General features: G+C 45.2%; 1 long non-coding RNA gene across 1 annotated transcript; it reads left to right on the forward strand.

The window, feature by feature from the left end:
* The first annotated feature begins 9,656 nt into the window (after nt 1–9,656).
* Nucleotides 9,657–39,802, forward strand: LOC125329013. The gene is made up of 3 exons (XR_007205006.1): nt 9,657–9,812; nt 28,101–28,168; nt 39,597–39,802. It is a non-coding gene; the product is annotated as an uncharacterized LOC125329013 (long non-coding RNA).
* Nucleotides 39,803–72,089: the final 32,287 nt, after the last annotated feature.

The raw sequence follows: 72,089 nt of genomic DNA on the forward strand, positions 1-72,089 counted from the left end.
CCAACAAATCAAGAAGCTAGAAACACTTGATGTTGCCAGTGCTAGGGTGCAGCTGGAGTCATAGGAAGCAGTGCCACAGCTTTTTGACACATATTTTGACAAGTTCACTTCTATTGCTGTGTCAGTGTCCAAACCCCTGGTGTGCCCCTATGGGAGACCTGCAGTAGTGATGGTGCTTTGTGATTTACTTCTGGGGTGCTTGTGTGAGGAAAGGATGGCACTGTGAAGTCACTGACAACACAGACTGAGATGCTGATTTTTCAAAATAAGGATTTTCAGGCTTTTTTACCAGTTTGAGTGAAAAGCATCAAAAACATAGTCCTTAAAAAAAAAAAATAGGTAACTGGCCATTGTACAGGAGTCATTGATGTAGAGGATGCAGCATTGGTAACCACTGCAGTTCACAGAATCACACTCTCAGAACGGGTCAGGCTGGAAGGGACCACAGTGGGTCACATCTGGCTGCACAGCCCTGCTCAAGTAGCATCGTCCTGTTGCATAGGATTGCACTACCAGTCGTTCGATAATGTCTTTTACTGCTTTGAGGAATAATAACGGAATTGTCAGTATCAGCTGTGATGGCAGTGGTGCAGTGCTGTCGTGTAAACCACGTTTGCCGAAGTGTGCACTACGCTGCAGACAGTGCAGCCTTGAAACCCTCACTGGCTGTCCTGATGTTCCCAGCCCAAACGGAGGCAAACCTGGTGAGAACGTGTAGCTTGTCCATGAGGGCCGCGCTCCGGAGCGTCTCTGTGTGGCACGGGGAGTGCCAGCAGCCCAGCAGAGCGCTGCAGGGCCCGGGGTGGCTCCCGTGTTCCCGGGGGAATCCCGGGTTTCCCGGGCGGGCAGGGCCGCGCGCTCCGCCCCCTCAGAGCGCCGGGGCCGCGGTGCGAGCGGCGGCCGGCAGGGGGCAGCAGAGCGCCGCGGGAGGCGCCGGGGTCCCTCAGCCGCCCGGCCCGCGCAGCCCGCGCTCCCACAGCCCCCGGCCCGGCCCGGCCTGCGGAGCGAGCGCAGCGCGGCGCAGCGCCCGGCAGATGGAGGCCCTGCCAGGCGGCGGGAGCGGCTCCCGGCGGGAAGGGTCGAGCGGCCGCGGCTCCCCCTGTTCGGGACCGGCGACCCCCCGCCCCAGCGAACCCGTGGCCTCCGCGCGCCTCCCGGCGTGTGGCAGCACCGTGAGGGGCCGGCCGGCGGCCAAACGCTTCGCTTTGCCATTGTAAATACTTCAGAGCGTCTCTCTGGAACTGCCCTCCCCGCAGGCAGCCGTGCGCCGCTGCCCCGGCGTTGTTCAGCGCACAACCATCAGCTGATACCATGCCCCGCAATTCGACATTTTTGTTTCTTGACAATTTCGTACATCTTTTAATCAGGTTTTGTTTTGGACAGAGGTTTTCTGCGTATTTACTGTCTCTTCTAAACCAAGTGCAATGTGTAATACTTAGACATGCCGTGAATAAGCAGAATTTGTTAGCTTGTTAAAACTAAGTAATTCCTAGTAAGCACGGGGTATAATCCTATACTTAGGCTTCTGACTCTTATTTATTTAGCAGCACAACTTTTTTTCTTGGACATACACTTCAGTGCTACAAATTAATCTTTGAGGTGAGGCACCGCGTTGCCGCTGGCAAAGAAAGCTTGCTTTTGTAGTAGTAGTGACTAATTTACACGCCTGCCCCCGCTCTCTTTCTAGCCTTCTATTCATAAGCAATATATCAAGGGTGGACCAATGCCAGCAGAACAGTCTGTCTTCAGGAAAGATACTAGCTTGTTTTTCACCCTTGCTTGACTCTCTACTTGTGCTGGCACAGAAAGTCTGTCAGTACAACCTCCATCATTACCTTATTTTTCCTTGTTTCCTTTCTTCCTACTCCAGTTCCCTCCAACCCTTCAACTTCTTCCTGATAAATATCTTGATGCTGAGGAAGGTGCTAACAGGAGTTTGTGAGTGTTTTAATTTAGAAGTCATACTTTCTGCGATTGATTTCGAGGAAGCAAAAGTCCCTTTGTAACTGTCACTTGAATATTTCACGTCTGATACAAATGCCTTGTCTGTTTTGCTCAGGTTTATTACAAGCTGCTCTGTAGCCACAGAAGTCCTTGGGCTTCTTGCTGAAATTGCACCCAGCCATTCCTTTCCGCAAGGTGAGGGAGAAAGGACGTCCGCAAGAGTTCATGTTAACAATGACTCTAAGTGCCCATTTCCCACACATCTTTGCTAGCACCACCAGCAAAAGTAGTCCACTTGCACAGAATCTGATTCAGCTTTCTTGCATTCCGCAATAACAGATGGATTGCTAGACTGTTTACTGTTGCTTCCCACAAACTTCCTGTTAGTAAACTCCTGTATTATTTATGAAACAAAAAAATTACAAAGAGGTATCTTAGCTGATTACTGCCTGCTGGTGAACCACTGCCAGATAAACTTTTTATACAAATATGTGTATGGGAACAAAGATCCCTTCTGATGCAGTTGTTTGGGTTTTGTTATTATTTTTACATTTGTTTGTTTCACAGTTTCTTGTGACCCTATTGTGCTGTGCTCCCGAGCGGGTATTTCCTGCACTCGGACATTTGCAGTTGAGTCAAGGTATCTGTGACTGTATAAAGGAATGAGGGGGGAAAAAAAGGAGCACACATACATGTTACAGAAATCACCTATGAAGAAGAAATATTTAAACCCTTTTTGTTTTGCAATGACAATGATGAATGATATTTTACTAATGTGATATTAATCTCTGCTGACCTAGCTTAGGAAGCCGACTGTCTGAGAGCTTTTCGCAGAAAACAAGGAATAGTGCGGTATTGACCACCTTAATGCTACTTCTGACATAAGTAGACAGGAGATGTGAAGAAACTTTATTTTCCTCTCAGATTGGCTGTTAAACTCCACAAAACAGGGGAGCTGAGAGGAGCATTTTGTTTGCACTGCATATCATAGATAGACTGATTTGACTCTCAGTGATGTGAGAGAGGAGGCCAGCCTGAAATCTGTCTGTACAATTTTATCAACAGAGCTAGTGAATTTTAAAAATCATCTGTAACAAAAAAGAGCAGAATGTAATGCAAAAATACAAAATTTGTGTATTAATGAAAGTAATTTTATTGGTTTTAGAAATAACACGTCACCTAACAGTCATTCAATTTTTTTAAATTGTTGCTATTGTATTTCATTGAGATTCTGTTCTATTTATGTATTTTGCATGAATGAATTGGCTGCTCCACCTGATATTTATGATTGTAGTTATGCATTATATATACACACAGAAAGAGAATGAAATTTTTCCTGATCTGAGACACAGATAATTCTTCCTCAGGATTTTTTATTTGATTCCCTAAACCAAAGTCAAACCTCAAACCAGCACTGCAGATCGAACACTTTCTAATGTTAGCCCTGCTACTCGGATCATTCATTGCATGAGGTTTAACAAAAAAAAGCTGCTGTGCATTGTAGGCAACTGCAGGATGCTGATTAAATCATTGCATACCTTTATAAGATCTGTATTTGCAAAAAACCAGTATCAGATGGAACAGGGCATTTACTGATCCTGGGGCAGAGCTCATTCCTGGGTTTTTGTGTGAGACGGCATCACGTAACTGATCACTCATTTCAAGTAATAGTAAGAATATGTCTCCTCTGAGCAAACTCTCTTTTCTCTGCCTCCTTAAACACCCTCGCTCAGAGCTCCTACTGACAGAAACAGAATTCAATAGTATTAAGGCAGATGATCAGTGGCAGTATCTCCTGATGCTTCAATCCACCAAAAAGAATCTTGTGACAGATGTTTCTGCACTTTATGCAAATAGGAACTTCATGGATCAGTTTTCTTTTCCTCCATGGAATATATGCAGCTGGAAAATAGAAATCCAGCTCCACGGCACAAAGTGGAAAAAAAAAAAAATCATGCCACTGACCAAATAGGCAGCCGGGAGAAAACGATCTGTAGATGTGAAACCAAATAATTAAACTGCTGGTCCTTAGGATCACTTCTGGGCTTAATCAAGCCATGTACGTGATGGTACAGGTTTTGTGGGTTCTCTCTGCTACAGCACTGTCGCTCACAAGTCATTTCTGAAACAGCAAAAAGAGATCTTTCCTGTGTTGTGTGTAATGTTTCCTCATAAATCTTTTTCTTTTTTTTACCTTTTCTGATATGCTGTTTTCATTCTCACAGTAGTTGTGGATAGCTGTGTATTAGATGTGATATGTAAGTATATCAAAATAATGGAGTTTGCACATGAAGAAAGGATTTCAGCCTGTTATATGTAATAAATAGGGTACAGACATTTATATAAACTGAATGGGTTTAGGTATGTTCTTTAAAAGAGCACAGAAAGCTGGACATGTGAGAGTGATTGATGAAAAGAAGAAGAATAATTTCCTTTCTGTTTGTTGAAAGGAAAAAATAACCCTTAAACTTAGTGAATTAGAGGAGGTTCTCAGGAAATGTAGTTTTACAAATTACTGTGTAATACATAAAATCATGCAATATGGAGGAGTTGTAGAATCCCACCTATTATTACTCTAGAAAATCATGAAAGGTGATCATCCTAAATGCAATTATTTTTTAAAAGCTATTTTTATTAGTATTAATAAATAAAATCAATACCATTATTTTAGACTGATCTGTTCTTCTGATTTTATATTTCTTTTCTGTGAAAGTATTTTTTATCATCAGACATCAGAACAAGTCCCATGTGTTGTTAGACAACATGTCTGTATATTATTTTCTTGGTGAGGCTTTTGTTAATTTTGTATATTTTAGGTGTTTTAAAGTCTCTTGTGGGTCACAGAATTTTTTTTCAATATTTTCACTTAGAATTTAATTCAAAGCCTGTATCTGGTACCGTGTAAACATTCAGTCAGGATCTATGGTAAATTTTATTTATAAATATACAAAGCCTGATTTTGTATCATGGTATTGTCTAGAATCTTGTCTTCATTTCATGACTAGTCAAATTCTGGGAAAAGATCTTTATTCAATTCAGATGTACTACATAATTTTCTTCAAAAGCCCCCTTCTGTAATTCTTCTAGTTAAATTTACAATGAACATTAGTGATTTTACCTGGATTTATTCTAACTGGGTTTCTTAAAAAAATCAAGCACAAAACCAACACCCAAAGATGTAGTGCCATTTCTAGGAAAACAGGAAAGAAAGGCACTACGTGTGAAAATGACAATCATGCTACACTGAATCTAATTTGGATACCAGCAAATACGTGCCAATATGTTTGTATGTACTATATCATGTCTGCTTGTGCAAGTGGCTGTGCAGCTACTGATGTTCTGCAGTTAAGGTACAGTTTGAGCTGACCTGTGTCTGAAGAGTCAAATACAATTCTTGACTCAAGTATTAATAGAATAAACTTAATTTTTTTTTTTATAGGTGCAGCTGCATTTTCGATTTAATTATAGGCTCCCACAGTAGTAATTTTTCCGTGACCTACTCAATCTCAAAAGTCAGAAAATTGCTTCTTTTTTAAAGCTGACAATTGCACGGTATGTTTCCAAAGGAAAAAGACAAATTACAGCAAATCATTACTTTAAGCATATTTAAATAGCCAGGAAGAAATCCTAATTGAAAAGTTTGCTAAAATGTGAAAAAGTTAGCGGTGCTTTTTTTCCTTTTCAGAAAAAGATTATTCTCATGTTTGTAACATTGCAAGCTGCTTATGATACGATGCCTTTCCTTTCTCTGCTCACCCTCTACCTCTCCTTCTTTCCTTTCTGATGAGGTTAGACACAACATTTTTAGGAAGCAAAAATTTTAACTGGAGAGAAATTAATCTATAGATGTGTTTAATAATGTAAGTTGGCTATTCTTTGTGAAGCTGAGACAAAGATAATGGGAATCTTTGTTTTCTTTGCATGGGCTCCAGACCAGTCTGTGAGGCTTTATTATCCAGTAGTAGCATTACTGCCAATAAGGGTATTCTAACCACAATTGTTCCGAAAGGAAAAAAAAAATGGTATCATAAAATAGACCTGACAGTCATGAAATGCACCCTGGACCTTCCAGAAACCTCCTCCCCAACAAACCTATGCTCTTTCCCCATTCTCACTGATTCTTCTCACGTTGGTTCTTGCTTCCGAACTTTGCCCCAGCCGGGCCCTTTCCCTGACAGCCCTCTAGGACTGTGGCAGGGGTTTTGGCAGCTCCTGCCCAGGGTATCTGCAGCAGGCCAGCTCCCAGAGAGCAGAGGCAGGAGGACAGCCCCAGGTCCGCAGGAGATTTTGAAGGGGTTGGTGAATGCAGACACCACTGGAGGAGGTAGGCTGGCCAGCAGGAACCACTGTTGGCATCCCCTCATGGAAGAGAGGAGAAAAAGAAAGCTGGCACTGGGGTCCTTTTTTCTGCCATAAAATAACTGGAAAGAAAGAGTTGTCTGTTAAGATAGGTAGCCATGGCAATGTGCCTTCAGCAATTTCCCCAAGGGAGCTCACAGAAGAAGGTGCTGCTCTCCTGTAGATGCTGAAGTGCTTGATCTCTTCCCCCTCCCTGTGTTCTGCATTTCCTATACGTAAATGACTGAAGCTGTTAAAATTAGGGCCAGACCATGGTCCTGTGACAGAAAGCAGTGATTAGTGTGATTCTTATTACAAAAAAAGACAACCATTAGAGGGGAAATTTGCTGTATTTTTGACTTATTTTTGAGCAGGTCAGGTTTACCTATGTGGCTCTGCCTGTAAGACACACAAAATGATCTAGCCTTAGACCTAGAGCAGTGCAAAAGGACAGCGAAAGGGCTGGTTCCTGTGTAATGGGCAGCTTGAAGTGAGTGCAGGAGCAGGACTGCAGTGTCCATTTGCAGTTGTGCTGGGCTGGTTGTCCTGCAGCTGTTTGGAGCTGGGATCCATCAGTCGGTCGGTCTGTTCTCTATCCTGGTGCTACTCCTCTTCTGGTTTGTACGTCATAGGAGCTGTGTGCAAAACCAATCGGCATCCAAGGATTGTTCTGGCCAGCAGTGTTTTTCATTTAAAGCCAAATGAAAAATGAGGTAAAGTTTGTCATACTTGCCTGATTTCTTTTTCTTTCTGTCAGTTCTGTTTTCTTCGCTTGTGTGAAAAAATAGGAGGTTAAGTATGAGGGAGGTGGATTTTTCTTGCTTTATTTTTTTGTCTGATTTTTCAGTCATTTATGAAACTATGCTGTTGTGTTTTCTGACCCACCTGATCCCAGACCAGGCTGATCTACAATCTCATTTGCATGACAGCTGGCTGATCCCAGCACAGCTGAGTTAGGGGCCTCAATGAAAGGACCTTGACCCCCCCGCCAGCATCTCTTGAGGAATTCTCTTTGTTGGATGTTTTTAGCTGAGGCCTCCCCCAAAGTCGAAGGTGATTTCTATTTGCCAAAGTGGGAAGACAACAGGAGGAAGAATAAAGATGAAAAACTAAGCAGTCAGTTGAACTTGTTCAGACTGATACCAGCCTGCGGTATTCAGGCAGCAGCTAACCCAAGGTTTCCCTAACCTTGGCAGAAGTGCAGGAAATAGTTGCAGGAGCATGAAGTGTTCTTGAACTGTTTCTCCAATGTATCAAGCACAAGCAGGCTATTCTTCAATATTAAGCATGTGCTTCTCTTTTCTTCCCCTTTAAAGAAACTTTTTATTATAGACTATAAAAGGGGGAAAAATTCAATCAATCTCTGTTTGCAGACCCCTGTGCTGCATCTACGCTATCCAAGGACAAAGATGCAAATCAGGACCTCCCCAGCATAATAGCATTTATAAGGCAAATTTCTTGCTGAAGTCTTATAGCAAAAGAAATAGCTGTGCTCAAGTGTTATTTTAAACAAAAAGGAAAAAAAAAAAATTAACCATATTCTTTAAAACATCAGCTTCCCTGTATACACCAGAAACAGCATTCCAGATAAAAGCAGCATGATGTGAAAAGACCTGATCAGCAACAGATTGATGTCTGGGCTTGGGGACTAATGTAAGAACTTAAAGACTTGGCTAGAGAATATATCTTGAGAAGCATAAACATATAAGAGGATGCCAAACCATGAAAGGCTTCCTTTGCACTGAGAATTCAGAAATCGGCGTGTTGACAAGCAGAGAAGCCAATGCTGCTAGCAAAGCACATAGGGTGATGAATAAACTCAGCTTTTGGGAGCCTAGGATGAGATCTAGAAAGGGGCCAACTGATTTAGCCATGTTTTTAAGTCTCTACACCCAGTATTTAGGTGCTGTCAAGCCTCAGGCCTCCCTGCCCAGCTGCCAGTGATGACGTCTCATGGACTGGGGCAGCCGGGTTTGATTCAGAAAGTGTGTGTTAGTGTTCAGTTCTCAGAGGGGATGGAGAGACTTCCAAGAGACTGACTGCAGCAGGCTGGCTGAGCCATTTGTTGATGCTATGGGAAAGTCAGGTTTAATTTCCTGCACAAATGCGCTGCATTTTCTGGCTGTTGGCTCAGCAGTAGGCTCCTGGAGTGCCTCCCTGGAGGCCAGATACACCTCCTCCCGTGTACCGGAGAGAGCCTGGAGGCTGTGTGGGATTGGAGATGTTCTCCGACTGGCACAGCACGTTCGAGGCAGATGTATGCTTCTGTAACTGTGACATCCCACTAGCCTCTCTGGAGCTACTGCAGCAGGAATGCTGACTTGAAACACTTGAGCCATGAGCAAAGTAAGTGAACAGATATGCAGTTCTTAAACGTGAGACCTGGCCACCCTTTATTGATTGGGGGAGTCTCTTTGGGATGACAGCAGAGAAGCAGTATTCTTCTCTTGTGAGGAAAAAATGCAGTTTTCCTCCAGCTGCACTTAAAATTGGATAGTTCAATAATTATCTGAGAAATAAAAGATTTACATATGAAACAATATAGCTATGGAAAGGTAGTTGTTAGGTATTAGCTAATGTGCAGTCTGATTTTTGATGGGTAAGCTAAGTTTAAAAGCTATATTCTAAGGAAAGTGGGCATATCTGCAAAAATATGGGATGTACATAAGATGAGGGAAAAATAAGCTCTTTACCTGAAAGAGCAACTTGAGAGGGGAATCCAAGGGAAAAAACACTGATGGCTTCATCTTTTGCATTTAGCAAAAGCCTACCATGCAACCGCCCAAGCTAAACACTGCCTTTTTCTGGTTTGGAAAAGATCTTGAATGTCCTTTAAACTTGTTGACTTGCTCCACTTTTGTCAGGCCTTCTTGCATAAGCACATTGATCCCAACACAATCATCCCTTGACAAGTACTCATGTTATTGTCAGGTACTTCCTGGGGGCTGAGCACCTACCCTGGGAGGATGCTGGTAAGTACTGCAGGCACCTCTTCTTTCAGCAAAGCGATCAACGTCTGTGCAGCTGATGGCTCTCATTCTTGTTTGGTTGGCAGGGATGGTGTCACTAAACTTGAGCTCACTTGTCACAATGGAATTTAATTATCTGCTGGAGAGAAGCCCTGACAGCTGTGGCGTAGGTTTTTCAATGTGATGTTGCCTGGATCGCAAGAAAAATATCAAGGGCTGGTGAGAACAGCCATGTTCTAAAAGCATCTCTGCCTGGGTTAGACCACTGCCTACCAAAGAGGTACGTGTGATTATCTTGAAGTTATTTATTTACTGTCGTGTCAGATCGTGGTTAAAGTTTACTGCAAGTTGTCCTCAGGAATTCTTTTAGTTCATCAAAAGTAACTTTTCTTTTCCAGGGCTTAGGTTGGAAGCACAGTGTTTGTTTACCACACTGCCCCTGGGTTTGCCTCTGGCTTGTTCTTCCTGGGGGAGAGGCAGTGGATCTGCTGCTGGTTCCTAAAACACTGACATCTGTGATGGCCTTCTGTAGTGAAACCATTTTCCTAGCAGTAGCATCAGGTAAGACCTTGTCATTTTCTTATAGTAAAGGTTATCATTGATAAACAAAGGAAATATGAGCTGAAAAAAAAGAGCAAGTGGTTTTTTGTGTGTGTTTATTTTGTGGTTTTTTTTTTTTAATGGAACATTCTCTTAGCTCATATACCATAGTATTGGGAAGTTTTTATTTTTGCCTTTATTTCTTGTTGCCAAAGTACTCATACCAGTAGCTCTCTAAGGTCGCTGACATGCTCTGAGATGCTGAAGACACTTTTATAATAAATTCTGTTATACAGAATTGCACAAGTAAAGGACCCATACTGTGAATAGGAAGGTGGCCCATCTGGCACTTGGTTGCCCCACTGCCAGCCTTGGAGAAGCATCCAACCACCCAGATGCACATACAGCTTTGGGGGACCTAAAGACAGACCAGGATTTACCCCCTGATTTACATCCCTGAATCCACCTATTCATCCCCCCCCCAGCATCCAGGGACATTGTCCCTCAAACACTGAAAAAGGAGCCTCTTTTCTGTGGGGAATTTGTGGGAGCCAGGCTACACCACACCAGAGGCTACCATGAATGTCTTTTGGGAAGCCCTGGCTGTGTGCCCTGGGCTTCAGGTAAGCTCTCCCTAAATCACAGAACGTTCTGAGTTGGAAGGGACCCACAAGGATCATCAAGGCCAACTCTTAGGTGAATCGCTCTTTTGGCATCAAACCCACAACATTGGCTTTATTGGCACCATGCTCTGACCAGTGGAGCTGATGTTCTGGGGACCGTGGCTGCGGTCCCTTCCTTCCCCTCCTGGGGCTGAAGCAGAAAGCATACTTTCAGTGGTGGAGGAGAGGCACTCCATTACCTCCATTAAAAAAGGGTGAAGCCTTCTTGGCCCCAAGGATGTTTTTCTGTCTGGAGCCTTTCTCTGTATTAAAGAACAGATGCTTGTGCGCTCTCTAGGCCACTGTCAGATTAAACCATGCTTGGCACAAGCCGGTGTTTCTTGTGCCTGTCATCCTGGAGCTTCCTGGGCTAGGTTTGGAAGTTAGACCCCACAGCTGTACTTTCCAGGACCAGGCAGGGCAAGGACATCGTCCATCCATGCCCTGCCCAGGTGAGGGGTAAGGCCCTGTGCTGCTGCCTTGAACTGAAAGGGATGACCTGTCTCTGAGGAGATTTGGGAAGGAATTTCTCCTCTAAAAAGCGAGTATGTTGTAATCTGTTTACATTATTCACTGTCAGCTCTCTATGACTGCCATTAGGATTAGAAACAATTTGGAAATTCTGGAGTTAAAAGTATGTAACTTCCATGAAGATAATACTTAATAAACATGAATACATGGTAGGGAGGGTTTTTTCCATCCTTTTAATATGACTATGACTTCTAGACTTACAAGCTTTTATCTTATTTTACGAGACCATGTGAAATAAATTAAATGTAACACAAGATGCTGTTAAAAAAGATTTTATGACATTGAGAACTGGTTCTATATTAGGACCAGACATAGGCTTATTGATGTGAGCACTTTTGCTCCCATAGATAAGCTATGGAGTCAGCTATGGCTAACAATTTAAATGCTCAGAATCAGGCCCTCATTTTGGATGCACTTCTCATTGTTAAATCAATGTGAAAGTGAAATCTGTCTCCTCTCAAAAGGAAATTGCCAAGACTTTCTACGCTAAGATTTGGGATCTGTAGAAAATGAAGCCTTTTTATTTTTTCTTCTCTCCAATAATCTGTTCAGTGAACAAGCTGTGAAAAATAGTTCTATATTTTTTCCATGTGATGCAGCAGACGGTAAATTTCCATTTAAAAGAATGATCAGAGTAGCTGCTGGCACTGAACTCTGTTGTCTTAGTCAAATCTACTTACAAAGAGTTTACAGCAATACAATAGCTTATTATTTCACTCAACCAGAAATCAGATGAAAAAGGCAAAGGGGAAGCCGGAAGTAGGTTCATGGTCAGAATTCTTTTCTTTCTTAACATCTTGGGGTTTTTTAAATACAGGAGTTGAGATCAGTAGTTTTATGTATAAGGAGGAGACTACTTCTTTTCACCTCTACTTTTGTATGCTATGAAATAATCAGACTACATACTTCTATAGTGCCTTTCTTCTGGGGATATGAAAGCACTTTACAAACATTAATTAAAGTCTCACAACACCCATGTGGAGGTAAAGGAGCATTGTTTGTGTATCTAATGCAAAGGCTTAACCTGATTCTTTAAGTACTCTACCAGGAAAATAATGGAATAGCCACAGCAAATTAATCTAACTGAATTGCTGGGAGCATTTATATGTGTGTGCCTATATGCATATATGTGTGTGTATGTGAGCATGAGTGTGCCTTCAGATCTGTACTGCTGGATGCCTTACACTGCATCTCCTCTGCCCTGCACGTCCTGCCCCTTGTTGTCTCAGGGGATTTGATGTGTGCTGCTGCTTCTCTCTGCATGATGCCTCGGGTCCATCAACAAATGTGTGTCTTCTGGGAAACCTGGGGAAATCTCGCATTGGCATTGAATATGCCAAGATTAGTTTTAAAAATTTAAAAGGCAGAAAAAGTCATTTTCTTGATTACCAGATTTGTGAATGAATAGAATAGGTGGGCAGTGAGAACCCAGAAGGGGTCTTTGCCGCCTGAGCAGGACCCTTCTGGTGGAGGCTCCAGCACCTCTCCTCTTTGTCTGCCACTTGTTCTCAAGCCTGGTGGCCTCGTCCCTGCTGCTGTCACTTCCACAGTCTCCCCATCCCGGGGAGTTTTGGGTGCAGCACTGCAAACAGAGAGCTGTGGTGTGGGCTTGGTTCTGGCAGGGCTGCCAGCTTCCCTCTATGTCTGGAGGCAGGAGAGGGGCTACTGCAGCTTAATGTTAGGCTTGGCTTGGCGACCCATGGTAGGAAAATCTGCATTAAAATACATTAAATTATTTTACAGACTTTATAGAAGGCGCATTATTCTCCTCGAGTGGGGCTTTTAGCATCATTCCTGCAGAGGTGTATTCCCTGTACTTTGCCAGGGAGGTGCCCACCCCATGCCCTGAGCAGGTAGAGTTGTGCTGAGTATCTCCACTTGTCCACCTTTGCTGCTTTGATTTCCTGGTGCTGCTGTGTCTCTTCAGCCCCAGATAAAGTGAGGGAATTAATCAAAATGGAGGAAACTCAAGCTGAAGGACCAAGAAACTCTTACTTCTATTTTCAGCTTAGTGCTGTAGTGCACAGGCCCTTCTCCCACTTGTGCAGCCCAGAACTGCTGAACTCTTGCAGACTGACTTTCTTTTCCTTAGACAAATAAGATCATAAAAATATTTTTCTGGTGGTTACAGGATGCCATTATTTTCTTTCTTTGGGTCAAAGCTGTAGGGAAATAGCTCCACATCACCACCATGAGTTTGAAAGGTGGTTGGATGGCAGCTAAAAGCAAAAAGGGCCCCAGAGCCACGAGCTTTTGTCAGCCCTAGTCCCACACACTGTTACAATCTAAAAATGCTTTTGGGTCACCAGCATTAGATCCTTTTCTTAATCTTTGTCATGTCTTCTTTCTGCTAATTTTACTTTCTCTGTCTGATGTAGGCTCTAAGATCTTCAGTGCAAAGAGAGCATCTTTTATCTCTGTAAAGTGTCATGCAAACTTAGGGTGGTATGTAAATATTTAATAATAATATTAGTGATGAAGATTAGAGTCCTGGAGGAACATGTCTCCTTCCTTGCAGATGCAGAACATATAGTGGGAATTTGTGTACTGTTTCATTTCCCTGGGGAGAATTTCTCTGCTCACTCATTTTCCAGTTGCCTCTGTGATCACCTTGGATAAGGCTATTGGGGCACACTACTCTTGACTGGGAACAACTTAATTAGAATTAGGCAAATAACTGCTTTTTCACCTGAGACTTTGAAGGAAACTCCCCTAAAATACAAGTTTCCTCTTTTTCATGTTAGAAAAATGGAAACATGGAGGGAAAATTGTCCAGAGGTGCCCAAAAAGGGGACATATGTGATGCTGGAGGTGGCTGATCTGTGCTCCCTGACAGCAGTTGAGGAGCTTCAAGGTGCTCAAGCTGGGGCAGCGTCAGAGGAGACAGGCTGCAAGGAGCTCCAGCTGTCCCCAGCACTCTGCTCATTGGCCCTTCTTACTTCTTTTCAGTAGCCTAAATATTTTTTTAATAGTCTTGCTATATAACTGGATTCACTTTATAGGAGGGTTTATACTGTACCTTACTTAAATCTTAAATTTTCTAATGATTGTAGCCAATAGCAATTAATTTAAAATAATTTAGACAAATATACACATTAAATTGCCAAGCACTACATTTTTCTCATTCATTTATGACTTAATAGACTTCAGTGTATATGTTCAGCCTTTACTAATTGCACAGTTGACAATTCTTTATGACTTTGAGGAGTTCAACATTTTCTATCTTTACTGGCTGCATCCTCTTAGCATAATCATAGTCTTAATTTTGTTTAACGTATGCTAAAGCAAAATATGAATCTAAACCACAGGAGGCAAATAAAACACGTCATTGTACAGTTCATTCACTACATTTTATAAAACCATTTTACAACATGAACCATCCACTTGTTCTGTTCAATGGAGTAAATGGGATCTAACCATGCTTTAAGGACTGTGCTCATCTTTAAACTGATTAGTTTCTCTCCTTATTACAAAATGCAGGCATTTATACCAGGTCTAACATCTAATTTTATATACAATTAAATGGGTAATCCCTGTTGCCTCCAGCATAATCATTTAATCATTGTTATTTACCTTGAGGCTTTTTGGGTAGGATCAGAGACCCATTTCTCCCCTTGCTGTGTGGTGTGGGACAAAGGAGACCCTTTTGGTCCTGGTTGCCACAGGCAGAATGGATGGAGATGCATACAAGGGTCAAGCCCACGGCCTGGAGTCAGTGGGAGATCAAGGAAGACTGAGCCTCGTGCCTGGTGCTGGTTGGGCAGCAGGGATGGGGTGGGAAGGTGGAGGCAGGGACTGGTGTCAGTAGGGTCGTTGGAGGGGCAGGGGCAGAGCAGTGCTGCAAGCTGTGCCCGCTTCCCTCTGTGGCAGATTTGGGTTCCTGTCCTCAAGACAGGACCCAGTCAAACGCTGTGTGGATGGGGCAGCAAAGCAGGGTTGGGATGCTCATGGAGCAGCTATGGAGATGGGTCTGGTGGGGATGAACACTTCAGGGAGTGCTGTGATGATCCAGCACTATAGTCACAGGCAGGAGCATTCTCCTGCCCAGGGCACCTACATGGCGATGCATCTTCCCTGCTCTGCGCCAGGAACAGGGAAAGCAAACGGTGCCTTGACCAAAGGTTAATGCTTAAGAAAATCCCCCAGGGCAGGGAGGAGGCAGCCGGGGCTGGCAGCAGCTCAGCAGCCAGGGGCTGAATGTCGGCCGGGAGCCCATTTGCTCATAGCAGCGCCTGGTTAAACCCCCAGCCTGCATATGGCTTTAACCAAGTGCAGTGCAGCGATGCGAGCGAGGGTCTGCCTTTGGCATGAGGGCTCTGCTCGGCCCCGCGATTAGGAGAGGAAGGCTGAGATTTGCACTGGCAAACAGGCTTCTTTCTCTATTGTTTACTCTGCTTTTTTTTTTTTTTTTCTTTTTTAAAAATCGTGTTTAACACTTGTACAATTTGGTGAAATTACAAGCCCGCGAGGACAGAGGGAGAAGCCAATCTGTTTAAAAAATAAAAAGAGGACATGATTACTTTGCTGAAGCTGTACTTTCTATTTTCTCTTCCAAAAGAGACAAAGGGAATAAATACTTAAAACCCAGTGGCGACGACAGTGAAGCAATCATGCAGTTGCTGGATACCTTTGTCTCAGGGAGGCATGTAGTCATTTTTACATGTCTGCCACTGGGTGTCAAACCTTTCTTTTCTTCCCCTTTCCATTTTGGATGGCCAAACTGATTATCTAAAATAGAAAATTAGCACACAATGGCTTTACTCTGTGATACCCCTTATGCAACTAATGGGCAAAGCTTGTTAATTGGTTGTAAATGCCAGCAGGTTGCCAAGATAATACTTCAGAAATAAGCGGGTATTCTGATAATTACAGCAATCTTCATCTATAAAAGCTTAAGTAGATGAAGTACTGGCTGGCTTAAAACCAAGATTTATCCCGCTGCACTCGCATTAAAAGAAAAAATCAGATGAAAACAATAATGTAGCAAAACAATTATATAGCAGGAAGCGTTGTAGGTTTTAGAGATTGTGAAAACTCAGAAAGTAAAACAGTGCTGTAATAACCAGTTATGGAAAAATAGGCCATTTACATTTGTGTATAATTAAATAGTAGGCTATGCAATTTCACTTTTTAAAGTAAACTGCCTTTTCCTTTTTTTATAGGGCAACGTAGCCATAATTGCTGCATTAAAGCTTTAATGAAAGAAAAAAGCAGCAGATCAAGATGACATGTAACATCCACATTTGTACTGTGGTGTTCTGCTTGTTTAGTAATGGGAAGCAACTGAGGAGATTAAAATTGCAGAATTCTTCTTCGTTTTTTTCCCCGAAAATTGCTATAGGAAGATCATTCAAAATCTAAAGTACGTACAATTTATTTTTCTACCTTCAATCCACAAGGATTTAATGACTTTCCTAAATCTCAGAGTGTCTGAAGAAATACTTTCTTGCAAAAAGGGAGATATTATTTCAGCTCATCGAAATTATCAAAAGTAAGCGTCTCAGACTTGAAGCATAGAGGTCTCACCTCATGTTTTAGACTATTACTGCAAATACCGAACACTATTTTTTAACTCAGGACTGCTTTTCAGCTTTCCTGTCAGAATGATCAACAGGTTGATATATAATCTTGTTATTTGTCATTTTGAGATATTTTTTCTTTACATGTTACAAACAAATTGTGGTAAAGCCAGGCTCAGCTGTGTTAAAGCTCTAAAATATGGGTGCGAGATTTCAAACCAAATTTTTGTGTATGATAGCATAAAACAAGAGTTGATATTGGGGCAGGAGAAAGCCTTTTTTTTTTCCTAATGACCTTGGATGCATCTCATAGACAGCTTTTAATCATTGATGCCTCCTACGACAGAGGGCATATTTTGGCAAATTTTGGCACATTTTGTCAGGAGCAGCTCAGAGACAGAGGAGTGCAGGGCAGTCCTGAGGGGCTGCTTTGCTTGGGCTTTGGGGGAAAAGGCAATGTCAGACTGGGATACCCTTCCTGCTGGGTGTCTTGGGGTCTGTGTTGTTGGCTTGCAGGTAACAGGGGTCTGCCCCTGGGCAGTGCTGCTCTGCTGGAACATTGGCCCTTCCCCTCTGACTCCACTGCAGCAGGGTCAGACCATGCAGAGGCGCAGGGGCTGCAGAGAGCCCTTTCCCGGTGTCTGAATGCATGTGCGCAGCATGGTCCAGGGTGCAAGGCACTGGCACAAGAACAGATCACACTGGATTTTTCCAGATGTGGGAAATAGGCTGTGGCATGCCTTCCAGTAGGATCAGCCTGGTGGGACAGTGGTGGATGTGCTGCAACCAAGGCACACCATGCTGTGGAAAGTTAGATTTGCATGCATGCATTGTCTCACAGTAGTCAGCTTATCAAATATTTGACGGAGATGTCTTTCCTGTGTGTGGTCATGCAACATCAACTCGAAATTTTTCTCACATATTATCCATAAAAAAATAAAATTAAAAAAAAGAGCCCAGTGCACAACTGGGGATAGCTTGCTGTGCCAACAAACCCCTTCCATTCAGGCAGATAAAGAGGTGCACCATGTCACCTAAACTCTCCAGGGAAACAAGGTCTGAGAGCACAGGGGCTGCCAGGGGAGTGGGGTGCGAGGCCAGCCCTGCTGCCTGGCAGCCACAGGCCCTGCACACATAATGGACTTTCCTAGTTAGTACATAATATATGGCACTTGTCCGAAGTGTGGCTGCAGGAACCAGCGGAGGAAGAAATAACTTGACGAGATCCTTTAATGGATCTCTCTCCCTTGTCTTCCAGGAACAAAATAAATAGGAGACTTTTTCAACCGGCATGTATTTCCATTTATGCTTTAAAAATTCATGAGCATAGGTTTCATATGATGGCATAGTTACTATGGTAATTGTTTATTAATCTGGAGGAGCTTGGTAATTACCGCTGCACAGTTTATATAACTCAAACTCAGAATTAAAGTATGGTTATGATTTCTTTACACATCCATCTTTTAGACACTTTTTTCAACTTTTATTTTTTTTATTTTTATTTAACAGAATATGCATTTTCTCCTCTCAGTTCTACTTTTATCCAAGTGCATACATTTCTGGAAGAGTAGAGAGAGTGCAAAAATGACAGAGAAAAGCTTGCTCGGAGTTGGCAGGCCAGGACAGCCAGGAAAAAATGTGCAGAGTTAAGTTGCAGCTGGATATATTTTAATTAAAAAAAAAGTCTTTCTCTTTTCCTTGGAGGATGGCTCATTTGTGGGAGGGCAGCAAGGGACAGAAGAAAGAAGGTGACAAATTGGGGATGTTGCAGGACCCCATGCATCCAGTCTGGGACCATCCTCCCAGCTGAGCATGAGGCTGAGGGATGTGGGGCAGGACTTCTGTGCATCGTCCTGCAGCTCTGGTGTTTGTGTGTGGCAGAGGCACACAAGAACAAAACCACACGTGCTGGACTAAGGATGAATGGCTGGCTGGCTTTGGCATCTGGGTTTCTTCCGTGTTGTGTGTGGTTTTGCTAATGGAGAATCCAAGAGTGGTGAGGTACACCACGGCCCTTCAGAAACTCCTGTTACCAGCTCTCCTCAGCCCTGACAGTCTCCCAGGGGCATGTACTTGCCTTTCCTGGAGAAATTTCATGTAAAAAATGAATTTATTCATTCAAATTTTTTTCAGAGAAGCACCACTAATGCTATCACTGTAGTGATGCTCTCCAGAAACCCAAGAAATAGGAAACCATGTGAATGTTTTTCAGTGAATTTTTTTTCATTTATCTAAAAGCTCCTTTCTCCCAGAGAGTGAAAAATTTTGCCCACTGTGAATTTTGTTTCTTTGGTGATTCTAGCTGAGAGACAATTAATGGCCGTCAGTTCATTCTGCGATACCCGTAAGCCAGGAGCAGCCCTGTTGGCGGGTGACCCCTCCTCACCCGTCCCCGCTCTCTCCTGCCGGCTTGTGCGGCTGGCGGGCTGGAGAAACTCCCTGGTCGGCCTGGCTTCATTGCCGAGAGATTCACATTATTTATATGGAAAAAGTGCAGGATGCCATCTCCTCGCTCGCTCTGCCTGCATAAATTGCGCGTGTTTATTATTCATCGTAACACAGCACATTCTCTGTTTCTGTGTCACTTGTCACTAATCACTTATGCATCTGATGTGCGGATCCAGAGCAGGTTCTTAAGCATTCTTGGCTTCAAAACATAAGATATGCATGGGTAAGAGTTTATCCCACCCCCAAAATAACAACTTTGATACATTTTCAAAAGGGAAAGTGCATATGTTACAGTACTCAGGAGCAGCAATAACCAAACTAGCTGAGAAGTGACACGGACTTGGGTTATTTTCTTGTTGCTTTCTTTTTTCTTTTTTTTTGGTTTCTCTTTAGTATTTCATGAAAGTGTGCAAAAATCTTAACATTTGAATGCCACACGCTTCGTTCTGCCTGCGAGATAAAGGACGTTTCTCTAAAAGAAACATACGCTCCTTGTTCCTTGTTTTGATTCCCCGTACAGCTTGTCACAATGCATTTACATTTTGCCCATACATTTGGATTTGCAACCCGAGCTGTGCTTTTGAGGAAGGGATGCAAACTCTTTTCTTTGACTTTTGGGTGTCAGTTGGGCACTGTTTTGAGCTGGGCAGGCGTGGAGGGCGCAGGCTGCACACACACCCCTTGCAGCTTCCATTGCTACCCACAGCCCCAGGCCCCAGTGGCTCCTTCATGAGGGGCTGCTGGCTGTGTTGGCCATCAACTAGGGAAGGGCTCTTTCCCAGCACTTTTCTGTCCTGTTGCACCTCACTCCCTTCCCAGCCTGCCTCCCAAGCCATGGAAGCCAATTGCCAAACCTCAGTGGACTGCAGCACTGGGTCTACCCCACCTTTTCCTGGCATATTTCTTCCTCCTGTCTCTTGTAGACTCTGGGAAATGCCAGAAATTCCCCTTACCTTGTCTGGATCTGCTCTAGGGAGTACTGTGGAAATGCTGGCAACCCTGGAAACCTTGTGTTTAAGACAATGCCATGTTTTTCCCCTTCTCATGGTGCCTGATGAGTGGCACTAACAGTGCGAGGCTGGGAATGGAGAGACCCCAAGCAGCCTCAGCGGGGATAACATTGGTGCAGTCTTCTGGAGTTTGGGTACCACTGTGATTAATGGTCATTCAGCTGGGCAAATGCCATCTCTCAAGTTGAGAATGTGGAAAACATTCTTGCATTTTCTGGTAGTTGACGTGATTGCTCTGTAACTCTGCAAACCTGGCGAGCACAGCCAGTGCTGGGTCCACCTACAGGTCTCCTCACGAGCTCCTACATTAGACCCCTGCAAGAAATGATGGCTAAGCCGTATGTCCGCTGGTCTGTGGCTCACCTGCACCATGCTAACCTGCAGTAGAAAATCTGTGATATTGGCCTGGCCTTGTGGGAGGGCAATGTGCAGAGCAGCTGCCAGAACAGTAACCTGGGATGACCTATATTTAATTTAATTTCCTGGAATCATAGAATGGTTTGGGTTGGAAGGGACCTTAAAGATCATGTAGTTCCAACCTCCCTGACCTTCTTTTTTTTGCACCAAGCATCAGCAGAGCAAAAATTATGTACAGTGGAAATACTGAAGAAGTCACAAATCTGGTCAAATTGTCTGATGTGAATGTTTTCTCCTTCAAGGCTGCTAAAATTGAAGCCTGCTTACCGACCACTGCAGCTGGAAACACAGGGGTTTCATCCAAGGAGAAAGATAATTTTAATTGTTCCCTGTTTTGCTGATATCTGATGGGAACAGTCTTGCTAACGACTTCCAATTGCAAGTCCTCCTTGACTGTGTAGTGAAGTCAGCCCTATGATAACACCAGAGAGGCAGCTTGAAATTAGGATACAGAAAACTGATGCCAAAAATATGTCAGCTTGGAAGGTCATTAAGAATTATCCATTTGTGCATGTTCACATGCCAACGGTACCTTAAGTGATTACCTTAGAGGAATGGATTTGTCTAATGAACATATGAATTAACAATATAAAATTGTGATTGATAAATCAAATAAGAATTTACAATTTGCCAATGAATCTAACTGGAATGGAGTTTCACTGGATGTGAATGTGAGAGGAGCTGTTGGTGTTCTTTCCTAAAAATGACTCTTGGTGGTATTTTTCCGCTTTATGACACCACAGTTGTAGGTGACTGATCTAAAAACCAGCCTGCCTGTACCTCAGGCAGGGACACGTTGTTCCAAAGATCTTGGCTCATCATTTCCAGTAGTTATTTTTTAAACCTCTCCACCTACACCTTTATTGATCTTTCGGGGTTTTTTTTAAGCTCAACTAAGAAATTGACCTAGACTGGTATTGGCAGACAAATGATGGGGTTTAAATGTAATAGTTGGTAGAATCCTGGTTAAGTATTTTTACATTTCGGCACTTAGATAAAAGCAGCTGATATTTAACTCTGCTTTTCTCCATGGATATAGCTCAGGAGGGAGTTTTGATTTTTGTTTCTGAAAGAGAAATTACATTAGTATTTTCCTGAGTTGTGGATTATACCTCCTTCACAAAGAGTTTTTAACGTCTAGAAGACCAAAACGTTTAGGTTTAAAAAATACCTGGTACAGCTGGGCATTTTTTCTTTTCCTTATAAATCTCTACTTTTGTAACAGCTAGGATCAGTGCAATCCACACATTGTTTTTTAAAATAAGCCCTAACTGGCAGATACATTTCATTTGACATTTACAATAAACTTTTCATGATTCCTTGCTGCATCTTTACCTTTTTGGCTTGTGCCTTTTTGGGTTTGGGGCATTCGTAGTGAGCACCAGCTCTATAAAATGCTGTTAAAGCTGCTGCTAGTCTAGCTCTTGTCAAACTGCATGTTAAAGACCCAGATAATAGGAAAGCACTAAAAGAGTTGTTACGTTTCATTACTCTGTGTCATTAATGTCTTCTTACGTGCTAATGAACCAAAGTTAGGTCATAAATGTCTTTGAAATGTAAGATTATTGAGGGTTTCTTTGACTTGATATAAAGGGGTAGCTTCCTCCTGTTGGGTCTGTAGTGCCCTGAGTACCACTTCTTTTGCAAACTAAAAATTGCCATAGCAAAACCTACTGTTTAGTTGAGGTGGAAATTTCAAAGCAAGCTCAATTTCAACTAAAATGGTTTGGGTAATCATGAAATGGGTAACATCAGTTACCAAAACCCTGTACATCATTTGACCAGGCAGAAATGGTGCTGATCTGGGGCTCTCCAGTGTATTCCTGGCTGTGGGGAATGCCATGAGGGCATCCAAGGCACACACACACACGGTGAGAAGCATCTTTATTTGTTGGTAACGTTACAGGATGTCCCAGGAGGCTCCCAGGTCCAGAGTCATGGCCGTCCCTTCTGTTTTCTTTTTTCCTATACCTAGCAGCTGCCAAGTCGATTTTTTTCACCTTTTTTTTTTTTTTTTTTTTTTTTGGTCCCAGATCTGTGGCACTTTCTGAGTAATTTATGGCATGTAACTTTTAGTGAGAAAAAGCCCTAAATGTAAAAATCATAGTAAGAACATGAAGGTAAAAGCACTTGCTTGCTGCTGTAACCGGAAAACAGTGCACTAAGAATCAGTGTATACTTAAATGATGTCTTTGTGCCTGTGGACATTATGGATAACACAGCAGCCAAGCTGCATTGTACAGCAGGCTTCCCAATGCGTAGGATTCCCGAGGGGAGGGAAGGGCAGAGGGAGCCCGTCAGAACTGCCCCATCGCAGCCAGTGCTGTCTCCCTGGAACGGTCAAGGTTTGGAACACACTGTGTGAGCTCAGGAAGCCAGGAGCGTGATTGTGCCTCGCTGTGTGCTGGAGTGGCGCGGCTCCCTCGCACGAGAAGGGAGCGGGAGGCGGCTGCACGGGGCTGCAGCCCTGCGCCGCACAACGTCCCGGGAAGCTGCGCAGAGAAGCATGACACAAGCCTTGAAACATTTAGGGAGGGGGCATGTTATTTTAATATCCTTTTTTGTGCTTAATAGAAAAGGGGTTTGTGGTTAATTCTTTATTATCTCCGACAGCAGTTCTCGCTTCGGCTCCTCTTTCTTTAACTGCCAAGCTAGCATTTTCCTTTTTTATTGCTCCTTTCTTCGAGGTTTGCTTTGGAATAGTGCCAGTTATCATTTCCCATTAGGGCAAATATTGCATCAAACTCATGATTAGGGATTTGAGGGCTTGGGAATATCATTCTCTAACATTTGTCTTTCATTTTCTAAGTATTTTTCTCTCTCTTTGTACACACACATATGCGCACATGCCTGCATATCTGTGGATATACATATGTGTATATATATTTATAGAGAAGAAGAAAGAGTGCGCTGCATGTGCCTAATTACATGGGTAGGTTTACATGTGTGCATGTGTCTATTTGCATGTGAAGTTTAAACCTCGTCTCCTAGACAAAGGAAAAGGGAAGAGATTTCTCCTTGTGTGTGATTTCAGAGGACTCAGAAGGTTAATAAAGGAGAAGAATAACAGATTTGTTTGTATGTTTTGGGTTAAATACTTCAGTTTTGCAGAGAAGGAAGGTGTTAAGAACACACACTGTGAGCGTGGAGATGAAGCCACTGCTAGGGAGCTGCTATCAGTTTTACCGACCCTACAAAACTGGGGAACAACACTGCCTATTTTTGAGTGTGCCTTTTCTGGCACCTTTTCTATTACCTTTACCTGTACATATATAGTCACTTCATGTCTAGCACATCCCTTGAATAAAGAGACAAAAAATACTACATTTCTAGAAATGAACTGTTCTGCTGTATGAACATATGCTGCACCAACTATATTGAAGAACTAAATAGATACTTGGGCTCTGATTTGGACATCCTGAATTGCTCATTAAAGGTGCCCATTTCTGTTGGTTAAAGGTGGCCTAAATGTCCCGAGGCAGACAAGAAACTGTGCCGAGCATGTACACGGATTTAGGCTTCAAGGCGTCTGGGTTCTGGCTTAATCTACTTCTTCCCTTGCTTACCTCCCAGTGCTTAGGCACTTCTGAGATATTCCAAAATCTGTCCAGCTGCCACCTATTTCTGATGCTGGCTCACAAAACCCAACACCCGCTTTCAGTGCCTAATTTTAGGAGGATTTTTGCAGAATATATTTTTTTCCTGGTAAAAGTTTGCTTACACCTGGCCTGGGGGAAGGCATGTTACAGGTGGTTCCCCCCACCAGGTGCCCTTGTGGGAATGGGAATTGTGGTGATGCCTGGGGTCTGTGGTCCCCCCCCCACTGCCCTCCCAAAAAAGGGTTCCTGAGAGCCAGGCACCATCCTACTTCACACCCAGCAAATCACTTAACCTCTCAGCACGTCGGCTTTCGCAGCTGTTAACACGGGGAATGGTTTTATTTCGCCTCCTCTCGTAAAGAGCATTGCGGCTCTGATCGACCCGAGGCCAAGCATTATTTCCACTTACAGATAAGTTGGATTTTGGCAGCTGGTGAGAGGGAGGCAAGCACATTCATCTGGGTAAAATCCCCTGGCTGGAGAAATAGCCAACGGGGAAGTTTTATAAGGCAGGCACAAAGCAATATCAGCAATATCCAGAGCAAATCTTGTATCAGAGTTGTCATTTTTGTTCCGACCTGGCAGTGATCAGCTGGGGAATTGAGGGGTCTGTGAGGAGATTGGAGCAGGCGAGCAGCAGAGCAGTGCTGGTCAGCTCAGCTGGGGTGGTGCTGACACTCACAGCACCCGACAGGTTCCTAAATACATATATTTCCAGGCAGCCAGTTTGCCTCCAAAAAATTTATTCGTCAAGGCTTGTTCCCATCTGCCAAAAGAAAACATGTCATTTATAAAAAAACCCCGAAAACCTAACACTGACAGACAGGAGTGCGTTGTTGAGCTACAGCCCTCTGCTTTTACCTGAGCCAAGTGCCGGAACTGTGTGGAGAGACAGCCCTGTCACCCACATGCTTTATTAACAGTCAGCTTTTAATTGTGCTTCTCCTTTAGTCACAGTTCATCATTTCTTTTTTCCAACAAATACTGCACTTTCTTCATTAAAATTTCTGAAAAAATGAACCCAGGCAAAATGACTCAGTCACTGTGCAGGTTAAATACAATGTCACCTCTTTTTCTGCTCCTAGTACAATGGCTGTAGGTTAAAATCACTACAGTAATTTTAGTAATTTATGCTGTAATCCAGACTGATAAACTTGACTCCATGTTTCGAGCTCTGCCCTGCTTCTTCGACCCTCCCTTCCTGAAAGTAAAGTTGTGGTCCCCGCATGGGAAAGCTTCAAGTTGAGAGAAGGTACAATAAACTCCTAGTTATTTTAGAAGTCTTTAAGTGATTAAGGCAAAAGGATGGTTAATTATAAGATTCTAAAAACACAGCTGCTAAAAAAAAGTTTCCAGCAGCCACCAACTTATTATTTTTTCATCATCTTAGACATACTTATGACATATGGGAAAAATAAAAGATTAAATCTCTGTCCCCAAACTGCCCCCACAGCCACGCAGTCCTGGAACAAGCAACATCTTCTGAAAGAAGGAGGCTCGGCCTGACTCCCTGCCAGTGTGCGCAGGGGCGGCTTCCAGCCCCACGTTCACTTTCACAGCCTTGAAAGCTGAATCTTCTGTCGGGTTTGCAAAACATCAGCTGGGAAAACTGTGGCTAAATCAAGAGCAACCACAGTTTGCCAGGGAACAAATATCCCAGCTTTGGCCGTAATAGTCTTCTATGCGCTCCCGCTCATGTTTTCATTTCTCATACATCACGGAAATAGAAAAGTCATTGCTGGCATTGCCAGTGGGACTGAACTATGGAGCCCCATAAACATTTTCACTCTGTCTCAGTAAAGAGCAACAGCCTTCTCCCTGTGCCCACATTGTTGAGGCTACCTCAAAAATAAATCTGCCTACAAGAGGAAACCACAATATTTTTCCCAGAGGCGGATGGTGCCTTGGGTGGGGAAAAGATTTTATATCGCCAGTCTATCCATATGTCAAGGCCAAAGTAAGGAGCCCCTGGTGTGGTGTGGCACCCGGGAAGTTGGGCAGCAGTGGGCGACTGTTATTGTCGGCAGTGTTATTTATGCTGATGTGCTTTAAAAAAAATCACCACTTCATTTTAAAACTACAGATCAGGCAGGATGGCTTCTAATTTATGATCAAGGTGGAGACTGCTGAGGAAGCCAGAGACACTCAAATGAAAAGTAGATGTTGCTTCAAACACTAACCAGAAGCTGTGGTTGCACAAGTGGCACAGCAGTGTCTGTGGTGGCTTGGTGAGACAGACTTTCTATGAGTAAGGTCTGATCATGCCCCTATTACAACCAAGCCATAAGCAGCTAAGGAACACAAGATTAACCTTTGTGCTGCAGCAATGTACCAGTTATACATACTGCGATATCACTTCTTTTAGTTACATGGGAGGCAGAGACCATGGCTGTGATGGTGTTTGTACAAAGCTCTGGTGAAATAAACCATCCACATTGGGAGCACAGCAGAGTGTCCCTCATTTCCCAGTGTGACCATCAACTATTCTGAAGTGGGAGGAAAGAAGGCATGCCAGCCCACTAAAGAAACACTTCCAGCTCCTTTACAGAGAGATGTCATTGGAGGTTTGGAAAAATACTGGCCCGTGTTGGTTCCGAACCTTTCCAGGTCTGTCTGTGGCACATCACAGAGTGCTGGCATTGCTTGGCATTGGTGCCCTGGCAGTGCTGGTTCTGAATAGGGGCTGACAAGTGCCAGTGCTGCAAGTGGCTGTCATGACACCCTGAAATCCAGGATGTGCCTTTCTCCCAGCTGTTCTTCCCTCCAGTGTCCCATCACCACAGGCTGAGTGCTCACAAATAGAGCTGACAATGCTTGTCAGTGAGATTTGCAGCTTGAGTATCAGGAGAAAGGAAAATTTGGGCACCTGGGAGATGAGACCCATCCTTAAGCTAAACATGTGCAAATTTTTGAGGTGTGAGTGTAATGGAAACGTACGGGCTCCTGTACATGGGTGTGTACGTACTAGGGTTACCTGGCCCAGCTTGTGCAATACAGAAAGCCTCTCTACCGTCTCCCAGTTACAGGAAACCATTCCTAAAGCTTGCAAAGAAATGTCTGCAGGAGGATGTGAGGCACAAACTGGGGTAGCAGCAGGATGAGAAGCGGTAACCAGGCCTTCTCTGCCAGCATGTTTTTCCCCATGCTTGCCACTCTCCAACCCATTTTTTCCTGTAGAGCAGCTGGGATGTCATGCACATGCACCAAGCTACAATGTGTAAATGCTTGGTACCACAGCCATGCCACCAGCTGGCCATCTGCGTGGAGCTGAAATCCGGCTGCATGGAGCACCAGGGCTCATTCTCTGGGGCAGGAAAGTGTCTGATCCCTCCTCTCCACTCTCTGGCACTTTTGTTTCACAAAAACTATGCAACAAAGTGGTTGTAGCAGCAGGGTGGGACGATGCCTCACCCCAAAGCCACTCAGGATAGTGGAGACGGTGTCCTTCACCCTGGAGCCTCTGGGACAGGACAATAACAGCAATAACACCATCAGAATTGTTCTCCTGGGCTCACGGAGCTGTAGATCCCAGCAACAGCCACCTTCAGGCTCACACCAGTGCAGGGGAAGGTGTGCTGGCTTTCTGCTCCTCACAAAAACTGTCTGCACTCAGGAGGTTTTCCCACCACTTCCCATGAAAGGCTCATGCAAACACCTTTACCGTCATCATAGCTTGTGTTAACTCGGTATAACACAGACCAGCTGAAGTTTATAGTGCTGTTTTTTACAGAGGAGCATTTATTTCTTGTATCAACTCTCAAGGATGTTTTATCTGTTTTATATCCCATTGAATCCTCTGTGAAACTGCACTAGTTTACAATAATTTTATTACTTTATTAATTAAACGTTTTCCAACAAGCTAGCTATGGCATTTCTTATCATCAAGGGTTCCATTAGTTTTTAATGGTGTGAGACAAAATTACCATTTACCCACATGCAATTTAAGAAGCATCATTAACACAGAGAAAGCACCAGGTGGGATTTCTAATAGTTACTGTTTCTCATTTTTGTTTTTATTTAAAAGGAATAACTGGTTTTGAGGTTTTTGCTGCAAGGTTGCCAAATCCTCACTTTGTTTTTTATGTTCAAGATAATTTAAAATAATGTTCTTTTATCTCCTTAGGCTCTTCTTTACACTTTTCCCTTATCAGCACATCGTGCAGTGTGTACGCAGTGTCTCGGTGCAGCCGGGTGAGTGTGTTGTCTGCACAGTAATCACCAAGAACAAAGACTCATCTGCACGGTCAGTGAGCAGGGCTGGGGGGCTGTGTGTGCACACGTGTGCCTGAGACACTGCCTGGCTTTGCAGGGCTGTGGCAGGAGGGAGCTGAGCTGTTGCAAGCCCCAAACCACATGCAGCTCTCACCTTGTGTGGCTCAGGGCCCACAGGCAGTGGTCACTGGGTCCCACAGGACCCATTCCAAGCCCAGGAGAGCAGGCACTGCTCCTCAGCCATGCTCCTCCATGGCATCAGTGACCAGCATCATGAGGACAGGAGTGGCAACGTTCCTTTTTAAAGTTCTTGAGAAACTTTGACACAGTTTGATACTCTGATAGTGGTGTTCGATGTGAAAGACAAGGGAAACCCCATGAATGTAGTAAATATTTATCTTAAACGAAATGGGAATAATTAAATGGCACCTTCATTACCACATTCTATTCAATTATGCTGACTATTAACTAATTGCTGACTCAGTCCATTTACATGTTAATAAATGTCTGTGTTTAAGGTCCTCCTTGGTTAATTTTCTAGGTTTAACAATATGGAATTGCCGGTCATTTTTTTCTCCATGAACTCATTGCTTTTGCTTAATTCCGTGACCTCCTGCTGCCATGCATGGATGTGGGTGGTGCAGCCCTGCCACTGGCCATGGGGCACGCGGTGGGTCAGAGCTGCGGCCTCGCCGGCGAGATGGAGCGTGAGGGTCCAGATGGTGCACGATCCCATGAACTGCTGAGCGTGAAGCACGCGGGAGGGTGTTAGGGATATTTAGTGGGATGTGTTTGACAAGGTGTTTCCTTATTTAAAGGGGAGGGGAGGAAAAGGCAGATGGTGTGGCTGTTTCTAATGACATTCCCTGGCTGGGTTTTTTAACAGCAGACATAAGAGGGGCATAAGCACCTGACGCGCCTGTCTGCTTGGCTGCTGGGAGGGAAGGGACGCTGACAAAACAGGTCCCACTCCCACCCCGCTACCTGTTCTACTTATTTAATATGCCAGGGTGCCTGGTGAGGCAGATGGAAGGGTCTGTCCTGGGCCAAAGTCCCCAGAGCCACTGGTCCCTGCCCTGCTGCCGTGTTTACCCTGTCGCTCTGTTGCCTCACAGCCACACGGCTTGGGGGAAACAGCTCTCTTTCACAGACCCCCACCACCCCTGTTTTGCTTCCCCGCACCCCTCTCCCTTCAGCCTCATCCTGTCTTATTTTCCTGCTCTCTCAGCCCTCTTCTCACCCAGGTGGCTGCGCTGTCACTGCCACCACTGTGCAGGTCTGTTCCACTGCAGGTTGGAGCTGCCTGCCCTGTGGCCTCTTGGAAACACCTGGGGCGATGCTCTGGGTGGGAGAAGGGGGGTTACAAGTGGTGTTTTCCTCTTGGAGGTTTTTAAGCACTCTACAATCAGAAGTGGTCCGATATTTTTTTACGCTTACAAGCATCTATTAAGATAGAAGCAAATTCTGAACTTCCTAAATGGGCAGATAGTTGTTCCATGAAAGAGAGCAAACAAATGCACAGGGATGTCCTCTGCTTTAAATGTACGCTGCACTGAACTTCTGGTCAGATAAATTTCTAATTAATTTGCTTGTGCAAAGCATGGAACAAAAGCTCTGATTATATATTAGAGCAAGAGGTGCAAAAACATCTTCCTGCAAAGGGACTCTGGGGTGGCCGTCCTGGGGGTGATGCCACTGCAAGCCGCAGTGGGAGTCACCAAAGCATCCTGACCCCCCTCACCATCCCAGGGAGTGGGACAGATCCCACCGCCCCCTGTCAGCCTCAGGAACCCCCTGCCCGGGCCGGCGGCCGGCTGGGTGGGTTTGGAAGCGGTGCCAGGCGGGCAGGCGGGCAGCGCAGAGCTGTGACTGGCACTTTATGCTAATGGCTCAGTCATTATTTATTCCTTTGGAATTCATTACAATCGCATTATTTGCGATCGGCTCATTTAGTGTCACGAATGCATCCGTAGGATTTTTTTATTGTGACTTAATTAATAATGAATGATTCTATTCTGAAGCGCCGCCGTACGCCGGGTTTTAAGGCAGGCGCAGGAGTTACAGCGAACGCTGCTCGGCTGCTCCGTGCACGGTGACAAACGGGCCAGCGAGTGCTGCTCAGACGCCGTGGCCCCACGGGCAGAGGCCCGGCAAGGGCTGTGCAGGCTCCACACAGCTTCCCTGTGGCCAGCAGCCCTCAGCCCAGGCATCCCGTGCAGCTGCAGCTCCAGCTTTCTCTCTATTCAGAGTACGGGTTTTTTTTGGCGGCAGCGGCTCAGAGCTGACTCTCCTACCAAACCCAAAGTTGAGCACCGACCTTCCCTAAAGCAAGAAAAAACTTCAAAAGTGTTTTGGGAAAATTCTGTCTCAGTTTTCGTTGACCAGTAATATACTTGTGTATTGTAAAGCTGCACAGGAAGAGAAGATCTTCAGTGACAGAAAATCTTCACCGTTTTACTTAAAAGTAAATATTTTCTTTGAACATGGTAGTTTCAAAAAAGACCCCAAAAAACAAAACAAAGAAACATTTAACTTTTTTTTAACATGAAATTTCCAGCAATACTTAAAAAGTAATTTTATTTTGAACGCACTGAAGTGACATTGACTTTTCTAATTTTTTTCCCTCCTCAAGAACCTTGGCAATACCCAAAAGAATATACTCTTTTTTTCCCAAGAAAGTTCTCACCCAAATCTTTTGCCAAGACCTACTTTTACGTGAACCCATGCCATCCATCAGCTCCATTTCTCACTGACCCCAAGCCTGGGTAAATGTGGCACCACAGCATGGAAATGGTTTCATCTTTCCCTTCTCAACACCTCCTTGCTAAAAACGCTTCAGTTTAGCAGCAGGGATGTCAGTTCACACTGGCCTAAATTCATTCCTGGAGGAGCGGTGCAGGGAAGTCTCTGTCCCCTGCAAACCCGTCTCAGCTGGGCAGGTTGATCTGCACCATGTTTTTTTATTTTCACAAAGTCACATCATTTCAAATCTCCCTGCAGAGCAACAAGCACATTTTAAAAATATTTCTGAAAGCCTATAAATAGTTATAATGATATAAATAATATTTTTGTGAATGCAAACCTAGTCCTCTGTTTCCCACAAGCACAGCCTGGGGGGACAGTAAAAGGGCAGCATGGCAGCTCTGGGTTCAGACACATGGGAATATTTAATGGGAAGCAACAGCTTCTCCTTTCTTCCCATCCGGGGTACACCCACACCCCTCGCAGCATTCCAGGGGCTCATCTCCCTCTGGGTGGTGGGAGCTGGGCAGAGCCACGGTGGTAGCTGCCAGCTTAGTCTGGGTTTTGCAGCAGGAGCCTTGAGGCTCCCAGTCACCCCGGCAGGCAGCACCCAGACCCACACGGCAGGGCAAACCCCACCCATGCCGTTCATACCTTTGACACAAGCACTGTAGACAACTTCCTTTCAGATTTTTAAGGCTAAGCCGACGATCTTGTTTCATTTTGTTACAATGAATACCTATAACTCAGGTAATCAACCTGAACTAACAGCAAAAACTGTGTCTGGTTGCGGACTAATTTCCAGAAATAGCTAAAGTTGTGACATTTTGTGAATTTTCTTGTAGTAGCCATTGTTGGCTACATTCTGAGAGAATGATTCTCTTGCTCAACCCTACTGAGAGTTTCAGGTTGGCATAAGACCTTAAATCCTTTATGGACAGCTGCAAGACAAACATATGAAGTACTTGCTAACATCAAGTCATAGAATACTTTGCACTAATACTTCAGGACAAAATTTCCTAAAAAAAAAGGTTACAGCAAAGAAGGATTTTTAGAAATCTATTTTTGCTCATGGTGTGACATTTTAAATAGCAAGGGGAAGGGATCCTCACCCACTCCCTTTGCAAAACCTCCCGATAGTGCCATGCCGCTTCCAGGTGGGAAGTCCTCCTGGGCAAGCAGGACCTCCTGGCTGTGCTGGTGCATGCTGGTGCAGGGCTGGATTCCTCCCACACATTGCTATTGGCTTTAGGTCCTTACAGAGCAAATTACTCAAGCAAAAGTCCCTTAAGACTTTTGTGTCAGAAAGCAAAAGTGGAAAAATTCTAAGTCAGGACATGCCTGTGCAGCTTGCTATGTTTGGCCATGCTATTCCTCTTCTCAAGTATAATCACTTAGGACGGTCCCACAGTAGCATTTTTATGTGTAGAGGACGTGGGTGCACAGAAATTTTCAAGGAAAGAAGGAAATAACTGAAGGCCTGAACATTTCCTTCAGTGCATGAGGAGGAGAAGGAGGTTGTTAGTAGCATCATTGTCCCATCAGTGCACACAGGAGCTGCCTGTCCCCACCATGGAGGTGACAAAAAGTTGTGTGAGAATATCTCTCTCTCAAGAACATTACAAAACTAAAATGTATGCTCATAAGTTGCCTTCAAACCCTCAGAAGGAAACTGCCAACCATGGTGACTGTAGAGGCTGCTGTGTCTCTGAGAACACAGAACTCAGGAGCTCCCCTCCAGCAGGGCCACCTGAAGGGCTGCACATCACTTGTCCCTTTGTTTTTTCTAAATAAACAGAAATAGGCGACTCTGGCTGGTGTGTAAAATCACATAACGCACACACTTCCTAGCAGACAAACCAAGAGATGTCTTCTTTGTTGTGCATATATAGGTACACACATACCTCTCTCCACACCCATTTCATTATGTTATTGGTGAGTACCTGGAGGTGGGGGGTGTGGAGAGTATGTGTGTTTTGTTTGCTTGCGTGATCACTGCAGAGAAATCCACATTAAACAGGGAATTGGAGACTGTGTCTCTCTACATGAAATCCAGCTTAATTTTAGAGCAAATACTGCTACCAAAAGTGCTGCCAGAGTCTGCATTGCACAACTCCAGACAGCATCTTTCATAAAATGATTATATTTTTTCTAGATGTAGTGAAAGCCTTGAAAAAAGTTTACTTGATGTCTAACCAAGCAATGCTGCATCTTCAAATTTGAAGGAGAGCTCAGAAAGTTAGTTTTTTATTATTCTTCATTTAAGTATTATTTTTTAATTGCAGCGTATTAAACATAAAATCTGGTACAATCTTTAAAAATAAATAGGACCTAACTATAAATGGGCCCTGTTGTGTTTTTATCTTTGACAAGCAAGTAATTGCTTCTCAAATTTATCAGTTTGTTTATGCAAAAACCATTTACCAAGCCTAGCTCAAAAGCATCAATTTCATCATTATCATCTTATTAATTTAGCCAAGCTATAACACAGCTGATTATTCCTGAGTAATATCCTCTGCAGCACATCATGTGTGGCAAAACCATCTGTACAGTACCTATTTAATAAATAAACCCTCGGCTAAATGTCTCTGTTTATTGAGAACTAATGTTTATAGAAAATATAATGGAACTCAATAAATAACTCAGCTTCATCAACCTGCATATGAATCAGTATGAAGAACGCTGACATCATCACCTTTCAAGTACCAGAGAAAGCAAAATTACCCAAAAGAGCTATAGAGTCAATATTAAGGCATTAAAACTGCAATGAAGGCATATTAATGCTTAAAACTTCATTGTTGGCAGTAGAATTGCCACCACGGACATATTTTATAACTCTAAGAATACTTAGGCTTTATGACTGTTTCTTTGTTGAGTGCCTTGCACTTAATGTAGTTTTCCACTTTAAATAAAAAAACCCCTCAAGATCTTAAAAAAAAAAAAAAAAAAAAAAAAGGAAAAAGAAAATTGCTGATTCCAAGCATTCATTTTTAAAATAATACAAACTGCTGATTCCAATTGTTCGGATGGAGGAGAAGGCGAACTTATTTAACTCCATGCTTCCTGAGCTCCTGGCAGCAGGCACGGGGTGTGCCGAGGTGAAAATTGCTCAGCAGCACTGCACAAAGATTACAGAGCAGTCCATGCACAGCCTAAGACATTATTAATAGAATTCCAGGGTTTAGGGGAGAGAAAAATGAATAGAGTTGTGGCAGACATTGGGATACTTATTGATCGTTGGTTGTTCCTACAACAGCAGCTCTCACTCGTTTATTTGATTTGGTGCTTTAAAACTGCTTCTCTGCCACAAATCAGGCATTTAAAACATATCTCTACACCATCAGCAAATAGTGACAGATTAATTTCTTACAGCTCCTTTCCTGGGGCCCTCTGAGAGCAGTTTTTCTTTGTTTATATTTTGCCGTCTTTATTGCTGAGGAATATGACTCCGTGCATGCAGTTTAAGAGAGGGCACTGCAAGGCTGCAGGCATGGGTGGACATCCAGTCAGCATCATCCTCTGCAGTCCCCCCCAGGTGCCTCCAACAGGTCACAATTCCACAGGAGACAACTCTCTCCTTCATGAATGCAAAGTCCCACAACACTGCGTCAGTAGCGCGGCAGCTCCAGCTCTTGTGAGTGATCAAGGACACAGTGCACATTCTTACGACTTCTCGCAGCATTTCGCTGCCCGCAGGCAGGGCCAGCCTCCCCGGCGTCCCTTCTGGTGGGAGAGACCGGATCAGAGGGACCAAGTGTGAGACACAGAAAACATATTTCATAATCCACTCATTAGCACACACGTGATGGGAAACACTTAAGGGTGTGAATATTTTTAACACTGTATGTGTTTACATAAAAAATGTGACTTACACAAATCTTCATTTGCTATGCTGTATAAACTTGCTACATGGATTAGAACTGGTCCATCATGCTTTCCTGGGAGAGACAGAAAAGGGACAGCGAGGTCTGAAGAACCTGCTGCTTTACTTCCCGTGTCCAAAATGGCTTGAAAAAAATAAGAAAAAGTAAATGTGCTTCTGAGTTATGAAAAAATGCATTTTCAATTCTTGAAACATTTTGACCAGATAACTAGAGAAACAAAGCAAAAAACAAAAAATCCCTAATGACGACAAATGGAAAAATTTGAGAGATTTTTCTCCAATGAGAGAATATCTGGGGGAGCCCCCAGCCATCTCTCTCAGCTTGCAGATTGCTGTGGCACCATGAGGTCCAGCTGTCCCCCAGCGTGGGGTCTTGGACTTGGGATGAATTCACCCCTCACACCCTGCAGGCAGCAGCAATCAGTGCCACATCCTGCTGCAGCCGCCTTTGTTAACTCTCGTTCAGAAAGCGTTTTTGGGGAGCAGTTGTTGACCCCTCAGCCTGGGGGACTGCTGCTGGGCAGCACAGACAAACCCCCACACACCAGACACGTGCAGCACCCAGGTTCACTCTTCTGAAGGACTTTCAGGCTGGCAAAGGGCAAGAACATCACCGGTCGGATCATCACCAGTTGGAGCATCACCGGTTGGATCACGCTGATCTCTGCTAGTGACAAGGCTGACGGAAACAAGCTGGGTGCAATCCCACATTAAATCATCACGTCCGAGCATCTCAGGCACTCTGCAAGTGCCTTGAGTTTTTCCCATTCTCCTCAACTTATGTTGCACATATGCAGCTCTTGTTTGCCTTCCTGAATAAAATAGCAGATCCACAGCGCTTCGCCGCCTAATGAAACTGAACATATTTAGAACATATGTGAGCCCGCTCGTCGCGAAAAGAACCATTTGTGGTTAACGAAGAAAGTATTCATGGTTTTGCTGCTAATTGCAGGGCGGTCTGCGTTTTCTTTCTGAGGGAAGAAAAAGGTAGCGCTGCAGTTGGAAGCACACAATAGAAGCATGGCACCTTTTTTTTTTTTTGCTGAGTTTTGATGCCTTTGGATAAGCGAATCAATCCATGGGGCAAGGACATGGATGGGGGAGAATTATCATTGGTAATCCTTATGTGGTTGTACATCAGCTGAAAACCCGTATGTTTCTTTTAATTATTACTCACGCTGCACATGAAAAGATGGGATATTTTCCTCGCTCAAAGTTGATGGAGGTTTGCCATCTATTATAATCTAGCAGGATCTGCCAGAGCTGGAGACTGGCAATTCCCAGTGACTCCCAGATAGCAGCACTGCCTACCACAGCCTCATGACCAGGGCTCTGCCATCACTCAGGGGCCAAGAGAGTTCTCCTCCTCTCCCGGCTTCCAAGATGCTGTTTCTTGTTCTTTAAGGTTTGCTGAGAACTCAAACTGCTCATGAGAAATGTCACCAAAGCAATATATTAGACAATTTACTGAAAGTATAACGCATTATTATTAATCAACATGTTCCAACCTACTGTTCTGTGGCAGGCACCAAATCTCCACTAATTCTGGAGTATTGAATCAACACAAATTTTTCTAGCCAATGTAATTTTCAAAATTTTAATTAGTTGAAGTGTCTTATCATACCCCACCCTCAAAATTATCCCTGAACCCTCCCTTTGCTTCTAAAGATAAATAATGTTATTTTTTCTTTCAAAAAGAGAATTAAAATTGTGATTAATATCTCCTTCAGAAGTATAAACTGCTACATCTTAACATTATGAAATGTGAAAAAAAATCTTTCGTCACTATCTTTACCAGATTCAGAAATTCATCATAATCTGTGGCTTGAGAATGTATTAGTAAGTGAACAAACTGATACAGAATGATCACAGAACTGGCAAGTCCCAAATGAACCCTAAATTAGAAGCACGTAAACCATCAATGCACTTGAAGGGACCAATAAGAGTTTTAGCAGAGAAAAATCAGGATCAAAATATGAGATAAATGCTGCAGGGCAGAATATACAATTTTAAAGGCTTATTTATATGTTATACAGAGAGCTGAGCTGATGTTACACAGTCAGTACTAATGTATCTGCCTGAGTGGGAGGCTGACAATTTAATTCAGAGAAAGAATTTAGGTTTTGAATGAGTTTGCACGCACATGGAGAGTTGAAGCACTGAGGGAAAGGGCTTAGTTTCTAATGAACGAGTGTTTCAGAGGGCTAAAGTTTTAACACATGGTTTTGGTGTCCCTGGCCGCTGGCAAGATTGGAGTTGCTGTAGAGGGGCACTTTCCATGTTCCTGCACTCAAATGTCACGTTGCAACAGTTGTCCCCAAAAATGCAGGGCTGAAGGAGGAGACAGGGAAAGGACTCTGCGGACAAACCCTGCTGTCCACAGCAATAATGCGCTGCAAGCAGAAGGGTTCAAAGACAGAACTAACAGCAGGGCCCAGGCAGACAGGACAGCACATTTTCACCTTTTGAGTTTGTGCAGGCTGTCCATTCTCCCCTCAGGGGACTCAGATATAGGTGCTGGAGTGTGCTGCCAGGTGGGAGCCAGCAGGCTGGGTCTCGGCATGAGGGAAGGAGAGAAGAGGGACACACTACTTGTCTGAAGACCAGGTCCTGCCTCCGTGCTGGGGTTTGGCAAGGGTCACGTGGCATGCTGGGACCAAGGCCAGCACCATGGCAGCCTTGGGATGCAGGTGATGGCATTGCAGCTGGCTGTGCGAGATTTCTGCCAGAGCCATTGGATTTATGGCAATGAACACTTTCCTGAAGGGTGCCTTAACTGACAAAATCCTGGTGGCTGCAGGTGAATAAGCTGCACAGTTCATGGGCAGTGGAAAGGAGAGGGAGCAACTGAGATACAAAATGCAGATAAGACATTAATTTTTCCCTCTAATATTTTATGAAGAGGAAAGATTCCCTTTACAGTTGCCTGGCTGCTTTTAAAGAGTACCCAAAAGGGATATATTCCCAATTACGTCCTTCTGCCCCACTGCTCTGACAGTCGCACATTGCTCTGCAGACCAAAACCAAATGAATGAGAATGCCTTAAAATAAAGTGCACTCTTTTTGGTGTTCATAAATAGTGATTTATGGTGCATGATCACCATGAGTATGCCATGTAGCAACACCATGGCAAAGTACAGTCAGCATAGAAAAAAGTTTAGGGCTTGGGCTGGAGTAAAACTGCCAACAGGGGGAAACCTGGCTGAGGGGAAAACTGGACTCTCCTTCGCCTTTCAGAGGGGACGTGAAAAACCAATATGCTTGTGCTTGGTACAATAACCTTACAGCAACTGAGAAAGAAGGTAAGGAGATCATTGGAGCAAGATAATTGTAACGAAGCAAGACTAATGCAGCAGCCCTCCGGCAGCTGAATGTCCCTGACCATCAGCGTGTCCTGCCAGGCTCTCATCCCTCTGTTCCTCACCCCGATCACAGGCCAAGGCAGTAGGGAGCGCCGTGCTACCATCACAGCATGCATACCAAAATAGCCTCAGCAAGGCTGTTAAGAAACTAAATTACATCCTTGATGTCTGCTGACTTCCAGAGGGCTGGTTTTGTTTACAGGATGCGTAAGAGCCAGTGGACTCAGCTCAGCAAGAATAGAAACCCCTCCATTACTGTGAGGCCGGACAACAGATGGCAGGAAGGTCATGGGCTGGGTTTGTAACCACAGGGTGGGCAAATGCTGACCTGGTCTTTGGGGACATACAGGCTTGGCCAGCAATTCCCTAATCACCCTGTCACAGGGGGCATTTTGGGTGCACTGCTCTCCACCACCCTGCTGATGACACAGTGGCTCGGGGCACCCAGGGTGCAGGTGGCCCACAGGGCTGGCATCATTGGCTTCCACCCACGCTGCAGCAGGCGAGAGACATTTGCAGGGAGCCTGAGAGGTCAGGAACTGGTCCCTCTGGGCTATTTCAGGTTGGTGATTGCAGGTTGTGGCTTCTACTCCCCTCTGCCGTTTGACTCAAATGTGGTCTGATGGTGAGAGCAGCCAAGGGTGAGGAAGGGCTGTGGGGTTGCTCTGGGGTCAGGCTCATTTGCAGCCACCGATGATGTCGCTGGGAAGGTGGATGATCTATCACCTTGACATCAAACTGAATGGTGCCGCTCAGTGCTGCTTCTGCTGGGGCTGCCTGGACAACACACCCCATCACTGCTTTTTTCCTTTCCGTAGCCACCTCCCACCTGAGGCTCCTGGCTCACCCAGAGCTTGATTACTTCAGCTGGGTCTTTCAGCCTCCTGTACCTCCTGGCCAAGGTGCTCCTAGCTAACAACCACAGTAATTATGAGTTCCCAAGTGCACGACCATCGCACTTCCTTCCAGCCAGCACCCTGACTTTGGCCATCCCTGTTCCGGTACCACATTGCACTCTGTCTACCACAGCAAATTTCATGCGGACATTACCACATTAGTGTCAGGGTAAATGGCTAAAATACAGAAACAATCTGGTTCCAAGAAGCATGCTTTAAAAAACGGGCAAGTAACTACCCTCTCATGCCACACGTCTCTTTGAAGTGTATAAAGTCACTGTCTCTGCCAACATGCATGTGGGGATTACTGCCTCTCTGTGATGCCACCCATCAGCTCTCACTCCCTAACTCCCCTCCTGCCTGCAGCACCACCATCACCAAGAAAAACAGGGGCAATTATTTTGGGGCCATTCCAAAATTACCTGTAATTCTTAGTGCAATATGCCCTCGCTTTTCTCCCTCTCTTTGTTTTCTTTTTCTTGATTCTGATAAATAATTGTGGTTTGTTTTATTTTCCTTTGCAGGTCTACTGCAGCTGCAACAGGAGAAGCTTCTCTTGCCTTTTACGTGATGCTTCATAAAAGACAGTAGCTCTTGAACCTGGAGTGAGCCAGAGAGCATTATTTCTGAGGTCCTCAGTAATAATGCACACACCATCCTCCACAGATAAGAAAATAATGTCATTGCCAGGTTAGCTGTTGCTTGAGAAATACAGAATCCTATTCCTGAAGGCAGCTGTTCTCTGTTTGGTGGAGGAGCACACAGGTTGCTGTGGCAAACCAAACTGAGTTGCCAGGCTGCAGCTTTGCTGGGGAGCTCCAACAGTGCAGAGGGGAGCCCTCCTGCCTGGCTCCTGCTGGGGCAGAGGGATCTGCCATCAGCTCCCTCTTCCCAGCAAGTATCTGGGATGCCCAGGCTGTGACAGGGGTGCACTGCAGCCCAGCCATCTGGGGTGCCTTACAGCCTGGTGCTGCTGAGCTCCAGTAAGGGTGTTACATTCTGACCCACAATTACCTATTTAGGTTCTACTCCACTGGTAAAACTGTTTTCCATGGAAAACAATAGGCTCCTCTGCTTGCCAAAAGTAGAAATCAGTCATATTGAAAGGCATTTGACAGGAGTGTAAATAAATAGAGATACCTTGAAACAGAAACTTTGGAGGAAGGTTAATTTCTGAAATCTGTAACTCAGATGTCAGATCAGATTTGTGAAGCAGTGAACATAAACAAGTAGATGAGAAGACTGTGATTAATGAAATCAATTAACTATGTAAGAGGGGCTATTGCAATCTGAAAGACAAAACCAGGTGAGGAGACTCCTGCCAGATGCTCTTGGCAGGGCAGCCAGGTAGGAACCAAGGGTGGCTGGGGCCAGGTCCCTTTTCCCCTTCCCTCAGGACAGAGGAGCTTTGCCGGGCATCACACCAGGGATGCACCAGTCTCATGCTCTGCCCTGGGGTTCTGAGAGGACTGCTGGCTCCCGGAGCATGTGGCCGTCACCTGCCTGGGGGTTCTCCCTTCAGCCCCTCTTCCCTAGCGCCAGCTGCTCATCAACACAGCCAGCCCTTCTCTCCATCCTCAGTCCCAGCTCACACCAGAGCAGCACAGCTGCAGGCAGAGAAAAAGGAGGTGTCCCTCAATGCAGGAAGGTGGTTAAAAACATAATCTAAATCACTAACCCTTAAAAATAATAAAAAGTGGGCCTGAGCATGTCACCCTGCACAGCCATCTCCTCTCCTCTGTGGCCCCCAGTGCTTTGGAGCGCTGCAGGGTGGCCTCGGGGCTGCTCCCTGTGCCGGGTCCCTGGTGCAGCCTGGGGGGCTTGCCTGGCCAGTGCAGCACAGGCCGTGGGCTGACCCTTCTGGGATGTGGCGCAGCTTGGCCACACCACACCCACCAGCTGGGGCAAGAGATGTGCTGTGCTGCAGTTGGGTTTCCCTCATCCTGCAGCTATAATTAGATTTCTCAGCGTTAATATGTTGAATTAAACACCTACTTCTGGGAGGGGAGGAAAACAGTGGGCTGTATTTTTTTTCCCCCTGCAAGTAAGCAATTTGCTGCATGCTGTAATTTGTCTGCACGCTGTCCCTTTTTTTGGGACACATGTAATTTTGCTTTGATGAATGACACACATTAGTGATAGCCCTCCTTGCCGGCCGGGCTGGAGAAGCAGGCACTGACAGCTCGTGGGACGCTTACAAAGAAACTTTGTCAGCAACCGCAGGAGCCACGGCCTTTCCAAAGAAAACAAGCTGGCAGAATGGGGTTACAGAGGGACCATGCTGATGGCAGGTCAACAGTGATGTTCTGCAGATGAGGAAACCCAAAGGGGATCAGCATCACAGCAGGTCATGATTTTGATGGGATTTACCCCACAGCCCCTATTTTTATGTCAAAGATGAGGAGTGGCAGCAGGGAGGTGCTGGGGGGAGTGGAGTCTCAGCAGAGGCAGACTTCTGAAGGGGAGGAGGCATCAGGGGGCACAGTGATGCCAGCCAGAGGGGCCAACCCTCTGGCAGGCGTCACTTTCCCCTGACGTCTGCCCCATAAGGGCTGCCATACGGGCAGCAAATAAACCACTTGCCATATCCCTTCTAATAGGGGCCGGTGCATGGGTGGCAGGAGCCAGAAGCGGCGGTTTGCTGCACAGCCTGCCAGTGAATTCGTGACTCCCATCCAAGCACTGGAGAAGCAACTGGCAATGGGGGAAAGACCTTATGGCATGCAACAATATTTGGAAAACATTTTTTTTTTTAAACCTCAGGGAAGAGAAGACTAAACATCTGAGTTTTCTGTTAATAAGCTCTCTTAAATGATGAGCTTCAGCTCTTCTGACACTGGTGTGCTGCATGGGATGGCCTTTCCTCACTGAAACCGAGACCAGGAGCTTGGACACTGAAACAGGAATCAAAGGCACATAGCCCTCAGTGCTGCTGGTAGAGGGTAGTGCTGCCTCTCTAGTTGTTTAAAATGCTGAGAGGAAAGCATGTATTTACTCTTAGTGGAGTTAATGTATAAATTATGCAGAGGTGCTGCCTGAGCATGGGTTCAGTGCACACCAGGAACTGAGGAGGGATTCCTGCACCCATGGGTTGATCCCAAGCTCCCTGCAACCAGAGCACAATTTTGACCCCCCTGACTGAAGGAAAGAGGCTCTCCTTAAGTACAACAAGAGACACAAGTATGAGCAATTGCTTGCCAAGAAGAGATATCATCTCTCCAGCACTCAGTTTTAAGGAGGGCTGGCTGTTCTCTCCTTTGCGAGGCATCTCCTCTCCCTCCCATGCAGTCTGCTGCCTCCTGAGAGCCTCTCACATCATGATTATCAGTGCTGGAGTGCACTTAACCTCTCCCAAACAAAGCCAGCCTGGATCAAGATGGGCTCTTCAGCAAGGGTCACTTGTCTCCCAGTTCATGCCACAGCCACCAAGCCACCAGGTAGCATGAGTTAGTGCATTGTGAACTCACCACAACCTTCATTTATTTGGTAAAATGAAAGATACTAAATCAAAGATGCCACAGTTCATTGCTCTGTCACTTAATTTTGCAAAAGTGACTCTTACAAAGAAAGAGGAAAATAAACATTTTTAAGTCAGAATTCAAAGCGGGTTAATGGCTTGTGAGAAAGTTTTGACATCTGAAGGAAGGACCTGACCTGATGTGTGGAGGTTCCTGCTGCAGGAAGAGTCTGCAGGGCAGGTCAGTTCTGCTGCCAGCACCTTTATGAAAATCCACCCTCTTGCTGTGGTCTCCTTCCTTTTGATGTTATAATTTTCCAAGCTGATAACTAGGCCTGTGCAATGCCCTGTATGGCACATAGGCTGCTCCTACAGCCAGGAATGGCCGGCTCAGATCCCACAAGAGCACAGCTGGGCAGGAGCACGGGCAGCTGCTGCCTCACCAGCAGCCAGGGTGTGAGCAGGACGCACATCCTGCCCCAAAAACGTGCTCTGCCATGTGCAGATCTGTGATGATCTGCTGGAGCAGCTGCAGTTGGGACATGGACAGAGCATTTTGGGTGCAGAGCAGAGGGGGACTGCAAGAAGGAGGGAGAGCTGGAGACAAAATCCCACTGGACCAGCCGGATGCACCCACCTGTGCCTCACCACACTGGGGATAGGAGGGCACTGCCAGCACTGTGGGATAACAGAGTGATGGGTGCTTTGGGATGATTGAGTCTGCAGAGCTTTATAAAGCTCTCAGGGATCAGACCTGCAGTCCCAGGAGCAGGGCGCAGTGCGGACATTGCAGGGGTACAGTGCCAGGGCCCATGGGAACAGGAAACCTGGGCAGTGCTTAAACAAATCCCATTCAGCACAAGGGTAAATGCAAGCTGAAAAACATCAGGGGAAAACTAATCCAAAACACATACGGTTTTTCTCTGCCCAAGTGATCAGGAAGACACGTTCATTCCTATAAATGGGTGTCTGTGCAAGGATTTGTGCCCTTGCCTGGCTGCTGCAGCCTGGGGATAGGGACCAGCCACCACTGAGGAGATCACAGGAGAGCCCACACAGCAGATATGTGCCCCAAAACGTGCTGGCAATACACCTGGCCATGAGCAGGGAAACAGAAATAGGGAAGAGAATGGCCTAAAATGACAGAAGTGTTGCTGGGGACTCCAAAGCAGCAGCTCTGGGGGCCAGAGGAGCCCTTGCAGCTATGAGCACTTCGGGGAAGAACAGAAATACTGCTGTGATTTCTTAGCAGTGTCCTTGCAGCATCAAGAAACAGGGAGAAGGGGCTCCTTGTGCAGGACACAGGCAAAGGCATTGGAAGAGGAGAGGGCTGATGACCCCAAGTGTTTACAATCCCAACAACAGCATATAAAACTGCTAGCATTCAACAAATCTGGTTGATATCATTCCTTCTCCCTCAGGCAAGAGGGAAACCAGCTCTTTAAGACAGGACGCCTCTATGCAGCCAAACATAACACCCGTTCTTGTGCAAAGCTTTGCAGGAAAAGATTAAAACATCCTGTTGTTTCCCAAGCTTGCTCCAAGCCCCCTCCCTGAACAACCGCACTGCACCCCACCAATACCGGGCAGTGTGCTCGGAGCTCCTGGTGGAGATCTGGGGAGGAGGGGAAGGGAGAAGCAGGAGACTCCTCCATCTTCCCATAAACTCAGCCCAGTGAGGGTGGTGTCTGAATGGTCTGGGGGCTGCACAGAGCAGGCTGGCACTCCATGAGCTGCCTGGCCTCACAGCACAGAAGTGAAGGCCCATATTTGGTATCAGATACACACAGACTTTCTTTTCTAGTAGGAAAAGATGAGAGTAGTGCCAGCCAAAAGCTGTGCTTAGATGTTCCCCAGGTGGCATGGCAGCAGCATGAACGTGTCAGTTACCCCAGCACTTTCCCAGGCTCATTATTTCCCAGCCAAGCTCAGCCCATGATTTTGTCCTTCTCTCTTGTTCACACATGGATGCCTCACCACAGCACCTCTTGGATCCTTCTGCGTAAAAATTGTAATTTTAGAATATTCCGAGCTCCACTCTGGAAAATCCCATTTGCACCAGTAAAAATGTGCTGGAACTCAGCAAGTTTATGTTTTTCCCAGCCACTGTGCACAAGACCTGCAGTATGAGATGAGCTGAGGGCAAGAACTTTAATTGGCTTAAATTGAATCAAAGCTGTAGGTGGAAATCTAACTAGAAATATGACAATATCTGGTAAGCTACAAATGTTTATTTGCTTCAATTTCTTCATATCACCAATCTCTCTGAGTAAAACCTGGTCCTTGCTGCACCCAAGGACAGAAGTGCCAGAGGATCGTCATGGCATGGAGGTGGCACTGGGCCAGTGGCACAGAGCTGTGCTCAGGCAATGGGCTGCACTGATGGTATCAGACTGCAGGAAGGACCAATTGCAAGGACAGCAGGCAAATCCCACATGTTTCTCTCTACCTCTTTGGATAAAAGGGTTGGGATGGAAAGAGAAGACACCAGCTGGTGGGGGGGGGAAGGGTGTTGTGCTTGGCTGGGCTCATGCCCAGCACTTGGCCCCTCTGTTGGGGCACCAGTGCCCAGCGGGCAGGAGCAGGGTCTGCCTCCTTCTTCCTCACTTTCCCAGAGTTCAGCAGTGCAGGTTGCCAGAAACATGCCAAGGTGCTCTGTGCCCCCTACCTTCTGCAGCACAGGGGAAAGTAATTTATCCTAGCATTGCCAAGATTTAGATATTTACCGCCAGCTTGTCTGGCTGGTCGCCTCCAAGCATGGAGCCAGAGGGATAGCAGCCTGCAGGGCATTGTGGTCGGCTTTTGTGAATGGCAAGAAATGCTTCAAGACAATGGAAATAAAAGCATTATGGGAGTACTGGATGAGAAAGCCAGAGAAGCCCCACATTGTTCCTGAGTCCCTAAAACATCTCCTTGGATAACACAATCATATCTAAGAACGAGAAATAGAGGGCAAAGATTATTTTGAAGTATGAAATTAACAGACTCTTCACCTCCTGTCTGGGGAAAACTTTCAAGGCTTCCAAGGATAAAGAAAAGGACCCAAGGACCTGAGCCACCTGCGATCTGCTGATGCCACCGCTCTGCTGATGCTGGAGACCTTGAAGCGAATAAGTAGGGACTTAACAACACCATCAAAGGACAGGGATGAAGAATCCTTTTACAAAACACTGAGGTGCCATTGAGTGCCAAGACAATGCCTGAAAAAGCTTCATGGCGGGTGGGAAATAATCGAGAGGAGATGTGGGATCTGCCCCTCCCAGCTCCATGGGACTCGAGAGCGCCTAGGGTCTTCCCTACAGCTTTAGCCCTTGGACACATCATCAGGGAGCTGGGGAAAAGAAAAAAAATGGAGCACAGACATCATCACAGTATAGAGCGACTACTCACTGTCCTTGCAGCAGAGAGGGAGGAGAGTGGCTGAGAAGTCAAAGGGAGAAGTCAAGACAGCTTCAAGACTGTACAAGAACTCATCAAGTAGACTGGATAGCTCAGATCACATATTGCTTGTAGATCTGCAGAGTTTAAACCTGTAGAAAAATATCTGGGAGATACACAATTAATCCTTAGAGCCTCTTGAAAGGAGAACAAAGAAGTATCAGTATGGCAGCTTCAGAAATAAAGGTATGGTCCAAGAGAAAGGAGGAAGGAGGCGTCAGAAAGGGATGGATAGATTTTTTCAGTGAAGGAATTAGCATCCCTAAAGTCAGACAGATATGGACAGAGCTAATGCTAAAATAATCCAGCTTTTTATGACCAGTTCGTTGGTGGTGTTTAAATATCCTCCTGGCACTGGTTCTTCATCCTAACAAGTTGTCTCAGAGATCTTTGTGAGTCCCCAGGTCCGCTGACACTGTCCTGATGCCCCCAGCTCATACTTAGGCTGGTACACAGAGACCCCAAACCTGTGTGCAGGGAGGAGACCCAAGTGTGTGACTGCAGCCAGCCCTGACTCCCCTGCCAGGGAGCAAGAGCCAGGTGAGATTACATCTCCATGCTCTGAAAACTTGCTGTATTTTTTTTTAAATCAAATTCTTCTTCAGTGAGTTTACTGAGACAGAACAGAGACCTTCATCTAGACAGACAACGAAAGCTGCTGCTGCCTCTGCTGCCTGTACAGCCTGATTTTGTGTGTGGGTGCCCACAATGAACTCTTCCAAGACTCTGAAACCAAGAGCTCGCCATCTCTGACCATGATACATGTCATTCCTAGCACTACCAGGCTTCGGGCTGTCAAAAATGCTCATTTGCCCCTAAATTCATTCTCATTGATCTCAACAGGCCTTCAGCTAGGCATTGATCAACAGCACCATTTCAACAGCCTCAGGAATCCCACAGCTCACTGCCACATGCTTTCAGATAGGGCTCAGGTATTCAGGGAGATACTCAAACCCAACCAGAGCTGGGTATCAGCAACTCAGTAGGTATCACAGGATTAACCCTTCCTTACATGAAATTTGGCTCTCATAACACTCTGCAAGTGGAAAAATCTCAAGGGACACATACATTGCCACAAATCATGACGCTGAGCTTGCTGGTACATGCAGTGAGGCTGAGAGGAAGGTGAAGTGAAGTAACAGGGATAGAATATAAAAATAAAATGAAAATGAAGATGCTTATTTCTATTGCTCAATGCACTGTGAGGTATTTCTTTTTCTTCATGTGCTGGTTTTCCATGTGCTCACTAAAAGGGATGCATAGTCCTGGGTCATCAGCATCCATATGGGATATAGACGTAAACCAAGGGAACTGCTACATTTGAACCCTTAGAATCATTGTAAAATTCTCTTTCTGCCACGGAGTCCCCTGCATGTGTGATTCCAGCTGGGGCAAAACAGCTGAAAAAACAGAAGTCCTGCAATGGAGTGAAAAACAACTCTGGGAGGTCATCTAGGGTCAGTGCAGAAGCTTTTTAATTGGGAGTGAAAAGCACGAGAGGTAAAGCTGTGTCTGGGAGGACAATGCCATGGGGCATTAGCCAAAGGCTTGCACTTTTTAGGGCAAACAGAAACAGGGCAGAATCTAAAGCCCTGAAGTCAGTGGAAAGAGTCCCTCTAATTCCAGTGGTCTATGAACCAGGCACATGTGGATTTGGCTGAAAAAATGTTTCATTTCATAGTGCTGTCTAATGGAGTCTCACAGTAAGCTCTTGATGGTTTATGGGACAGTGGCACTTCAGCTTAAGAAAAGGAGCGCAAAGATCAACATCAAGAGTGGGTTTGACAGACACAATTTCTCTAAACTAATTATACAAAGAAGAAATGTGGGAGAATGACAGCTGCCTCTTAAGATAATAGGAAACCTGTCTCTTTAAATGTGCTGGGGTTTTTCAATGCAGACCAGGCAGGACTATAATCAGAGCAGCAGCGGGTCAAATTTAGGTTCAGTACAGTATAATTCCATTGCAGGGACCATCCAAGAATACTTTGGCAAGCTCAAATACATTGAAATTGCCTTGGCTAGTGGCTTGCAAAATGGCTGTGGAAAGTCAAGATAATTAGAGCATTGTGGATAGGAGAGACAGTAAAATAAAGGGTGGAAGTCAAAAAAAGACAAGCCAATAAAAAAAAAAAAGATTAGAGACACGAAGAAAGTTTCAGAACGGAATAATTGAAGGAGAAGGGCACAGCCAGCAGATTGGAGTCATGTCGTTTCTACAGCAGGAAAAGGACATGCACACCAAGGAAAAGAAAGACCAACCTCCCAACAATTTGAGATTAATAAATTAATTTAAAAGTGCCAAGAAAGACACAGCTGGAAATTACATTGGGTTTCTGAATGGACTTAAGTTAAAAATCATAGAGGAAGCATGAGAGAAGAGAGTAAGTACTTTTGGAAGTAATGCTTGGAGTTGATCCTTGCCTGTTTTGGTCTGACAGGTAATAAAAAAAATCAGTTATATAAACTGAGAAGCCTTTCACTGAAGCAGCAGCACCTTACTCAAGTTAGCAAGTATGAGCCCTGTTCAGCCAGGTGCTTGAACCTGTGCCTAAACACATGAATGGCACAGACCATCAAGCCCTACAATTACACACTTATCAGCCCTGTTTAGTACCAAATCTCTTGTGACGTGAAACCCGAGATGACTATACATTGTAAAACACCCAAGCCAACAGAATTTTGCCACAACTACAATGAGATGAGTTCTGCAGGCATCTATTTTACAAAAAGTAGATGCTGCACTAAAACTGGTGAAGTGGTGACACTTTCCCAGTGCTCCCTATCCCCAGGGCTGTCCATCCTCCTGTGGGAAAGCAAACCACATACCAGCATTGTACTTGTGCACAGAGAGCATGCTCTCAGCTCTGCCTTTTACATTGCAGTTTCCCAAGCCTGATTTCTACTTGCCATTCGTTTTGTGTTTAAATGTCCAACAAAATGTATTTGCATAAGAGTGTGGGTCTACACAAACACAGTAAGAGATGTTTCTCTCCCACACAAACAGAATTATGCTTCTACATATTACTTACACATGTATACATAATTTATATGTATACTTACTATAAACACAGAGATGTATATATAACTGTCCTTGTGTAGTTTCATTTCCCACAGAGGAAACAACTTTTATACCTAATGAGTAACACTATCACCCATGTTGTTGTGATCAATTATGAAAGCAGGAAGGATAAAGAGTTTTTGAGACCGTGACTCCAGCCCAGCTCTGTGAGGTGATGGTGGCAGCTGGGGCTCTGGGAGCAGGCAGTGCTTTCAACACACCCTGTGTGCCCCAACTCTGAGCAGGGTGGGCTTTCTGTGAGGCTGGTTATCACTTGATATGAAGCACAGCTCCCTGCAGAGGCCTGGCAGCCCCCACTCCCCCTCACCTGCTACCGATGCATTCCCTTCTCGCAGCTTGCACTGGGTACCCGCTTGGGTTTTTTAAGGCTCCTGGGCCTGATTCTTGGCTGTGTAAACTGACACAGCTGCAGTGGGATGGAGCAGCATCCCTATATCACAAAGGGAAACTTTGGGTCTTGCAGGTTGGTGTTGCTCACTGTCTGACACAGCTATTGTGGTGGGGGTGTCAGCATGTTCCTCCTCATGTCAGCTTTCCTGGGAATTTGCACCACTGTCACATTTCTTTACTACTAACCTTCACTGTAAAAAAAAGAGGATTTCCAAAGAAACAGCAAGTCAGGACAGAGAGGACAGACTCCCAATTGGGACAGGCAGAGCACACTGCTGTAGGTAGGGACCTCTCACAACTCGGGATATGAGAAAGCTGCTCATTTGCCAAGGTTCACTAACTTTTATTTCAAACTTGGCATCACACAATTTCCTTCACGTTCCTGTAACTCAACTGGTTTTTGCCATGGGTGGGAGCAGGCTGCAAAACCAGATAGACTGATGGTCCATCCAGCTTGGAGATTTCCCTTTTCCTCTGGCCTTATTCAGGTTTTCTGCCCAAAGAGGAGAGCACCAAAGCAAGGAACTTCTCAGAAGAACACAACCCGTGTTCAGTGACACGACACAGCTAGCATGAACTGTGAAAATCATCACCAAAGAAAGCACTAACCACAGCCACTTTCAGTAAATATCCTCTGGATATAGATGGAAGCTCATGAGCCACAGCCCTGTGCTGGGACACAAGTTTGCAAAGGAGCTAAACCTTCCTGCAGAAGCACGTTTTGGACAGCAGCAGAGTAAAGCTCAAGTGTGTTGGGGTGAGGGGTGCAGAGGTTCTGCACAGCTCCGCTGTCAGCCACTCCTGCCCAGCCATTACAAAATGATCTCTGCCAAATGGGCACCAAACCTGCAGCTGCCGTGGCCGTGGCTCAGGCTATCCTGTGTCTATTTCATCTCACAGGCTGTGACAGGCACAGGAACACGGAAAAATGGTTCTCACTTCCAACCACGCCGTGGCTATAGCCCACCCTGAAAGTGTAACATGTTAGAGGGAGCACAATGAAAATTTCATCAGGCAGCTGTTCCCTGTGGTCCTTGTGGGGACTTGTCCCAGTCCTGCAGCCTCTCTCTGGCGTGCCGGCAGGCTTGAGGTCCTGCGATGAATCGTTTTAATGTGCAACATGGAAAAAATATTACCTGGAAATTCCTGGACGTGCAACTCCTGATGCAATGAGCATCAGCCCCACTCTCTTTTCATCCTCATAGATGTGCTTCATTATTAACTTTTCATGTGACAACTGTTTGTGCATTAAGAGTGCTTCACAAAACATAAATATTGGAAGTGAGGACTTCTAACAGCCCATATTAGTGGGTCCAGCCTTTTAAATGGTGGTGACTGAGAAAGTGGAACACAAGTCAAAGAGGTCTGTTCTGACCATCCTACCCTTGTTTTCTATTCTTCAATTAAACCATTGCTTTTAGCTATTCGTTTTTATCAGTATTATATAAAACTAGGACAGAGTAAATGAAAATTTATAATTTATAAACAATCTGGGGGAAAAAAATCACTGAATTATTTATGGCACTTTTGAAATATGTGTTTGTTACTTGTACAAAAATTAGTTGTTAGGTCTTAATCACAGCAGTGCCACAAATATGTTGGAAATTAGGACTTATAAACCTGCTTGTTTGGAAAGAAAAAAAGTCCTGTAATTCTACCTACAATTGAAAAACCCAAACCAAAGTGATTCTGAATGGTCTAGTCAAACAAGTGCCAATTATTGAATAATTCTCTGACCTAAACAGAAAGTTATTGTATATGGAAAGATTTTTTTTTTCCCAGAGAGTGCTTTATACCAGATGCCCTTTTAAATTGTTTTGAATTCTCTGTAGGCAGTAGATAACTAAACCTACAGAATGTAGTAATGGCAAAAAGGAAGCAATCAAGTTGGCCACTTCTAGTTAAGAGTCATGGAAAAGGCATCTGTTCTATATGAATTGCAGACTATAGGAACTTTGACAGGTCATAGACCAGACTTAATTTATTAAACTAAGTTTCTAATATAAACAGTAATTCGTTTCAGGCACTGACACTGAAGGTCTGGATTATGTGAATAAAATATAGAGACCTCCACTGGCCTCCTGAGAAAAAGGTAGTTTTGCTGCATAGGAAGAAAATAACCAAGTGTGCCTTAGCAGCAGGCATCAGCACTGAGGCCATGCCCTGCATGCACCGAGGCACGGGGTGCAACTCTGCCTGCAACCCTGGCCCAGCACAGGCAGTGCTGGCAGTGTGTCCAGCTGGCATTCCTGCCTGCCTCCTGTCACCTGGGCACAGAACATCCTGAGATCAAGGATGGCAGTTGTCAGATGTCTTAACAAAACTGCAGCTTGAAGTCTTCAGAGAGAAGTTCATTTGCAAACAAAACAATGACTAATAGGATGAATGTTGGGAGAAAAGATTGAAGTAGGCATGCCTCAATGCTGCATGCCTGCTGCTTATCCAGAAAGGCTGTTACCCCAGACTACGCCTGGGCAGGGGCTTGTTGGGCACCCACACACCCAGCCACCCCACCCAGGCAGGGTAGGGGACATGACGGCGACTGGTGCCTGCAACGTACACGCACATGTGCATACAAAAATAGCTTCTCAGTGGCAGTTCTGCCAATGCAGAACAACAAATATTGCTACAAAGTACCCAAGCTAAAGGAAATACTTAAAGCATGTTTTATGGGAGACCCTCACTTTGTCTGCCCAGTCTTCATCCAGGTCTGAGAGTAGCACAGACCAAGGGGTCTCAGGCCATGATGTCAGCAAATGTTTATCTTCAAACACTTTAGTAATTCAGGTGAATGCAGGAGGACAATTTCACTGCTTAAAATTAGGCAGGTACCTAAACAATTTCCTGAATCAAGTTTATATTCATCTCAAGTTTCAAGCAGTGGCTTTTCTGTAGCTTTGACCATAAGTTTGGTCATTACTCAGAAATCACACACAACTATTTCCTTATGTCATCAGCCCTCAGCAAAGATTGAATATGGAAAACCTCAGCTAGGGTTTTTCTGCTGGTAAAAAGGTTACGGATATGAATAATGAGATGAAAGTGTTTTGCATTGGTGCTGACCAGTCCACTGCTGTTGGTGAGAATAACAGACCAAAGTTTCCAGTAGCCAGTGTGAAAGCAGCTGCCCAGCCTCCTCTCCAAAAGCCGAAGGCGAGCTCCCTGTTGCCCCACACTCCAGCAGGAAGCGAGGGTTGGCTTTTGTGTGGCACTTTGCGTAGGCTGAACCTGCTGTGTTGCCAACCCCAGCTAATTGTTTGATTCCCCATCTCATTTGCCTGAGAACGACTGAGAATGTGAGACAGCATAGGGTCTATAAAATCATTAATTGAATTACTAGTGTGGAATAAGTAGTGCATCAATTTGAATTCACCATCATCCCCCTCCTCTCCTCCCCCATGTTTTAGAGACCAATCCTACTGTTGATATGTGCACAGCTTCAGAAGGAGGCTCAATAAATAGATGTGCTATTCTAGCTAAACAAATTTATTTTTCCAGCTGTTCTACTGAATTGGTAAATTGTAATGTTGACTTCAGACTATCTTCCCCATAAAATATATGCTGGCCTGTATATTTTACTGACACTTCTTTTGTGACACCTCATTAAGGGCTTATCCAATCTGTATCCCATTCTTTCGGAATTATGCTTTGACCCAAATGAGCTTTGGACCAGAATGCAATATTGATTCAGTACCTATATTATATTTTATTGTTGAATCATTAGGAAGATTTTTGTGTGCTCTCTCCCCTTACATGGTTTTCTAAGAGATTTTAGAGCAGTAATTGCAGGTACAAGTGGGCTTGGAGTTTTGTGCCAAATGTGCTGTCTGAGCACATGCGGTTTCACTGGCACGTAGTGATGACTGCTTGTCTGGGAAGCAATCAGGAATTTTTGTCCAGCCTTGATATGGACAATTCTGTTCAGCCTGCCTCTGCATTCAAATGGTCTCAAAAGCTTTTTTAAGGTTTGGTTTGCAATAGTTTGGCATCTTCCATTTCATTTACACCAAAGCATAGTAAGCAACAGTTACCAGGTCCCAACAGCAGCATAGCAGCATTTTGATTCCTATGTAAATGTAAACTAATTCTGGGCTACAGCTCAAATTTACCATTTTTCAAGCCAACGTACATTTCAGCTGGCAACAACCAGGTGAAGCTGAGCCTGGTGGCCTTTGCCCCACAGCTCCATGCAGGGCAGCACACAGTCAGGCACCACAATTTTGGAGCTGCCAGGTGGCTTTGTGGAAAAATTCCAGCAGGGATGAGTCCACAGGTACCCTGTCTCCAGCGTTTACCAACACTGAGCAGAGCCTGGCAGGTTTGCCAGCACAGGTGCAGGACAACCCACGCGTCATGGAAACCTATTGGCTTTGGCAAATCACGAGCTTCCTATGAAAGGTGGGTGTGTGGGGTGCTGGCTGGGCAGCTCTATTCCAGACAGCAGGAACCAGGACCACTTTTCACAGAATCACAGAATAAGCTGAGTTGGAAGCAACCCTCAAGGATCATGGAATCTAACTACTGGCCCTGCACAGCACCATCCCCAAGAGTAACACCATGTGCCTGAGAGTGTTGTCCAAACACTTCTTGAGCTCTGTCAGGCTTGGTGCTGTGACCACGTCCCTGGGGAGCCTGTTCCAGTGCCCAGCCACCCTCTGGGTGCAGAACCTTTTTCTGGTATCCAACCTAAACCTCCCCTGACACAACTTCAGGCCACTCCCTCATATCCTGTCACTGGTCAGCAGAGAGAAGAGATCCGTCTCTGCTCCGAGACTGAAGCTGCTGCCATTTATGATGCATGAGAGAAGCAAATGAAGACAAAAATATGTGTTGATATTGCCACTGCCAGCCTAAGAGGAAAAATTATTGTTTGTTGTATGTCAGCAAATACAGGCTATTGGTTCTCATCTCTGCTTTTAACTTCTTTGAAAGGTTTGGGTTCTCCCAGCATCACCAAAATAGCCTTTGATAACAGCGAAATCAGCCTGAAGCCCAAACTCGACGGTCTAAGTGGCGGAAGAACGCTGCCAGGCTGCGGGGAGGGGCAGAGGCAGCTCCCCGTGCCCCTCAGCGCTGGCACCCGGGACGGGCGGGCACAGGGGACACGCGGCCCCTCGCCCTCCGTGCAGCGGAGCGGGCTCGGGCGGCAGCGGCGGCGGGAAGGGGCTGCGGCCGGGCTGGCGGAGGGGTCGGGGGAGGGGCCGGAAGGGCACCCGCAGCAGCGAACGAACCCAAACACAACCAGCTCCAAACTTAAAAACAAACAAATAAAGACCCAATAACAGGCTCCTGATGTCCTGATGCGAGAGGGATCTAATATCATTTCCACATCCATTAGGCAAAGGATTTTGCATGTTCCCTCACAAAGAGTGAGCATTCTCAGCGACTTTCCCTTAAATTAAGATGACAGGTTACTGCTCAAGTGTCGTTAATCTTTTTCTAAAAGCTTAATGTTACTACTTAGTAGTTTACTAATAAATCTGAGAAAATATATAATATCATTTTGGTTTAGATACAGATGGATGACTTTTTAGTATTTGTGAAGTTGTAAAACAGGTACTGCCACGGCCCTTGGTGGAGGAAACAGTACTCACTGTGGTGGCTGTATTCCTTTCTGCCCTGGGGCCACAGCACATTACACCATTCACGTGTTGAAAATCAATTTAATACTCTGTCATATGTACTCCACCAGTAACTGGCTTTCAGCTGTCTTTCATGCAAGTTGTATTTAGGATGGTTGTTAATTTTCATATACTTTCCATTACTTGATCCGAATTTTCATTATTTTAACCTTTTTTTTCACCTGAAATTATTCTCATGATAATCTTTAGGATCTTATCTTTTGAAGCATGCATCAATGCTACTGTGATTCTGCATTTGATTTTGCTGTTGAATTCTCTCTGGTTTGTGGATTTACTGTTTCTGATGCCATACAGGTGTATTCAAATCAGCAGCTGGGATGTGACCCTGCCCCTAGAGTGGGACAGGCAGCTGCTGGTGCATCTGCCGTGCATTCCCCATGCCCCAGTGAGGGGCTTGCCCTGACATTCCAGTAGCACTAATCCTCCCTTTACTGGTAGGTCTCTCTTTGCCTGTGTGGACAAGGCATCCCTAAGAACCAGAGGTCACCAGTAACCTGCAGCACTGGAGGCCATGAGCACAACATCCCATCAGCAGTGCAAGGAGACAGGGCAAGTGCCGCCTGCTGCATTCTGCCATGATGGATCCCAGTCTTTTGGCCAGGGGTGGGAGCAAGACCCTGAGGGAAACTCATATGCTCCTAGTTTTGAAGCCAGATGACATTTTTGGAAACCCAGGCTCTCTGAGGTTGGCTTTGGCCATGAGCTCCCCCATCACATTGGGTAAACCAGGAGTAACCCATTGAGTAGGGTTGGTGTAAAATCAGTATGAGCAAGAGACAAAAAACCTGTGATACACCTGAACCAATCTCACAAGGAACACTTGGTCCACAGCACACACCTTTCTGAAGGCATGTTTGCCCAGTTACTGTCACTGCAGACAGCAACAGTGTCTTTTATCTCTCTGCACGGGTGGCACAACCCATTCTGCAGAAACGCAGTGACACTGGAGAGAGGAGGCAGCCCCTAAGAGGGAGGGAGCAGAGGAGAAAACCTCCATTTCCATTCTGGTCATCTCCTGCTGTTGCACAGGTACTGACAGCAGTTGCCCTTTGGAGGGGCTGCAGCTGTGCAGGGGATAGGGGGAGCAGAAACATAGACTAGGGGCCCCTGCCTGGCTGCCTGGGGCAGGGACAAGCCCTGAACGGGGGAGCAGGAGCCTGTGTCTACCCTGCCCAAGGTCCTGCATGGGCTGGCCCCATGCTGGGACATCCGGGTGCCAACTGTCCAGGGAGCCAGGGGCTGCTTCCCCTTTATGGAGAATTTTTACAAGAAAAGCCCCGGCAGCCCATTTTGTGCTTTCTAACACCAGATCCCATCTATATTCTTAGGTGCTCCTAAGGCCTCCTAATTATTGCTTCCTGGTCAGTTTTACTTCTCCTTATTAATTTAATACGTTCTCTTTTAAAGCAAAAGCTATTGCAAGCACCCAGAAGCTACCACCAAACCTTCTCATTAAAACCAGAACTCATGATTTTATGCCACTGAACTATGCATTTTTTGCTGCACAATAGATGGCAGTAGAGAAAAAAGGCTGAGACTAGACAATTTATAATTTGGAATATGCAGATGATTTTTTTTCCCCACCAAATCACTGTACAGTATTTGTTGCTTTCTTCTCAACAGAGAGCTTTCCTAGAAAAGGCAGTCTGGGGCGGATGAGGCTAGATGAAATAAAAGATTCATGCATGAATAATTAACATATTGGAGGCCTCACTTGAACTTGTTGGCTTACCCAGATGAATGAGTTAACAAGTTGGAGATTATTATAAAGAGGGACTATTCTGCTCCAGTAGATCAATTCAGCTGAAAATGATGAAGTATCGACGCACATATAAATATATGCTTGGTACTTAAAAATAATCCTTCCAATAAGTATAGTCATATTGGAGTTCTGCTACGCTGACAGTCGCAGAGACAAGATAAAAAGATTTGGCATGAGTCATTCAGTTTGACTTTTGCACTGAAATGAGATGCAAGCCTGGGAAGTCGCTCTATGTAGGGCAGCCGCCGCGCAGGCGGGCAGCTCCCACCTCCCTGGTTTTGCAGCGCGGGGGAAGAGTGGCGGCAAGTGGAGCAAGAGCACCTCCAACTTCAACACAAAGGCTGCTGGATGAACGCGCAGGGCTCGCCTGCTGCTCCCTTCCATGTGCAGGGGCTCACTCAGGTGCTGAGGTGGGTGCTCAGCAGGGCATTGCCGGCGGCCACAGGGCCCACACAGGCACTGGCAGAGAGCGATGCAGTCTGACAGCGGCCCCACACCGAGCAGAAAGTGCCCCTTAACTCTACATAGCCATGGCTTGCCAGTCTGTTTAATTTAGCCAATGCTTTCCATTACTGCCTACTTCTTTGATGGCTAATTGCTGCAAAAAGGAGTCTTCCTTGTAAATTGACATCAAATTCATGCTAACCATGGGAGGGAGAGAAAATTTAATTACAAACTTTAATTCTTACCTCAGCTTTACTAATTTTTAATTGTGTCTAGTAATAATGAAAACCAAACTGGGAAAAAATGTAGGGGATTAAATTCACTGCAAAGAAATTGCTAGATTTCCTATCCAAAAGTATGCCAAAGCTTTTCTGCCTCTCCATACCGCTCTATATCTCAGAGCACTAATAGTAAAATAAGTTTGGGAAATAAAACTGTATCATCACTTTTCCATGCCTCTGTTAAATAAAGCCTTTCTAATGCAGGGAGCTTGTGCCATGCATGTTGCATGTGGGGTGCCTGGACTGCGAAGGGATAGCAGCCACAGGCTGGTGCTGAGCAAGTAAGGAGGACTTGGCAAGGCAAACTGAGAGCGCAGCACACCCTGTCCTGGTTGCAGCTCTCATTGCATTAGCTGTTAGAAATTATTTCAGAATCAAATGATTTTGCTTTCAGTCAAAGCTCCTCTAACACCACTGCAGCCACCTCCCCGCCACATGGCAAGTCACAGTGGCTGTAGCCCTCATGCCAGCCCTCGTGCCCAGCAGGAGCAGCACAAGGTCACTCTGGCACTTGGCACCGGGCAGACGATGGGTCCTTCCTGTGTGGGTTTTTTGTTTTTCAGAGTTCAAGGTATACCATTCCATGACACTATCCAGGACTGCTGGAAAAATAAAAATAGATTGGAATTATTTTGGAGATGTTTCTGTATATTATCTCTCAGCTGCACAGTGCTGTCAAGCAAAACTTCTTCTTTCTTCAGTCAGTGCACAAACATAAACCAGATATAACAGGGCATGGAATTTGTGTGTGTGCAAAAACGCCTGATTTCTATGTACAACTCAGTTTTTGACAAACTTAAAGTTACCACTAGCAGCAGCTCTGGGCAAAGCAGAGCTTTTCTTCCAGCTCTGACAGTGAACTGGGGCTCACCAGATGCCTGCGCCCAGGCTTGGGCTGCCAAGGGTTGGCAGACCCACAGTGACATTTGAGCGGCACTTTTCCTTACATGGGTCCCCCAGCTGCTCACATGGTCATAAGTCGATGCTCTTATTTACATGCACCTTCAGCAAATCGATACTTCCCAAAATCTGGGCAGCAGCAGCAGCAGCAGCAGCAGCAGCAGCACAGGGATGTGCTGAAGGTGCCTCTTGGCTGTGGATGTATTTAGCTATCCCCAAGGCTGCTCCTCAGGGAGGCACGGGAGGGAGGTGATCCTCCCTAACACCCAAGCTCTGTGCTTCAGAGCGTGCTTGCTGATGAAACCGTCCTGCTCTGCAGACAGTCCAGGGATCTGGTAAGAAAACCTTCACTTGCTAGCAATATTTTTCCACTTAGATCTGTTCCTAAAAGCTTATTGCCACATCAAATCCCATTATAGAAAATAAGGAAATGTTAAAATTAAGAACTAATGTTCACATGCAAGAATTTTTTTTACTATTTCCTTCAGCAAACCAATGAATGTTTAACAGTTGAAATTGCTTTGAAACAGCAATAAATTATTTCATGCATACATGCCAAATATTAAAACCAGAAGTTTTCTTAATATGAAGTCACTGGTACCAAGATTCATGTTTGTCTTTGTTAATTATCTACTTGTTTATTAGCTTAGTTTCACTGAGGAGCTGCTGATATCCCCAAGTTAAGGATTTTGGAGCTGTTCACAGGATGTAATAATACAATTTTATTGGGTGCTTTTTCAGAAAGCGCTTTTAGTTGTTGCACTTAAGCCATGAAACTGCCATTTTGCTCAGCCTGAAGCCCCCTGCTCGGGCTCCTGCTGGCCTGTGTCTCCCCAGGGCAGCTACGGTGTCCCAGTGGTGCAGGCATGGATGCTGAGGGAAAATGGGATGCTGGCACTGCAGCTCAAGCAGATCTCTCCCTTGAGCTAAAATCAGCCTCAGCTAGGGCAAGCCTGCCCTGAGTTCATGCTCCCTGCAACCCAAGAGGGGCTGCTTCAAGTCAGGTTCTGAGAAGGCCAAGCCACAGAGACACAAACTTTGCTGTTGATTTAATATTTAAAATTTGAGATCTTTAATTATTCTTTTTTAATCAGCAGATTGTGCATTCTCTACACAGCAAACTGCTCCAGTCTGCAAGGATTTCCTTCGGGAGGGAAAATCAGTGGCACAGACTCTGGGAGTATGTTATTATTGGCTAAAGCATTTTTTATCACTATCAGTAAAGAGTTATTCCCTCAAGCATCACCTCCCAGAGCTGGGGCAGTAGAGTCAAGCTTAAAAAAAAGTTTCCAGTTGTGCTGACTGCAAGGAAAGGCTTCAGGTACATTTGAGGTGAGAAAACAAATGCCCCCAAATCTCACCAGTTAGCAAGAAGATTTGCTCTGAACCTTGAATGTGGCTTTAAACCAAGGACTCAGCCTTTTTCTGAGCAAAAGCACATTTACTTCAAACTGAAGCCCTTGAAGTAGAACACTATAGCCTTTCTTAAAGCAATACCAGCATGACAGGTAAGATCGGACAGGTCTCAGCTGTGGTTTGACACATCCTTAGTCCATGGAGCAGAGCCAGAGGACAGCAACAATATTGCAGGAGGACACCTCCCCAATTTCCAGTGGATGCTGGGAGGCCTCTTCGGACGCATCCAACTGCACCTTGCTGAGCTGCAGTGCCCCAAGGCACTGCTGTAACAAAGACACCAGAAGAGAGGCTGGGAAATGCATTCTGGCTGCAGGTAGGCACCTCTGACCTCCTGAATAAAAATGTTTTCTACTGACTGTGGATATGTTACACAGAACTTAGGGCAAAAGAATTATCTTATGTTGTCCTCTCTCAAATGCAGCAAATTACCCTTCTAGAAATGTTTGTAACAATTTTTCAGTACAACTTCAGAAAATATCAACTTTGTTTTTCAAAGTCTGCAATATTTTGAAACTCACCTTTTCCTATTGCTTAAAATCCACAGATTAGAAGTTTAACACACTGAGAACAGCACAATCAAAAAAAACCCCAACCTATAAATAATAACAAACACTTTAAACACATTTGACCTACTCTGGTGGCTCTCAGAGGCAACACAGGTCCTGCACTGCAGCCCCCCGTGGGGTGCACACTCCTTCAGCCTGTGACAGTAACCAGCTGCAGGTTACCAGCAGACTTAGAGATGTGCTTTTCCAGAAAGATAATAATTTTTTGGACATGTGTGGCAGATGGGAGTGTTAACTCATAGTGCTAGGAGTTAACCTGATTGTATTATAATGTGATAGCTCCACAGCTAATGCCCATCAGCACTGTGGGCCATTTACTTTATAATAAAATAAAATTAATTGAGTGAAAATAAATTGCAGAGAGATACAGAAGAATTTGAGACCATATACATGAAATACACGATAGCTCGAGTCTCCTGTGGCACTTATCTTCATTAGGGAGGAAACAATTATTATTAATTCTCTCTTTAAAAATAAATATCCTGAAACTCGCAACAAGATTTACTGCACAGACTGCAGATGCTGATACGGCTACACAAGCGCTAAAATTTCTTTTCCTTTGAAGAAGGACTTTCAGACTCAGCAAAATGTTACAACAAGGTGGCTGCTGGTGCCCACATCCTGGTGAAGCCTGCCCAGAGCCCTCGGGGTGTGGGGAAGGGGATGTGGGGGGCCCTGGTGCTGCTGTGGGAGCAGCACAGCATATCCCCCCGGTCAGGTGAGCAGCAGGCGGCTGGGCTGCAGGCACTCGAGTCTGCTAATGGGCTGCAATATTTATAATGGAGAATGTTTATTTGAGGGCATGCCTGCATTTGGCAAGTATAGCAAAATAATGACATTGAGGCTTATTGATAATAGTTATAATTCCATGTAATGACCAACTGAGCAAAATGATACAGCCATCTCTCCTTCATCTATTATACTCCTGTCCACAGAGATTTCTCAGTTAAGGGCTGTTTATTTCTGCAGCAAGACATAGACCAGATATGCAGAATATAAACCTTCCTATTAGGACTCGTATGGTTTTTTTTTCCTTCCAAGTCATTCAATGGCACGCAATTTTGGGGATCAGCTTTCTGGCTGTGTGTGAGCTAGGAGACAGAAATGCAGTCATAATCATGGTGCCAAGTGAGAAGTAACCAGCCTGTCTAGTCCTGGCTGCAGACACCCGCTACACTCCCACTCAAGAGAAGCTTTTATTTATCTTCTTACAAGTCAGTCACAAATTCCCACAAGAGGATTTCTACATGTGTTAACAATGGCATTTTAAAGGTCACCATTGGTTAGTTTCCCTAAATAAAAGTTCTTTCTTTTCCTTTCTTTTTGACATCAGTAGAGTGGCAGTCCCTCAAGCTGTCTAGTGTCAGCGCCATGCTGAGGAGCAGCTTGTGGGCAGCCCTTCCTAGTGCCAGCAGGCAGAGGCATCAATGGACATGCCAAGAATGCTGCTTCTGACATGGCCACCCCAGGTCCCTGTCAGATCCTGCCCTGGACCCATTCTACTGCTCTGGTGAGGCTGAGGAAAGCCCACAGGGCTGCTTCTGCAATCCCAGACACCCTCTGGTTCTGGCTTTTACAGAACTGCAATAAAACTCACATCTACTCACAGCAAACCACACTGGCAGTTTCTGCATTTACTGAGCAGTTGCCCACAGGTGCAGATGTGAGGTTTCACTTGCAAAACCACCCTGCCGAGTCCCTCCTAATGCTGCCTCCTCTGTTTAACTGGCACCAGTCACAGATTTGTCACCTCCAGGTGACATCTCCAGCCTGGCCACTGAGAGGCTGGGCAGTAATAAACCTCCTGAAGTGCTGGGTGAGCAGGAGAGACCCTTTAAACTCACAGGCATTTTACCTCATTACTGAAGACTTCATATGCCTTTTACATGATGAGTTTTGTTCCCGGGTCTCAGATGTCTGTACTGCTCAAGGTTAATTGGATAAACTTAATAGAAATAGGCATGTTTGAAAGAGTTACATGCATCTGCCTCCCTCTTTATAGGAAGGGATAACCCTCAAGCACTTGACCAGTGTGCAATGGCTCCAGGTAGCGAGAACCTGAAATCAGATTATATCCCCCCACAATTTCATTAGCACTGCCCAGTGACTGGGTGCAGGTAGTGGTTATTGGGCTGCAGAACAAGGTGAATGCTTGCTAGCAACACAGTCTTTGGGCACTGCTCTGGACGTGCAGGAAGACAGATAAGATGCAAGGGATGTGGTTTAATTAGACCACAACTTTATTAAGTTAACTCATCTGGGATCTATCCAGAACAATTCTTTCTCTAATCACTCCCACATGGTGGAGAGCTGCCATGAGCCCTCCTGCTCCCCACAGCTGGTAACCAGTCCTGTGCTGGACTCTGCCACCCAGTGCATGTACAAGGGTTAGGTCTTCCTTTTACAAGGCACCATTGCTGCCATGGATGCCACACCTAGTCCCAGCTCAGCCTGGCAGCGAAGCATCCCACTTTGCTCCTACAAGGACAGCCTGTGGCACAGCTCCTGTCCTGCCACCAACTCAAAGATGCTGCTGGCACAGGGCAACAGTGCACAGGCATAAAGAACCCCTAAGATGCAAAGATGAATTAGCATAATGTCCTGGATTATAATATTTTTTTTTTTTTTAAATTGTCTCTTTAACCCTCTAGGAAGAGTGCAACAGCCAAAGTCTATTTTAACAAGGGAGAACTGTTTCCAAGAGAGAAAAGAGCTAGGTTTCTTCCAGCTATTGTCCGCAGCATTGCATAGCAGCCAATACTGTTTTTTTCCTCCCGACGAAATGCAGACCACCTTTCCTGCGTTAGAAGATTTTGGTGACTTTAATTACCCAGTTGTGTGTGTTTGAGGCAGAGAGACAGAGAATCCTGAATGCAGAACAGATATTACTCTGCACTGTCAAGTCCAGCACTGGTCACCAAAGTGCAGTGAGGGGCTCTTCCCCTGCTCATGAGTGCACACTTGCACCTTTCCACCACCGTGTCGGAGCCCAGCAGCGTCACTCATTATTTGATGGAGAAATATTGCCTGTGCGTGGGTCAGCAGCAGCCAAGTTTTCGTCTCTCTAGAGGCTGAGCTTGCCATTTTCCTGACCAAAAGTCAGCACAAAATGCATACTCTGAAGGCCATTTCTACATGCCAGAAGGACTTCAATCTCCATATGGGGTGGCACAACATGGCTGGCAGGCAACAGAACCTGCCCTGAGGTTGCTCACTGATGTGGTGTTATGTTTCCACAGTGTAACTTGAAGTAATTTAATGTTTGTTGAGTCATGGATGCTCCTTTTTTCCAGAAAACATCAGGGGTCAGAGGAAAAGGGCCATCATCTGTTGCCTTTGTTGTTATATGCTGGTTGCACTGGAAGCAGCAGCAGCAGCATCGTGCCCAGGATCCACCACAGCGCCACATGTGAGGCTGCACCGCTACACGACTGTGGCTGTTCCTCCTGCCACGTGACACTTGGGCTCTGCTTTTCTCATACACAGCATTATGACATCTTTTTATCTTCCAGATTATTATAAGCCTTTATTTGGCTGCTGCAAACCAAGGTCTTAATCAAGCTCAAGGCTATATTATGCTGGAAATCCTCTGAGGGAACAGAGGTGATGCCAAGCTGTGGGCTCCTGGGCAGGGCCAAGTCTCTGACTCAGCAGCTGTGTGGCATTGTTTATTTTAAGCTAACTGTGTATGTGTACATGTAGAGGCAGAGCATGTGCATGACAGAGACCTGGGAGAGTCAGCGGCCCTGTACTGAGCACAGGTGCTGTGGCTGCTCTTGCTGGAGTAGCCAAGGTGTGCCTGTGCTTTTGGCATTTCAGTGTTTCAACAAAGTGGAAACATGTTTTTCCTAACATACCAAAATCTTGCTTTACCCTCTCTCCATCCCATGCTGGGGTGTTGATTCTAGATCCCTGACAAAGCAGTGGCAGTCATGAGCCTCCGAGAAAGGCTGACCCCAAATCCAGCCTTTGGGAAAGGAGCCATCTGCTAGTGCCCCCATCAGATCTTGTGCTTTGAAGGACACAGAAGAAACTTGTGTCTGGGAGTGAGCCCCACAGTGACATGCTGTGCTCCTACTCCCCAAACCCTGTGCGGAGTTGGTTTCTCCCAGCTGTTTGTGCTTTCCCAGTCTTCTGCTGCTGCTGCTGCAAAACCAAGCTATCCAGCCCTGGAGGCCACTTAGCTGTTGCCTGTATTTGCTCCATATAAACACAGCAACACACCTGCCACATTTCTTAGGGGACACAAGGCTTCCTCCAACAGAAGAATTGCATCAGGCTTTTTTGCCAATGAATGAGAGTAACCTCTGGGGAGCCCAGAACCCCCCAAATCTCTGGCAGATCCAGCACTGAAGGGGGCCAGAGGAGACCATGCCCGTGTTTAACTGTCTGTGCTTTCCCACCAAGGACAATCCCACTAAAGCAGGATCTTGGGGCACCCTAGGCACCAGGCAATTATACTCCAGGTATCATCAAGCCCCATATTGTAGGTCAATCCCTGGACTCTCCGACCACATCTAACAAGTTTTTGTTCTTCAGTTGAAAGCAAATGAGATGGAGGAGAGTGGGAGGCAATGGTTGTGCTGCCTGCCTGCACTAATACTTAAGGTGCTCAAGGAACGTCACTGCTCCTTGAGTTTGAACATGTTTCCACCTAAGTCTTTCTGGAGGTTTATTTCTTCTCTGCTGTCCTACTGCTAACTCCTTTTTTCTTCTCCCAGATGAACTTCCCTGAGCTTTTGCCTTCTATCCTCTGGATTCACTGCTCTGTAGGAGCTGATAGAGCTGATATCCCAAGGATATGAGCTTACTTTAGATCTACTGCTGTCTCTAAAGAAAACACCGCATGTGGTATCCACAAAAGCACACGGTCTCCTTTAATAAATTGGTCCATTCCACATATAGTTAATACCCCCTTGTATTTATACTGCTTGTATATTTTCCTTCTGTGTCCCTCAAATACAAGCCTTTCCCTCTTGCTGTAATAGAACATTTGCCAAGAAGAAAATTAACCTTTCTCACTGAGCAGTTGAAGTTGTACAGCTCTTCCAGACCACACATTCAGCTGAATCCCTGTATGGGCCATTCATTTAAGAGTTGGACTCCATGATCTACATGGGTCCCTTCCAATCAGAATACTCTGTAACTTCTGTAACTCGCGCTGAAAAAGGACAATGAGCTGGGGTTTATGACTATTTTCTTTATAATGCACAAATCCATGAGGCAGGTTTCAACTTGAGATGTATGGCTTCCAAAATACAGGAAAAGATGAACAAACACTGTGTTGGCTTTGGTCAGCATTGACACACACACCCCAGAGCCAAGACATGCCACATTTCCTTGTCCCTCCTTCCACTTTCCTCTTGCAGCTACTGATGGCATATCGGCATCTTGTCATTATGCAGGGATTTAATCTCAGCTGGCTATTTTATAACCCTTGCTTTGTCCCATCTCTAAAATTAACATCTAGCATTAGCATTTTTGAACACGACTTTAAAGCCTTAAAGCAAATATAAGCTGAGATAGACCTATGCAAAATAGGAATTTCCTTGGCATGATGACAAGCCTCCTGAAATGGCAGGCATGAAGGCTGTCTCTCTTCATGGGGTACAGTGCATGCTTTGGAACTGTTTGATAGTTTTAAAATATTTCTGATGCAATGGGTCATAATGCTTTCCAGATGAGTACATGGAGTGCAAAAGGTAATGGCACAGACACTTCACTGTTCTACCTCTTGTCCCCTTTCTGGCAATATAAGAAGAATCCATCTCATCTTATCTCTAGTTTGCTGGTAAATATGAGTTATTTGCTTCTCCCCTTTCACTAAACTGAAAATGTTAAATGCACCACAAACAAAACTTACGAACTTTTTTTATGTGATTAAAATGGTCATAACTATCTGATGTTTCTTGCTGATTGAATCTGCCACTTCCATTTACTAGGAAAATAAATAACACATGTTTGCTGTCTTTCTAAAAGGTTCTATTTATTCTGTGGTCATTTCCCACTTATGATATTTCCAGCTTAATTTCATAAAACAGCTTTTACATGGCTAAAAAAAAAGGCTCTTATTGTACATTGTCTTCAAAATATTTTGCCTTTAAGCTGTGGGCTTTTATTTGTAGGAACAACCAACCACCCTGTTTGTGAGGCCTGTATTCCTCCAAATTAAAAAGAGAAACAGCTGTATGTCTTATGTCTGCAGAGCTCCAGTGAGATACCGCTGAATTGTTTGCTTCCCTATCTTCCCACAGGACATGCCTCCTAAATCCATTGCACGGGAGAAAAACATAGGTAAAAGCCAAACAAATGTTCCCCTCTGGGCACATGCTTGTAGGCACAAGTCATCCATCCATCTCCAGCAGAGAGTTTACAGCTACTTTTTGGGATTTACAGATGTAAATATGAACACAAATAGTTTGATAAAAAGTGATGGACCAACACACAAGTTGATTCCATTTTCTGAGCAAGGGCTGCCACACCTGTCAGTCATCAACACTACGCTAATTACAGCCATCTCTTGGCATTTGATTTAAAGGTGTTTTTCTTCAACCCCCAGACAGCTGAATTCAGGGAAATCCTTGATCTCCATCTCTCTTTCATTGGCATCTACAGTTATACAGGTGGCATAAGGGAAGGTTGGTTTTAAACTTGGTATCAGAGCTAAAAGGAGAAAATTTGAGAACAGGAGGGACTCTAAACTTGAGAACTGGACAAAGAAAAAGATAAACTACAAAAGATTGATGACTGATTTTGTTGACAGCAACAAGTATTTCTGAGCTGATTTTTAGCCTACCTCACAACCCACCTACCTTCAGGTGGGTCACCATTTGCCAGCTGCTAACAAACACCCACTGTGTGCTCAGGCCTCTCTGGGTCCCACAGGGCACTCCTGGAGGCCGAGGGCTGGTCCCAATTCCTGGTGCGGGATGTGAGTTGCATCCCAGCACATCAGCTCTCACACATGCCTACCTTGTGCAGAGTTGCCAGTTTTACAAGATGGGCTGTGCTGTGTTCACACATAATGACGAGCAGATTTGAGCCCTAAATCTGGATAGCTCAACAGCTGCCCCCAAGTCAAACAGGAACAGAGACAATGCATAACTGAAATGGCAAGTCATGGGATAATTAAATTATTTGTGACAGTAAACCAAAATAGAAAGAAACAAAAAATCCCTAAAACAAACAAACAAACCAGACAGAGCCATATGCTCCCATGTGCTGCACACCACAAAGAGAGTTATTGCAACACAGCACAGAGACCCCACAGCCCTGGCCGACGGCTGTGCCGAGCGAGAGCCTCCCCAAAGCTCCAGGATGGAGGTGAGGAGCAGTGTGGTCACACACAGACTGGAGCCACTGGTGGGCCCCTCCATCCCACACGTGTGCAGAGGTGTGTGAAGGCTTGGGGCTGCAGCCTTGTTGGGGAGGATGCTGTCTCCTTCAACCAACTCAGAAGATAAAAGGCAAATAAAAGGCTCTTCCCTGATAGCAGCACAGGGGCCCCAGGGTGACACAGGTGAATTCCTTCATAACAACCCATCTGCTGGTTGTGCTGGGATGGCTCGACCACCAGTGCCGGCCTATTAATTTACTGCCCTGGCCCAGAACAGTGCTGCACCAGGCTGCGTGGACCTCAGGGCTCTGCTCTCAGAAGCACCGATTCCCGTCTCCCCTCTGGTTACCAGCTGTAGGGATCAATACAGCCATGTCAGCAGGCAGCTGCTGCGTGACTGCCCTGCCAGCAGCACCACACACCTCAGCTCTGGTCCCACTCCAGAGAAGGCTGAGGCCTCTGCAACGTGCTCGTTCCTGAATGATAGGCATCATTTGGCATTGAGTGATTAATGCTAGCAGATGGTAAAAGCCCAAAAAGCCAGGAAAAAAGTTCCTAGGATCTGTTCAATGAAATAGATTAAAGAGAGCTAAACTGGCGAATAAACTCCAAATAAATCAAGTTTCTGCAGATGATCCAAAACCCATCCATAGTTTCTGTGGATGGATCCTTGAGAAGTTTTCAGCAGGCAGCAATCAGCCCCCATTCACAGGCAGGAAGGGATCAGCAGCTGCTTTCGTGTCAGTCCCACTGTGGCCACCTACGACTTGGTAGAAGCCTTTAAATAAGCCTTCAAGGAAGGCACACAAAGGCTGTGAAGGAGGTTGTTGGGGGTAAAGGGCAGGCTGAGGAATGTGAAGAGATATGGGGCGAGGGGCTCTGGTGACCACACTGCCACCAGTGGTACTCACTGCTGTCAGGTCACGGGGCCAGCTTTGCTCCTGTGTGCATCCATGTGCGGTTTCCTTTTTAAAACTGATAACTTGCAGAGTAGGAATATGGAAATATGGTAATGTTTATAGGCGACAGCAGCCTCCACCTTCGGATGTTAATTATACATTAGAACTGGACAAATTATTCATTGGGAACAGTTTGGGCTCAGGGGAAAGAAAACAGTTTTCTCCTCTAAATACTGCAACCAAAGTCTTTGTCAGTGCACTTAAAATATATAGAGTGGATTTGTGTGCACATACTTTACAGCACAGCTATATTTATGACCAATGTGATCTGCCTGCTAACTCAAGTTCATGTGCGGGTCCAACTTTGCTCATCTATAAACTGCTCAGAATTATTCAGGTATGTTATTCTTCCAACATGTTATCCCTGCCATGTGGAATTTGCAGCCCCTGACTCCAGCTTGTGTGCCTGGACCTTTTCCCCCTAGAAGTAAAATTGTCTGGGAGCTGGGTTCCTGTGTGTCAGGCAAGGGTTGCTGGGCTTTCCCACCCAAGACAAGCATTTGTCATAGAATGTCTTCAGACATGTACAGAAACCTCATCAAAAACATTCTGATAATGAGTAAGCAGAGGGTGTCCACATTTAATGTTGGCTCAGGTATGTCAATCACTCTCAGAGGTATTTGTCCCATCACCAGTGGCTGAACCTTGAGCTGCCCAGGAAAGCTGCAGACACATCATCGTTCCTGCAGCCACTCCAATCCGTGCTCTGCCCACACAAGCACAAACCTCAGACATTGTGCTCCTATTCTTTGACTGGGTTTCCATGAGTGGTGAAATCCCATTTTAACTATGCAGCAGTCCCAGAATTACTTTCGCACATGAAAAATTACTGCTTCCATTAAACTTTGCAGACTTTAGGAAGACAAGACCCTTATATATAAATTGGTTGATGTCTTGAGGAAAGAATAAAGGAAAGAAAACTAACACCAAAACTTCGGGAGGGAATTTTGTCATGAATTAAATTTAAAGGAAAGAAACCCCAACACTAAAATAGAACAGAGTAAGATATTTACAGCTTAATGCTTTTTTAAGTCGCAGAACAAAACTCTGGTTTTCCTTATTGACTGTTAACCACAATAACATAAGACTTGCTCAATTTCATCTTTGTTCCTTTAATATTGGGAATTTCTTTTTTATTTTATTGACGAAGAAACATCCAGTTTTCTGGCTGGAGCCTATTACGTAAAGAAAGCATAAAAGGATTCATTACTTTTTAACTACTAGCAGGGAAGCAAACAGAAGAACTGTATTCTTTTCGGTGAGTTCAGCAGCTGGCAGCATTAGTGTTTCAAACACCACATTTGGAATATCTCATCTCCCAAACTCTTTGAAAGAACATCAGTGCAGGATCTGATGACTATGTCATGCACACACGTACGTGTGGGGGCTGACGTACATTACAAATGATGCATTTGCCTACACACAAGGGATTGCATCCTCTTCCCATTAACTGGCAATGCACGTTAGAGCACAAGTGCTGGGATTCAGTCACTTCGTTGGGAATTCAGAGTGGTTCTCCACGCACTGTCCTGGTTACAGTGGGACCCAGTGTAGCTGAGCTGGTGGGACATGCTTTGGTCACTGTGCTTGTGCCATGACGGCAGTTCCCGGGCCCAGCCATGAGACCCATTCCTGACTTTCCCCTTGGGAAAAGGAAACCAGACAAATAGCAGGGATGCTTAAGGAGACGTGTCCTTCCCTTTCTCCTCAAACAGAAATCCTACTCCCCATGCACCTCTCTACAGCATCTCTTTTTTCAGAGGCTAAATATTACAAAGGTTCGGCATACAGGACATTTTAGGGTAGGCTTTGGGTTTTTTTTTTGAACCCACACAGTAATTAAACCAGTGGGTTAAGCAGCAAAAGAGAGAATCTGCCTCAGGGCTGAGGGCTGTGGAATACCACCCCCACCAGAGACTAAACACTGCAAACCACTCTGCTGGTAATGGATGGGCATTTTAAAGGAGGCAAATGATAAACAGCGAAGGAGCGTAATTGGCGCTGTTTGTTGTGCACTGGCTGATGAAATGCCAGAGAAACTGAGTCGCTTCAAAATGACATGTTTATGTGACATCAAAGAGGCTGAGCTGACTTCACATTATATCTGTGACAAATGTATATATTGGATCGTTGTTTGCCATTTAGACCTCCTCTGATTACTTCTCATTGTAAAGAGAAACATTTGCGATTCTGCTCACTTGGTAAATCTGTAGAGTGACTTGTTAGCAACACATGCAGGGAAAGTTGTTGAAAAGCCCTTCTGGGCCTACCGTAGTAAATATGTATTCACACACCCGATAACGTGCTGCCGCTTGTTGCCTGAAAGACGAATGCAGACAGAGAGAGCTGCACACAGCAGTGCTTCCACACGTGCTCCCAACCAACTATTTGCACTTCAGGCACTAAACTCGAGCCCACCACCGCCTCCCCTTCCCCAGACCTTCATGCGACCCCACTTCATGTGCTTCTGCCCCTCAGACATCAGGAAAATTTGCTTTGCCATGGCAGACCCTGGAAGCAGGGCTTGCACAGGCTGCCTGGCTGAAATGCTATGATTGAATTTTCCTGGGGAATGGAAAATAAGCAATTGTACTAGGAAGGGTTAGAAGCAAAAAGTTACTTTCCTTTCCCAAACACGTGTCTCTTGGCTTTAGGGAGAAAACAAAAGTCTAAGGAAGTATTCAGCACTGGTATATACTGGAAGGGCTGGGATTTTTCCCAAATCCAGCAGCCCTCCCTCTGTCAGTGGGGTGAGGTGCAGCATCTGTCAGCAGAGCAGAGGCTGCAGGCATTGGAGCTGACACAGCCTGGGGGCAAGCTGGGAGGTGGCACAGGTGGGGATTCCCAGCCACCCTGATTCTCCAAGTATCCAAGGCCCCTGGATACCTGTGGCTGCCACTTGTGATCCCTGAGTACCCCACGGCCTCACAGCTCAGTCGGTCACAGCGGCAGAGTGAGGTGCGCCTGTGCAGGGAGGCCATGGGGAGCACGCGGCAGCTGGAAGGAAGCTGGGCAACCTGGGAATCCATGCAAGCCTTTGTGGTAAAGGCCATCTTTGATGCATTCCACCACTTCTCATGCTTACTAGCAAGCAGGTAACATGTTCAGGCTGAAAGGAGCATGCTGTCATTGAGATGCTTGAGCATGTGCTTCACCAGGAAAGCTAACAGCTCCCATAAAGCAAGGGAGCAGGATGTGGGGGGGAAAAGTACATCTCCAACTGCTAATTCCTACCCAGACCTGCTGGGTTGATGGCTCCTGCCAGGCTCACAACACTGGGTGCCCCACAGAGAGCAAAGACACAGACAACTCCTCTTCATTTTCTCCCCATCAAAAGACAC

Source organism: Corvus hawaiiensis, chromosome 7 (genome assembly GCF_020740725.1).
Source record: "Corvus hawaiiensis isolate bCorHaw1 chromosome 7, bCorHaw1.pri.cur, whole genome shotgun sequence".
Lineage (NCBI taxonomy): Eukaryota > Metazoa > Chordata > Aves > Passeriformes > Corvidae > Corvus > Corvus hawaiiensis.